This window comes from Benincasa hispida, chromosome 1, assembly GCF_027475165.1.
Source record: "Benincasa hispida cultivar pf3 chromosome 1, pf3_genome.v1.1, whole genome shotgun sequence".
Lineage (NCBI taxonomy): Eukaryota > Viridiplantae > Streptophyta > Magnoliopsida > Cucurbitales > Cucurbitaceae > Benincasa > Benincasa hispida.
This window is the reverse complement of record NC_143478.1, coordinates 52,097,633-52,169,721: the sequence shown is the minus strand read 5'-3', so window position 1 is coordinate 52,169,721 and position 72,089 is coordinate 52,097,633. Positions and strand designations below refer to the sequence as shown.

The 72,089-nt window shown below is 31.9% G+C and overlaps 5 protein-coding genes across 7 annotated transcripts; 3 read left to right on the top strand and 2 right to left on the bottom strand.

Moving 5' to 3' along the window:
• Window positions 1–11,599: 11,599 nt before the first annotated feature.
• Window positions 11,600–12,058, top strand: LOC150038531 (uncharacterized). Its single transcript, XM_090313507.1, has one exon. The coding sequence runs from the start codon at window positions 11,600–11,602 to the stop codon at window positions 12,056–12,058; it is 459 nt and encodes a 152-aa protein (XP_090169633.1).
• A 208-nt stretch (window positions 12,059–12,266) lies between these two features.
• On the top strand, window positions 12,267–13,258 carry LOC120069696 (uncharacterized). The gene is made up of 4 exons (XM_039021479.2): window positions 12,267–12,273; window positions 12,429–12,592; window positions 12,669–12,731; window positions 12,836–13,258. Exons 1-4 carry the CDS (start codon window positions 12,267–12,269, stop codon window positions 13,256–13,258), a joined length of 657 nt encoding a protein of 218 aa, XP_038877407.2.
• A 4,478-nt stretch (window positions 13,259–17,736) lies between these two features.
• LOC120069683 (putative pentatricopeptide repeat-containing protein At2g01510) lies at window positions 17,737–22,807 on the top strand. Of its 3 annotated transcripts, none has more exons than XM_090308403.1 (4): window positions 17,739–18,034; window positions 18,360–20,753; window positions 20,901–20,993; window positions 22,487–22,807. In XM_090308403.1, exon 2 carries the CDS (start codon window positions 18,417–18,419, stop codon window positions 20,661–20,663), a length of 2,247 nt encoding a protein of 748 aa, XP_090164529.1. In that variant the 5' UTR covers window positions 17,739–18,034; window positions 18,360–18,416; the 3' UTR covers window positions 20,664–20,753; window positions 20,901–20,993; window positions 22,487–22,807. The 3 variants fall into 3 exon arrangements, with proteins under 3 accessions (XP_038877391.2, XP_090164529.1, XP_090164528.1); XM_090308402.1 differs by having other exon boundaries at window positions 17,748–18,288; window positions 18,378–20,753; XM_039021463.2 differs by having other exon boundaries at window positions 17,737–20,753.
• Window positions 22,808–23,690: 883 nt separating this feature from the next.
• Window positions 23,691–25,128, bottom strand: NAC084 (NAC domain containing protein 84). The gene is given in 4 exon segments (XM_039021465.2): window positions 23,691–23,930; window positions 23,933–24,197; window positions 24,329–24,597; window positions 24,726–25,128. Coding segments are annotated over 4 exon segments (786 nt in total). The 5' UTR covers window positions 24,913–25,128; the 3' UTR covers window positions 23,691–23,865.
• Window positions 25,129–50,387: 25,259 nt separating this feature from the next.
• Window positions 50,388–52,965, bottom strand: SRG3 (senescence-related gene 3). The gene is made up of 7 exons (XM_039021480.2): window positions 52,665–52,965; window positions 52,402–52,583; window positions 51,908–51,967; window positions 51,516–51,797; window positions 51,308–51,403; window positions 50,933–51,129; window positions 50,388–50,838 (listed from the first exon to the last, which is right to left on the bottom strand). Exons 1-7 carry the CDS (start codon window positions 52,759–52,761, stop codon window positions 50,568–50,570), a joined length of 1,185 nt encoding a protein of 394 aa, XP_038877408.1. The 5' UTR covers window positions 52,762–52,965; the 3' UTR covers window positions 50,388–50,567.
• Window positions 52,966–72,089: the final 19,124 nt, after the last annotated feature.

Genomic DNA, 72,089 nt, shown 5'->3' with positions numbered 1-72,089 from the left:
CAAATCTTCATCATTTTTAAAGTTAATTTTCAAATTTTACTTAACATTTATTTTTAATTAATTAATTGAAAGTTAATGGAGAGACCAAAGTGAGCATTCACAAGTGTAAAATATTTAAACCTAAGGATCAAATGAATATAAATCTCAAAACTCACGGGTAAAAATATAACATTGAAACCTATGGGCTAAATGGAAATCGAGCTCAAATCATGGGGGTAAATGAAGGATCTCTTATCGAATAGTTCCATGAGCACGTTCGGATCGCTCCGATCTCACAGTGACTGAAATACAAAAATATAAATTCAACATATAGTTATGCAAACAAATCTTAATTAACGGCATGCTTTGAACAAGAAAATAACAAGGGAAAGAGTTCCATACTAGTTGAAGACGTTCTTCACACTTCGGAACTCCAACGTAGCGGAAACCTTTACGCGATGTACCAATGCCCAGCAGCAGCACGAACATGAACGTCGCGGGGACGACACCACCAATAAAGAGCCCCGGGTATTCTCGGAGTGAAAACCCAAAGGGTGGTCTTTGGTGAATTTGGTAGAGGAATGAGGAAAACCAAATCGTGTAGGTGATAAGCAAGTGAGAGGGAAAAAAAGGCGCTATTGCATAGCAAAATGTTTATCGTTTAGGAGAAGCTACACGATCATGTAGGTTTTACTGAACGATCGTTTAGGAAAAGGTATACAATCGTTTAGCAAAATCGACACACTATACGATCGTTTAGAGAAGCTATACGATCGTGTAGGTGACAGTGTGCGATCGTTTAGGTGCGAGGAAGACGATCGTTTAGGCGGAGAGGACTATCGTATAGGCTTTCGATTTTCTTTAAGCGATTGTTTTCTATTCTCAACAACGCGCTCTCTCGAATTCTTTAGGCGATTCGTCAAAATGAAAACTATTTTCATTTTAACTCATTAGTTACAATAACCGACGTTGCCCCACTAACCCATGTCCGAACGTGAATTTTGGAGTAATTATCATATAATTAACCAACTAATTAATTAATAAATATAATCATATTATATTTTTATCCTATAATTTGATATCACATATCTACTATAGTATTTTCTCCTTTACTTGATATAAATCATATTTATATCTAATTTCCTCCAGAACAATGTATCTCATACATTTAGCCAATTATATCATATATAATTAACCAATCCAATTATATCATATATAATCGAACTTTCTCTTGTCAATTTGAACATTTCAAATTAACCCAAATACAGTTCTCGACTTTATCCAAGCTACCCAGGGGACCTAATGGACCTGTGGCTCGAAGCTCCAACGGTTCGTGAATAGCTGACTAAACACTTTAGCCACGAGATCCACCATTCGTTAACTGTCAGGCATTCCACTAAAGACCAACAATTGAACTCTTCTTACCACAGATATATTTCTGTGTCCATCATATATAACCAATCATGAGTACATGACCATTCACAGATGCTCGTAAGTACAGCTGGGCCAAATTATCGTTTTGTCTCTATAGTTACATCTCACTTCTTAAGTACCACTGATTCCTCTAATCAACAATACATCATAGTCCAACTATGTGTGAACACCTCTTGGGCCAAGAGAAGGTGTGTGGCGCCACATCGTTCAAGCTCCGGAATCAACCTTTAAGAGATCTATCTATCTACTTACCCCTGCCTCGGGGAAGAAGTGAATTCTATCTTGTGTAGCTGAGTTCCCAACTCCCAAATCAGACAAATCCCCAAAATGGTAGGTTTGAATCAGCGACCTGGCCACTCGTAACCATACAAATCAAAGGACCGCCCTCAATGGCAGAAGTTCCCAACTCACTCAGGATTGAGGTCATGTTACCTATGGTCATCCTAGTGAAGTAAAGTCTTTATCATGAACGGTGTTATATAACAAGACGTTAACACTTCGTGGTCAGGTCTTATACAAACTTTTTGTATAGAACACCCCTGCTCGCATATCCCCAACACGAATTAGGATCAAACCATCTGTGATATGTCACAACACTTGTGACTATTCCACAAAGCGGGCCGAGTCTGTAACGTTACCAGGATAAGGTTTCCCTCCTATATCCATATACTACAGATCATTTTGGTTATCACTCAAGACATGATCCACTTGTATGTCACCACATACATGCTTGAGTCACATACGGATAACCAGGGATTTTATGTTTATTGGTTTGTGGTAAAGCAAATAAAACAAGCAACTAAGCAAAAATACAAGATGTGAAGTAAATATCATATATTAACAACACAAGCGTTCATACAAACTGTTTACAAACTACAGAACACAAGAATTTAGGGCATCAACCCCAACAATCTCCCACTTTATGTGTGGAAAGATAGAAATAAAATGACTACCATTTTAGGTATAAAAGCCCAGTACAAGAAAATCTCCCACTTGTCCTAGTCCAGCCGTGGGCGATCTTGTAGACCTATGCTTCGTAGGTGGCCCTCAAACACTGTAGCCGTGAGAGCCTTCGTAAACGGGTCAACAACATTGTGCTCCAAAGTGATCTTCGTGATGATCACGTCCCCTCGATGCACTATCTCGCGGATTAGATAATACTTCTGCTCTATGTGTTTATCGCGCTTGTGACTCCTCAGCTCCTTGGAGTTCGACACAGCCCCACTATTATCACAATAGAGAGTAATGGGCCTAGATATATATGGAACAACTTCCAAGTTTGTCAAGAACTTTCTGAGCCAGACGGCCTTCTTAGCAGCTTCGCAAGCTGCTACGTACTCCGCCTCCATAGTGGAGTCGGTGATGCACCTCTGCTTAGTGCTTCGCCACACTACAGCTCATCCATTAAGAGTAAAGATTGACCCTGATGTGGACTTGCGAGAGTCCTTATCAGTCTGAAAGTCAGAATCTGTGTATCCTATAAGAATCAAATCCCTAGAACCATACACGAGCATGTAGTCCCTTGTTCTCTGAAGATACTCGAGGATGTTCTTCTCTGTGGTCCAGTGACCCTGGCCTGGGTTAGACTGATACCTACTGACTATGCCCACAGCGTAGCAGATGTCTGGACGAGTATAGAGCATTGCGTACATCAAACTGCCAATGGCAGACGCATATGGGACTCATCTCATCTCCGCAACCTTTTGAGGCGTCTTAAGACATATATCTTTAGACAAAGTGACTCCATGCCTGAACAATAGTAGGCCTCTCTTGGAGTCCTGAATCGAGTATTAACATCTTGTCAATGTACGATGTTTGAGACAGTGTTAGCACTTTGTTCTTACGATCCCGAAAGATCTATATACCTAGAACAAATTAAGCCTCTCCCAAATCTTCCATTTGAAATTGGGTCGCTAACAAGTTCTTAACTACAGTCAGTAGACCTACATCATTCCCAATGAGTAGGATATCGTCTACATACAACACTAAGAAGACTACTGAAACGTTGATGATCTTCTTCTAGACACAAGGTTCATCAACGTTTTAGTCAAAGCCATACGACTTGATCACAGTATCAAATTGTATGTTCTAAGATCGAGACACCTATTTCAGTCCATAAATGGACCAATCCAGTTTGCAAACCTTTTGCTCTTGACCTTGGGTTATGAATCCCTCGGGCTGTACCATGTAAATGGTCTCCTCAAGATTGCCATTTAGAAAGGCCATCTTGACGTCCATTTGTCAGATCTTATAATTATAATAAGTTGCAATGGACAGGAGGATGCATATTGACTTTAACATGGCAACAGGCGAGAAAGTCTCCTCATAGTCGACTCCATCTACCTGGGTATAACCCTTTGCCACAAGTCGAGCCTTGAAGGTCTGTACCTTCCCATCAACACCCCGTTTGTGCTTGTAGATCCATTTACAACCTATAGGGCGAACCCCATCAGGTTGATTTACAAGATCCCATACTGAGTTAAAGTGCATCGACTCAATCTCGAGATCCATGGCTTTGACTCATTCATCCTGGTCAACATCCTCCATTGCCTTCTTATAAGACAACAGATCCTCAACATCGCCATCTGCTATTATAGCAAGGATTTTCGTGAAACACAGATAGCGAACGGGTGGGTTCGCAACCCTTCTTTCCTCAACTCTTGAGGTGGAACCGACCTACTGGATTAACTCCCATCAACAACTCTTGTTGATGTAGTAGACTCTTCAACAACTCTTGTTGAAGTTTCAGTAGTTTCATTGGAAAACTCACGCAACACGACTTTGCTTCGTGGACTGTGCTCTCTTATATGATCATTCTCTAGGAAATTAGCGTTTGTTGAAACAAACACCCTATTTTTCGTCGGATTATAAAAATAACCCCCTCGTGTACCTTTGGGGTAGCTTACAAAGAGGCATAACCTCGACCGTGGTTCCAACTTCTTGGGATTAGCCTCAAGTACACGTGCAGGACAACACCAAATGCGGAAGTGACGTAAACTAGCTTTATGCCCGTTCCACAACTCCAGAGGTGTCCTTGCAACACTCTTGGAAGGAACACAGTTGAGTATGTATACCGCAGTCTCCATTGCGAAACCCCAAAACGAGTTCGGTAAGGAAGCGTAACTCATCATCGAGCGAACCATATCACACCCCGCTTCAGATTACCCTCTTAACTTGGATGGAATGGTGACTGCAGCAGTTACCAACCCTTTTGCTGGCACTTATTGCCTATCTAACCTGTTAAATTTTGCTCAAACCCTGAATACGTACATATCATCAATATACGAACATATTAACTCAGAACTTAACATATTTACATTACAGGGTTTCGCAGCATTGTTCATACATGAATATTACAACTTAGTAGCCCCATTTAGAATACTAGTCACTAGACAGACACATGTGTACTAACTAATACAGGTCTTCAATTACGCTTCCTTCAACCTGTTTCTTTGAATGGCAGAGCAGCAGCAGAAAAATATTTTGGGAACTGACCGCTACCTGAAAGGAAAGCATTTGAAAACATGAGCTAGAAGCCCAATGAGTGACAATAAAAACATAAATCTCATGCTTAAACTGGAAGCTCGAAAACATAATACTGAAACTAAAATATGCCAAGCAAACGTGTACATAAAACCTTTAAAACCATTGTATAACCTGAATCTTAGTTGAGAATGACCATCCATCGCTCTAATTCCCAATGCCAAGCCATGGCCAGATGAGACCCCTACTTCGACCTCTTCATACTGAACTATGGCTTGGAGAGACCCTTACGTCGATCTCTTTAAATACCGATGGGCATCTCAAGCAACTTCCTCTAAACATAAACATTAATAACTACTCTTAAACACCATTAAACATCATTATTCCCTAATTGAGAACGAGCATACATCGCTTTAGGTCCCATATCTGTTATCGGCCAAGAGACCCATACTTCGACCTTCTTTTGCTGGTATATGGCCTAGGAGATCCATACTTCGGTCTCTCATTCAGAACTACCTACGTGCACGTGGAGTTTTCTATGTACCGTCAACACCTTAGGTACATTTATTCATATACCTTCCTTACCTTCAGCGGCTCACTTATGCTATCAAGTTCTCGAAGAGCATTAAAAGAATAGTTTTCAAATATAGCATAGAAAGCTTTTTAGGATACCTTCCCTACCTTCAGTATCCTTTTTCGTTATGTTTAGGAATACCAATGCATGTACTTTGACAATCTTAGGTATTTAAAACATAGTACATTAAGCTTCATTCAACTTTAGCTTTAACCCCAACACATGCTTCATACTTTGTAACATAAGTTAGCTTAAATCATGTTGAACTAGCTTGTAAAAACCATTAGCATGCGTTAGACATGGAAAACATACTTGGAAAGCTCATACATTAGTAAACATCATGTGTTGATCATGCTTTCAATCATAGAAATAAGTTGCTTGGAATCACATAAAAATTTAGCATGAGAATAACTTTGCAAAGTATAAACTTTATCATTTAGAAACATTAGTCACTCACGGGTCCTTCAAGTTTGCTTTCTTAAGTCTTGATAGGCTTTTCCAATGGGAGTTGAACCTACACATATAAGCATACTACTTAGTGTTTACATTAGCCTTCCTTTTATGCCTACTCAATAAATCAAGCTCACATGCCAAACCATCACATTGTGCCTCCTACCATTCACTTTGAGGGTCGAAAACTTAGCTAATTTGGAGGGATTGGGTGTCAAAAGAATGCACCATTTGATCGCCCACACTCCTCACACTTAGAAAAATTTTGGAGCATCAAACTGCAGATTCAATTCCAACAATTCATAGCTAAATTTCTAGAACTGATCTCAAAGAAATTCTTTCTACAAACTTGCTTAGAATCAAGTTATAAGCATTACTTAAAAATTTCAACTCAAAATTTTCCGTCTTTTGATCTGGAGATTCAAACTTTCATCATCGGCCCCAATTCAAGCAGCTGCCTGCTTGTTCAACAACTTCCAGTTCAAATTTAAAAAATATATAACTCGCATTCCAGACCTCATCTTTCATTCTACAAAGGCTTATAACTAAGTTAACAATATTACCTCAATTTTTTAGCTAAAAAATCTTTGTGATTCGTCATGGAGCTTCAATTCTTCACTGATGGCCTAGATTCACCTGAAAAACGAATCCTTCGTTTTTATTTTGCTCTTTCGGTCTTATTCTGGCAATTTTTCCTCCTGCAGCACAGCCACAGAAAATAGACACATAGAGCTTTCGAATGCCACTGAAATTACATGAATAGCTCAAGTAGTTTGTTCAAACCAATTAAATGAAATCAGCCTTCCTTCTTACCACTGCCCAAAATCCTGCATGAAATCTCCTTGGGCCACTTAGCCCACTAATGAAGATTAATGGTTGAGATTCAACAAATTTTTTCTTTAAATTTTATATCCTAATATAGTATTTAACAATTTACTTGATGGGTATAACATTTTTCTTTTGAAAGAAAAATTCTTAATTTCCCACTTTCTCTATTTTGGGAATTCCAACAAATTTAGTTCTACATTTTAATTAACCTCTCTCCTTAGTATAGTTAACCCACATTCAAAATTCTTCACCAACTCGTGTTTGATTCCTCATCTCCAAGCCCATTACATAAGCTCCATCCTTAGCCAACATTTAGTTAAATTCAGCCGATCAATTCACCCTTCATTCACTTTGCCACCTAGGTCATCTACCACATCATGGCTTTCTTCTTTCTTCCATAATTCCTAAGATATGATTTCATCATAGCTCATTAGAAGATACCACATTACCTACTCTTACTTAAAGTAATTACGGTTCGGGTTTTACAAACCATATCTAACAAGGTCCTATTTCTCCTCTTCGCTACACCATTCTACTGAGGTGTACCCGTCGCTGAGAGTTGGGAAACCATTTTGCTGAGCTACTTTTTTTAGTTTTCAAAATTTGACTTGGTTTTTAAATATTGGTAAAAAGTAGATAACAATAGAAGAAATTTGGAGGTGGAAGTGGTGTTTATAGGTTTAATTTTCAAAAATAAAAATAAAAAACCAAATGATTACTAAACAGGGCCTAAATTTTCATGCCTAAGTTTTCATGAATCTAACAATTTAGACCATTAAATACGATTACCTTTGAAAATTATCAGTGCATTACTCCTCAAACCTATGTATGTACATAGACTTCTTCAAATGTTGGTTTTAAAAAATGACGATTAGAGTAAATGCATGAACAATTCTAACTAAAAGTCTATGTTGATTAATTTATGGAAGTATACGGGTTTAGTGGATACAATCATAAGTTTTATACGATATTTATTTCAAACTAAACATAATGGGAGTGAAATAGATATACAAAGTTCAGGGTTTAAATTTGAAATAATTATTAATTTAGGGATTAATTTGATCAAACTCCTAAGATTTATATGTTTTCCCAAATTTTTATAACTTTTTGTTAGTTATTAGAAAAGTCACTTAAGGGGGTGTTTGATAAATGGGTATGAGTTGAGTTGAGTTGGGTGAGTATTTATTATCCATGTTTGTTAAGCCCATAAAGAAAACCTATGGGTTATTAAAATCCCCTTTTTTACCCCCTCAAAACTCTCCTTTTTTATCCCCTCAAAACTAGGACTTTTTATATTAAGATGGTTGTTTTCAAAACTTATTAGACCTTTTATATTAGAGAAATATTGTTTAAAAGTTGAGGGTTGAGGATTGGATTAATGTAGAGGTCGAACGTTGAGAACTCGACAAACAAAGAAAAACTTGGAAACAATATGTATATTAGGGTTGTCGTAGATTGAAGTTTCGACATACATAACTCGACAAACAAAGAAAAACTTGGAAACAATATGTATAAAGAGTTGTACATAAGTCGAAACTTCAACCCTGGACAAGTGAAATCTCACTAATTTTGTGATGAGAATCTCGCTCTAGAAGGAAATCTCGCTAATTTTATGATGAGGATCTCGTTCTAGAAGGAAATCTCGCTAGAAATGTGGGCTGAATCTCGCTAATTTTGTGATGAGGATCTCGCTCTGGAAGGAAATCCCGCTTGAAATATGGGCTGAATCTCGCTAATTTTGTGATGAAGATCTCGCTCTGGAAGGAAATCTCGCTAGAAATATGGGCTGAATCTCGCTAATTTTGTGATGAGGATCTCGCTTTGGAAGGAAATCTCGCTAGAAATGTGGGCTGAATCTCGCTAATTTGTGATGAGGATCTCGCTCTAGAAGTAAATCTCGCTAATTTTATGATGAGGATCTCGCTCTAGAAGTAAATCTCGCTAATTTTATGATGAGGATCTCGCTCTAGAATGAAATCTCGCTAGAAATGTGGGCTGAATCCCGCTAATTTTGTGATGAGGATCTCGCTCTAGAAAGAAATCTCGCAAGAAATGTGGGCTGAATCTCGCTAATTTTGTGATAAGGATCTTGCTCTGGAAGGAAATCTCGCTAGAAATATGGGCTGAATCTCGCTCTAGAAGGAAATCTCGCTAGAAATGTGGGCTGAATCTCGCTAATTTTGTGATGAGGATCTCGCTAGAAATGTGGGCCGAATCTCGCTAATTTTGTGATGAGGATCTCGCTCTAGAAGGAAATCTCGTAAGAAATGAGGATCTCGCTCATGAAGATCCTCATGAGCGAGATTCTCATTTTTTTTAATGAAAATATGTTATTTCTATTTACTTAACTTTACTATTTGTATTTACTACCAACGTGGCTGCTACTTACTTTCAACTAACACTCAAATTAATTTCACTCTTTAATTAATGAGGTTAAATTAATTTCACTCTTTAATAAATGCACCAAACTCTCTCCAAAAACCACTTCTTTCTCCCTCTTCTATTTATAGATGACTTCCCACTCATACGTTTTATATTTCCACTGTCTTTCTCCACTATATTTCCACTGTCTTTTTCCACGTTTCATATTTCCACTATCTTTCTCCACTAAAAAAGTATGCTTTTGTTGGTTACTCTTTAGTTCAATTTATTTTTTTTGTTGGTTACTTCTTAGTTCAATTTATTATATTTTATTTCTAATCTAACTATCATTATTTTATGTTTCTTGTGGGGTCCAATCTAATTGCACAAATCATTCCTAATTAGTTTGAGGAGGTTTGTTATTTTGAGGTTCAGAGTATCTCCCTTTAGGACTTTTTTTTTTTTTTTTTTTTTTTTTTTAATGGAAATATGTTATTTGTTAATTGTTGGTCACATTTTTTTTTAAATACTAGTTCACAAAATTTTTTATTAATGGTTGGCGACATTATATTTTTTAATCTGATACTTCTCAATTTTTCTATGAATTATGGGTGAAATAGTACTATTATGTAATTTTTTTTATCTAATAATAAGTTCATTTCAATGGGTAAAAAACAATGAGGATCTAGCGAGATCCTCATTGTTTTTCACCTCCTCTGATACTTCTCAAATTTTTTATGAATTATGGGTGAAATAGTACTGTTATGTAATTTTATTTATCTAATAATACGTTCATTTCAATGGGTGAAAAACAATTAAGAGCGAGATCCTCATTGTTTTTCACATCCTCTGATACTTCTCAAATTTTTGATGAATTATGGGTGAAATAGTACTGTTATGTAATTTTTTTTTAATCTAATAATACGTTCATTTCAATTCTTTCTTTATTTTTCAGCTTCAATTGAAATGAACGTATTATTGAATTTTGGTGTGTTATTATCAAGCTAGTTTCAGGATTAATTTTAGTATGTCTTACTATCGTTTCACAATCAAAATTGATTTTTTTTTAAAATTATGTAATTGTAATGAAATGATGGTATTAATATTATAACCAATGTTTAATTTCTGAAAAATATAGTTTCTAATCGATGACATAAGAATTAAAAAAAGATTGCACACCAATATTCATACAATCGGTTCACCAAGTTTTGAAAATATGGAAAAATGCATATTTTTTTCTATATACATCGTTTTAACACATCTTTCGGCGAAAATTTGTTGTACTAGGAACTAGGATTATGACAAGTTTAGATTATTATAGGTACATTGGGCCCTTAAAAAAAAGAATCCACTAGGCCCTTAAAAGGACTTAACTAAAATACCCCCAACCCTATCCTTAGGAAAAAAAAACCCACTAAGCCCTTGAAAATATGTATTTTTAGATTATTATAGGTACATTGGGAAATAACACCATAAATCTAAACTATAACCCAATATGCCCAATACCGATGCTTGACATCTTTTGTTATTCTTTCTTAATCATGAAACATAATCCGTCAAATACCTTACCCTTTCAGGAACAACTTGTGTATCCCTTTTCCTATAAAGATGGATATTGTTGAAGACCTCTTTTCGATCATGAGAATTATTTTGCACTCTCAAATACAGTTGTTCATAACACTAACCACGTTATTGAACAACTACCGAAGGATAGAGAGACAACCGACATATGCTAGGCACTGCATTAGGCAGTTGACCTTATTTCGCCTAATTTACGAGAGTGACTTGGCATGTCGTGAAAGCACCCGAATGGATAGACATACCTTTACGATTCTATGTAATATGCTGCGGTCGACTGGTTGTTTGGAACCAATAAGATGTTGGACATCGAAGAGATGGTTGTGATATTCCTACACATTCTTGCACACGATGTCAAGAATCGAGTGGTACGCAGAAACTTTTTGAGGTCTGGTGAGACAGTTTCGAGATATTTCAACGTAGTTCTTAGGGCAGTCTTACAACTTCACACTGTTTTGTTAAGAAAACTAGAACCGATCACAAATACATGCACCAATGGAAGATGAAGTGGTTTCAGGTACAAAAAGTACTCAATTTTTTATATGAATATGTCATAAATATGAATGCAACGATAATTTTTTTTTTTTAATTCATTTTGATCACTTGAGAGAAACAGAATTATCTAGGTGTGTTAGACGACACATACATTAAAGTGAATGTTAGTGTCGTCGATCGACCTCGATATAAAACGAGAAAGGGAGAGATTGCCACAAACGTTCTTGCGGTGTGTGATTAAAATGGGGAGTTTGTCTTCGTTTTGCCAGGGTGGGAAGGGTCTGCAGCCGATTCAAGGGTTCTTAGGGATACGGTTTCATGACTGTACGGATTGAGGGTTCCAAAGGGTATTATAATAACTGTATACGTTATTTAAACATGTGTACCTGCCACAACACATGTGCATGACATTTCGAAATGTGTACAGGATACTATTACCTATATGATGCTGGATACCCCAATGCTGAAGGATTCTTGGCGCCGTACAGATGGAAACGATACCATCTCTCCGATTGGCGTGGAGCAGGAAACGCACTGACAATTGCAAGAGAATTTTTCAACATAAAACATTCTTCAGCAAGGAATGTTATCAAGCGAGCATCTGGGTTGCTAAAGGGGCGGTGGGCTATTCTTAGGGGAAAATCATTCTACCCAATACAAGTCCAATGTCGAACAATAACTGCATGTTTCCTTATTCACAACTTGATCACAAGGGAGATGGGAATCGATGCAATGCTTGACGTGCCCGATGAGGAGAATTCTGCATCAGTTGGTCTTGATGAGGATCATATTGAATTTGTTGAATCATCAGAGGAATGGACCAAGTTCAGGGATGACTTAGCGGTCGAAATGTTTACTCAATGGAAAAGAGCCTGATTATTCAATGTTCATTGCTTACTTTTCTTTTACTACTAAATGGAATTTAATTATGGAACATTCTAAATATGTCGTGAAAATGTTTTGTGCTAAGACTCTGTGTGAACAAGTTAAATTGGAACATATAATTTCAGCAGTTTATCCTTTGTTTGTGCATGTGTTTAATTTATAGAATCTTTTCATTCAACAAACATATGCATGCAGTATAATGGCAGGTAATGGTAAGAGGTCTAAACACATATGGTCGAAGGTGGAGGAGCTAAGTTGATGGAAGATCTATTGTATTTGGTGAAGATCGGTTGGAGGTCCGATAATGGGACGTTTCGACCAGGATACCTATAACACTTGGAGCGAATTCTGCATGATAAAGTGCCCGGGTGCGCACTGAATCAGAACACCATTGAGTGCAAGGTGAGGAGTCTGAAGAAACAATACAATGCAATATCAGAGATGTTAAGTCAGTCGGGGTTCGACTGGAATGAGGAGTTCAAATGTGTCCAGGTCGAAAGGGAGATTTTCAATCTTTGGGTTCGGGTAAGATTCTAGAAAAAAAATGTACGGATACGTGTTATAATATAAATATTAATAATGTGTATGTGTATCAATGCAGAGCCATCCCAATGCGAAGGGGATGTGGAACAAGCCATTCCCACATTACGATGACCTCTCCACCGTATTTAGGAAAGACAGAGTAGTAGGGCAATCAAGTGAGGACCCATACGAGATGGCAACGAATGCATTCAGAGAGTTTGAAGATGAGATTCGACTTGATCACAGGACTGTCACACCCCTGAGGTTTGCCAAATAGAATCACTATTAAATCAAGATGAAATAGATGAAGAGCCAACAGAGCAATCTACAGGTAGAACGAGTATACCTGTCGAGTCATCTCGAGGCAGTAAGAGGAAGAGGTCATCATTCCAAGTTGAAATGATCGACATCATGAGATCAACTGTTGAAATGCATAGCACACACATGGGTAGACTTGCATCGTGGCAAAAGAAGAAGTATGAGCTGGAGTTCGGGCGTCAGAAGGAAGTAGTAAATGCTATATACAACATTGATGGCCTGGATGAGGATACTCAGGTCACCCTTATTGACCTCGTTGTCACAGACATTCAGAAGACAGATTGCTTTCTTGCAGTACCAGAACACGCATGGAAGAGGTACTGCCTCCGTTTACTAGGAAGAAACATGTAGACTGACCACACCCCTACATTTTGTTAATAATTCTTTTGGATAACAACAAATGGACAATGGACTGTCATGTCGAAAAGAATGATAACTTTTGCATACTCGAAAACATGTACTTTTTGTATTTGTAAATATAACTAATATTATAAGTATCGAAAAGAACATATATTTTGTGAATTTTTTTTTGGATATATATACATACAAACATTCAATATGAAATATATATACACACATTCAATATATATACATACAATATACAATATACCAATTAATTGAGCAGCAATATGAAATATATTTTGTTGGTATGTTTTACCGATCGAAGAGAATTAGAATTATTACAGTTTTTTAAAAGAATGTATGAAAAATAATCTATTATGTTCTACAAATTGAGAAAAAATTGAGATTGTCCAGTTTATGTCATAAATGATTTGAGAAAATACGTGTATATTTGAAAATTAATCAACAATAGCAAAATATAAAACAAAACAAATAAAAGAATGAAATAAAAAACAAACAGAAAAAAATAAAACTAATCTCATTCACAAAAAAAGTGCATAAGATCCTTCAACTCAACTCTGCACAACAAACACAAACAATAATTACCAACTCAACTCAACTCTGTACAACAAACACAGACAATAATTACCAACTCAACTCAACTCTACACAACAAACACAGACAATTTAACTCCCCAGATAATATAACTCTCCAGATAATAATTACCAACTCAACTCAACTCAACTCTCTACTTTTTATCATATATCAAACACCCCATACAAGAGAATAAAAAGGAGAAGTAATATGAGAAAAGATTTTTACGTCGAAAATCCTCTCTACACCTTACATTTTTTTCATAAAAATCCTAAAATTTGGATTATTTCATTCAAAGCTTTTACTTATAATTTTGGACAAAATTAACATTTTCCTTTTTTTACAATTTTATACTATTATTTTGTGTCCTTATTCACGTCAATCCAATTTTTTACTTTATAAATGACATTTATTAAATTCCGTTTATACTCGATTAATGCCAGATTTGTCATAATATCATCCAATTGATTTTACAAGTGTTTGTTTTTAAAGGATATTTTTCTTAATCAGTTATAAATTCGTCAAAAAAATTTTTTTGTCTAATTTTGATGGACTGCATTTAATAAAGAATTATGGTTAAAAATCCTCGTTTTCATCTCTATTTCATTTTTTCATATATCTATATCATTTAAAATAAGTATATATTTAAGGTTATTATATAATATATACACGTGTTTTAATTTTAGTCTTATTTCTATTGATATATATATTCAAAATACTTTGTCATCTATACACATCTATATCAATTATTTTGAAAATATATATTTTATATTATATAATAATAATGCTAACATGATAAATTAGAACATAAAGTAAGGTAGATGACATCATCAAATTATTTGAAATAAATCCATATAAATTTGATTTTTTTTTTTTTAAAAAAAAAAGTTGAAATAAACTCGATATATACTATGTATTATAGTCCATATGACTTTCATATGTGAGTTATTGATGATCGTCAAATTGAATCCATAAGTGAATAAAACCATTTGACTGGCAACTTTGGTAAGGATCAATGGTCGTCGTCCAATATGGTCGAGGACGAGGAGGTGATTTCGACGGAGGAGGAGGAGATGTATGGAGGCTTGGTAGTAAATATATCACAATTAGACCATTTTTGAAAATAAATAGGAATGTTAAGATATTTATGAAATTTGGGTTAATAAGAAAAATAACGTTTTAAAAAAATTCATTTTGAAAAATAGCACGATATTTTTAGGTTACGAAAAATAGTAAAACGAATTTGGATTTAATTAATTACAAATTCTTAGATTACAAAAATACCCAAAATAATATCTATAATTAATTTATTAAAAAAAATAACAACCTAGATTTAAAATAGATTTTATTATAAGAAAGTAAGATATTATCTAATCTCCTAACAAACTAAAATGTGATCTAAACATTTTAAGATAAATGATTGATTTAACAATACAAAAAACATCTAGCAATTGAGATCATAAAAAAGCTTATTACAATATAATTCTTCAAGTTCAAGCAAAAAACCCTATTTGAACTCCAAAACTGAAGAAGCTCTCAATTGCAAAGTAAGATTAGTTGGTAGGAAAAAAAATAATTACATTGTAATTCCTTCCCATAAGTTTTTGAATGTTATTACTATTATTATTAATTTTTCCATAAATCTAAAGCATTAAAATCATAAATAAACTTAAGGAGTTACAAATGTACAATACATGGATACGACATTGCAAATATTTTAAAAAAATCATGGGTTACTAGTATTTTGAAAGAAATTTCGAATCTAAGAGTGGTCCATGGCGGTATTAGCCTCGATGACGACATTTATAAAGTTAAGAAGAAATAACTCAAACCTGAAGTTAGGGTCCTCAATTAACCCTTATACCTCAATTCTCAAATTAAATTTTTCTTCAATCAAGATTCAATGTTCTTCAAGAAGTTGTTAAAGAGGAAATCAACTGTGATCAGTAGCAGAACGCAGCGGAAGACATCATGATCAATAAGCACTCTAATTCATTAATTTTGGCATAAACAGAAATATGCTTATACAGAATTTAGTGGGTTTCAAAACAAACCATTGAAATCTCTATTTTCAGCGGCAAAATCCTCCAAAATCTTTGTACAGACCACCACAAGATCTTTCCTACTATTCTCTCTAAGTTATGAGACTCAAAATAACTAGAATCTAAGGGAATTTGGAGAAAGCTCACTGCAATAACCCAAAATGAAAAACATCTTCATCCGAATTTTCCAAAAAAATTCATTCGGTTGCATCACCTTCACTTCACTCCAATCTCTTCAATATATTGCAGACTATCATGCAAAAAGATTGCATGGGATGCAACTCATGCTTGGAGTAAATGAAGGAGGAGGTGAGTTTCATTGTGAGCTACTCTTGAAGATGAACATGGAAAAACACATTTTTCTTTTCTTTTCTTTTCTTTTTTTTTTTTTGTAATTTTCTATTTCTAAAATCTAAAATTGATTTTAAAATCATATTTTATTTTTAAAATAAAAATTTATTAATTTTAGAAATTAATTTCACAAATTAATTTTTTAATAAAATTAATAAATAATTATTTAAACAATTTAAATAATCCTAATTTATTTAATATCCAATATTAAATTAATTTTACACAAATTCATCTTCATATATTTAAATATATATTCTCCAATTCCTTTTGATTTTAATTTGAACGTTTCAAATTAACTTATCACACTATTCTAGAGCTAATCCATTTTCGAGTTAGTAGGGGACCTCATGGACCTATAGATCACGGGCTCCAATGATTCGGCTAAACTCATTAGACCGATCTAACTTCCATTCGTTAACTAATGGGCCACTCCACTAAAGCCTATAGTTGAACTCTCTTCACTGTAGATATATTATGTACACTCGATATAACATGATTAGTAAGTCAACCCTTTACAGGTTGTTCGTAATAACGACTAGATCAAATATCTATTTTACCCCCGAAATTACCTTTTGTTCCTTAAGTCCCGCTCATCCCTAATGAACAATTGTTTTGTAATCCAATCAACAAAACCAAATCCCTCTCGGGGTAATGAGAGGATGAGGCCCCTTGTTCAAGACCTAGAATTAGCATTTAAGGACAACCTCTCTACTATCCTAAAGCGGGTAGGAGTGAATTCCCTCTTGCACCTTATATCCCCAGTTATCTATCCAATCTTACCCCTAAAATGGAAGTCTTATTGAGCCGGCGTTGTTGAGCCAACCTTCACCTATGCAAATCTAAATGTAATCCCGAATAAATAGGAATTCATAGTTAGTTCATGATTAAGGAAGTTACCTAGGTCATCGCTTTGAAATAGTCAGTGTTAAACAGTAAACAATGTTTTAAAGTAAGAGTGACTCATTTCCTGATTCGATCTTGTACAAAACCTTTTGTACAAGGACACCCCCACTCCTAATGTCCAATATGAACGAATTAGGATCACTTCGTAACACTTTACAACTCCTCGTAACAACTACATAGTGGGCTGCATTCAATAGTGTTACCAGAATAAGGTACCCAACAAGGGGCTACATCAAATCCATAATCAATCTAATATAATTACACTGTATTTACGGATTATAGAGACATTTTGGAATTTCAAAAAAGTTTATCATATGAAAAGAAGACAGTTTACTATAATTCAAAATAATTTTGTATTTTACTATTTTTCTAAATGAAAGTGTAATTGGTGTCATAGGACTGAATTTCTCATGTTAGCTTACTATTAAGATTCATATGAGAAGCTCAATGCGCTCCAATGGGAAGAAGCAGATGACATTAGCCCATCTAATATGGGCCAGATTCGAGGCCCATACTTTAACGAATACATCAATAACAAGCACAGCCCAGACAATCAAAGGAACCCCTACAAATATCTGGCAACTTTGCAAGTCGCGCCTCTCATTTTCATCCATCGAAGCAAAGTTTTCGCGCCTTCGTTTATTCTCTAACTTCAACGAAGCTCAATCTGATTCCCTTCACTTCCATTCTACTTTTGAATCAAGTTTTTTCACTTCGAAATGCTCTGAAGACGCCAATACTTCAGAAGAAGACGCCATCATTGATCATTCGATACACTTCTCCAAATGTAACGAATGGCTGTCTCAACATGTAAGACATCTTCAAGTTGAAAATCACTTTCCTTACCCCCTTGCAGTTTGCAATATTCTCTTCTGGGTTGTCATCTGAAGAGCAGGTAAGTCTGTTAATGATGGATTTAAGATTACCCATTAGTTTTCTTGTTGTATGTAACTTTTCTAAATTCGGGTTGATTGTATGAGGTACACTGTTCAATGCTAAGGAAAACTCGTTAGCTGGTGTTAGACATACATATGTGGTATTCAATTATGTGGCTAAATGGTGATTAAATTTCTATGAAGCCATATAGAGCGACTTTAGTTCAAAACCTTGTTCTAAGAAACTCTCCAGCTCTAAAGCCATCCTTGAATGGTAATCATTTTATTGATGCCCACATTGTTAAAACGGGTTTCAATGCAAATATTTGCCGCTCTAACTTCCAGGTCAATGATTTTCTCAAGAGAGGAGATCTTTTTCACGCACATCAGGTGTTTGATCAAATGCCTTGCAAGAATACGATCTCTGTCAACATGATGATTTCTGGTTACCTTAAGTTTGGGAAATTGTCTAAAGCTAGAGAGTTGTTTGATGGCACGGTGGAACGTACGGCAGTGTCATGGACAATTTTGATTGGTGGTTATTTGCAATCTAATCAATCTAAAGAAGCTTTAAGTCTTTATGCTGATATGAGAAGGGGAGAGACAAAACCAGATTATGTGACTCTAGTGACTTTGTTATCAGGCTGTGGTGAACTGGAAACTAAGAATGTGATTGTTCAAATTCATACCCATGTCATTAAACTTGGATATGAGTATAATCTCATGGTTTGCAACTCGTTGGTTGATGCTTATTGCAAAACCCATTGCTTATGTTTAGCTAGTCAGCTCTTCAAGCAGATGTTAATCAAAGACACAGTAACCTTCAATGCATTAATGACAGGTTACTCAAATGAGGGATTGAGTGAAGAAGCAATAAAGCTCTTTCTTGAACTGCATGGTAGTGGAATAAAGCCTTCAAATTTTACGTTTGTAGCCCTCCTTTGTGCTGCTGTTGGTCTAGATGACACAAAGTTTGGACAACAAGTTCACGGTCTTGTTCTCAAGACCAACTTCGTTTGGAACGTGTTTGTGGGAAATGCATTACTAGATTTTTACTCAAAGCAGGACCAAGTGGATGAGGCACGGAAGCTTTTTTATGAGATGCCAGAGTTGGATGGAATATCATATAATATAGTCATTACAAGCTATGCTTGGAATGGGCAATTCAAAGAATCGATTGATCTTTTCAGGAAATTACAGTTTACTAGATTTGACCGGAGGCAATTCCCTTTTGCAACACTATTGAGTGTAGCTACCAATAGTCTTAATTTGAGAATGGGTCGGCAAATACATTGTCAGGCAATTGCAGTTGGAGCCAATTTTGAACCTGTGGTAGAAAATGCTTTGGTTGATATGTATGCAAAATGTGATAGAGATGAGGAAGCTCAGAAGATATTTGATAATATTGCATCCAAAAGTACAGTGCCATGGACTGCCATGATCTCAGCCTACGTTCAGAAGGGAAAGCATGAAGAAGGAATAAAGGTATTCAATGACATGCGAAGAACTGGTGTGCCTGCTGATCAAGCAACCTTTGCTAGTATCCTAAGAGCCTGTGCAAATCTGGCTTCAATTTGTTTGGGCAGGCAACTGCATTCATTGCTAATTCGATCAGGGTTTATGTCCAATGTATATTCTGGAAGTGCGTTGCTAGATACATATGCAAAATGTGGTTGCATGACAGATGCGATACAATCTTTTGGAGAGATGCCTGAGAGGAATCCTGTCTCGTGGAATGCTTTAATCTCAGCTTATGCACAGAATGGGAATGTTGAAGGCACGCTCAATTCATTTGAGCAGATGATTCAGTCAGGCTATAAGCCAGATTCTGTTAGTTTTCTCAGCGTTCTGTCAGCTTGCAGTCACTGTGGTTTTGTTGAAGAAGCTCTTTGGCACTTCAACTTCATGACTCAAATTTATGAAGTCACTCCTAAGAGAGAACATTATACATCAATGGTTGATGTATTGTGTCGAAATGGAAGATTTGATGAAGCTGAAAATTTAATGACTCAAATGCCATTTGAGCCTGATGAGATTATGTGGTCTTCGGTATTAAACTCATGCAGAATTCATAAGAATCATGAATTGGCCAAGAAAGCAGCGAATCATCTTTTTAATATGGAAAATCTTCGAGATGCTGCTCCTTATATCAACATGTCTAATATTTATGCGGTAGCTGGTCAGTGGGACAATGTTGCAAAGGTCAAGAAGGCAATGAGGGACCGAGGGGTTAGAAAGGTCCCAGCCTATAGTTGGGTTGAAATCAAACATCAGACTCACGTATTCTCTGCAAACGATAAATCCCATCCCCAGATGAAGAAGATTTTGAGAAAGATTGATGCATTGGCGAAGGAAATGGAGAAGAAAGGATATAAGCCAGACTCAACTTGTGCCCTTCACGATGTGGATGAGGTTATTAAAATTGAGTCTCTTAAATACCACAGTGAACGCTTAGCGATTGCGTTTGCTCTACTCAACACACCCGATGGGTCGCCAATCATGGTAATGAAAAACTTGAGAGCTTGTACAGACTGTCATGCTGCAATCAAGGTGATCTCACAGATTGTTGAACGGAAAATTATTGTTAGAGATTCAAGTAGGTTTCATCATTTTAAAGACGGGGTTTGCTCCTGTGGAGATTATTGGTGACCATAAAATCTAATGAGCAGTCTAAACTATCATCACAACAAGCAATGCATAATCATTCTCCAGAGATGAACTTAGAGTTGCTTCTTTACAGTAAGTGTTGTTTTCATATGCTGTGTTATTGAAAAGTTCCGTTTAATTGGTTGATTTAAAGCAATAAATTTGTAAGATAGTATTCTAAATCATTTATCTATCAACTGGTTCTTCATACAATTTTAAGGGTTTGTTTCATTTTGCTAGCAATTTTACAAGGCAGAGCAAAATAGGCCGTGTCATGACTCCTTCCTCAAAAGCTTGTTCCGCTGTATATTGTCCAAATAAAAAATCAGCAAGGTACTCAAGGCATTGTGCATGATATAATTTCCAATCTTTTTCTTCTTTGTTACCTATATGATTATTCATGGTTGTCACGAACCTGGAAATATATTATAAAAGCTATAGTGGCCTTGGTGCAAAGTTGGTTGCATAGACAGGCCGAATATAATATTATACGCATGTGAAATGAAAAGATATTACAAACCTGATTCTTGTGTCACAATGAATGGTCGATTTCCTTTCTCCATCCATGTGTTCTCTTTTAAGGTGGCCGTGGTTCACTATTAAGTATAACCTATCTGTTTACAATTTGAGTATTTCTATTCTTCATAAAAAAAAAATTAGAAACGGGAATGTATTTCTATTCTTCATAGAATACCGAGTGCTCGACTGAATCAAGTCAATGTGTTTGCAATTTGAGGTAGCCTCTTCATTTTTTCCTCCACATTTGTGTGGTAGTTGATAATTGTGTTCACAATTCAACATGGTATGGTTGCGTGATGGTGCTGCATTTGATTATAGTATCAACCATTTCCTTTTCCCTACTTTGCTGTTCCTTTTTTCTATTACTTCTACGTCATGGCTCCAGAAGTACTTGGTTTTCTACTGTGATAGCCCAATATGTTTACTGTTTTAAGAGCCTATGGTGAAAAGAGTGCCGAATGAATTATAACAGTGGAAGAAAGTTTGAATCCCCAAGGGGGACACTTACCCTTTCTCATTCTATCTTTCCACTTACTATATTTTAGCCTTTAAAGCCCTGATGAAGTGACTAAGCTTATTGAGAAGATCGTGAGGGAATTTCTTTTGTGAAGGTTCTTCAAACGAAGTGACTAAGCTTATGATCTACCGTGATTTGCATTCACCTGCAATTCTGTAGATGAGCCAAAACGGCTGTTACATGCTCCCTTGTGCACATATTAATTCGGTCTCAGATTAACCAAATAAGAAAATTAGGCATGGCGTTACAAGATGTGGTATATTGTATATGTTTTTCTGAAGTTCTCTTATCTGCTTTTAGTTTTTCCTTCGTTTGCTTCGGGGTCTCTTTATTAATGCTTCAAACTAGAATAAAGTTATGCTGAAGACGTGCGGATTTGCCATATTTCTTGTCCTGCTGGTGCTTCGGCATGCGATTAAAGACACTCTTTATGAAAAATAAATAAATAAAGAAAAACAACTAGAAATTCGAAACGAAAACCCTCTATTTGAGATGAGACCGGGAGATTTCTTGTCGATCACTTCCAAGGATTGCGTAATATCAGCTGCTGCTACTTTGACAAACCACTTATTAATTGAATATTGATGTGGTGGCTGACTTATCCATAGATTGGTGCAATGGAGTTAAAAATTTTTGCTATTTTAAATTCTTTTTTTCAATTGTTGAAGATTATTGCCTTAAAAGTTGTGGCAAATGTCATTACTAGCTGCTTTAAATAGACAGACATACACATGGCAAAATACCAGTACCTCTCGTACTTGCTAATGAATTTCTGAAATTGACATGACAGGTCCACTCCAGGAGCTTACACACCAGAACTTACAGGTTAAATTTCTTAACATATTCATCTGTCTTCTTTAATATCGTGGCGTGCAGAATTTTACCATGTTTTAATAAGATCATCTTCTCTTCAAAGATTCTAAAACCTCTGCTGCAAGAAACCAACTTTTGCTTCCCCATTCAACCATATTTCTTTAGACCTCCACTTTACTGTTCTGCTGCATAGGGAATCTGACGTCGTTTTTGCTTGTTTATAGCGACAAAAAACATTGAATTCTTGAAATGTTGAAGCAGAACAAAAATTGTAAGAGCAGGAAAATTTTTAACTGTAGAAGGATTCTTTTGTTTTTTTTTTTTGGTAATATCTTTTCCTGGGGAAGAAAGCTTCTGGATGGAGCCATAGACTGCATTAAATCCATATTCCCTCATCAAATATACAAAAAAGTAATTTTGTAAGACAATTTTTCATTGGGTGCAAGAAGACTGCACGATGCAGCTCGGCTGCACCCAGTTTTTTCTTCGAGATATTTGTATTTCTTAGGTCTTCTACCAGTAGACAAAAAGAATCTTATACCGTAGGCGTTGTGTTGCCCTAAGCTTGGAATTTTATTTTTTCCCTCTACAATTAAAAAAAAAAAAACACAATACTTGTATTTTTAAATCTTGCTCAGCCATCCCATCACGACAAAAAGCCATTCTTTACGAGAAAACATATCCAACCCAAATCTAATAATTTAAACCTCTACGGCTATTGAAGAAGACGAGGGAATCTCTCTTTAAAAAAAAAACAACAAAAATATAAAATCAAGAAAGTCGTGGAGATTCGAGGATTTGGGAAGATATTAAAAAACTACTGATGGGGTATCGAATTCATATGCTAAAGATGCCATTACGAATAGCCTCACATGAAGGTTCCTCTCTCTCCACTAATTGCCTATTGAATTGGATACCAAAATAACCACTTTGTCCGCTTTAATGGATGCCTAAGTTTATCATTATCTTTCATAATTATATACAAGCTGTACATTGTCTCATTTGCCTCATAGTTTTGGCCATTCTGGCTTTTGATATAGTCACAGCTAAAATACCAAAAAGAAAAAAAAAAAAAAAAAAAAGAAAAAAAAAGTGCCACTTTTTTCTCTTCTCCCCGAGCCTCATGATTATCTCGAAACTCGAGTTTTGGTAGAATTATAGAAGCAGGGCACACAAAAAGGTGAAAAACTCAAATTGCATTGAAAAGGTGGAAATGTAAAAAGACATCTATCTTTCTGTCTCTCTTTTTCTCTAAGGAAGAGTAGTAGCAGTAGTTAAATTTGCCTTTTCTTTTCTTGTCTTTTTGACTCATTCTTGTTGCTTAATCAGAGCCAAAGCAACCCAAACAAAACAAATTCAACTTTGAGCCACTGAAGAAGGGTGTCTCATAAGGCACACCCCTCTCACGTGAGCTTGAGAAAATATGAAGAAAAGCCTAAGCCTAAGCCTAAGCCTAAACCACTGCTGCACTCTTCCTGATCTGTACCATTTGAAGAGACTTCTTCAGTAACTCCACTTGAACATGAAGAAGAACAAGGCTGAGGAAATTCCCAACGATCCTCCACCGTTAAATCCAATACGCTTGCCTCCTCTGCTACTGCCAATCTCTGATTCTCTCCCACCCCTTGCCTTTTAAGCCTTCTTCTCTTTTGAAACAAGCAGTACACAGCCCAATCCCCCGCTTCAACCTGCTTTTTTTTTATTGGTCCAGAGCCAAAACAAAATGAAACCCACAGTACAAAAGAAATGAGTTGTTTGGAGAAAAGGGTAGTTGTGGTAATTTAGTATAAATCCAGTCCATGGTCAATTTTGTCTTTACCTGTGTTGTTGAGTTGGGAGTTGTTACAGATGCAGAGCGAGCCAATCGATATTCATGCATGACCCACCGAGTTGCTCTACTTTTCTCAGAGAAGTTTGACTCAGAAAAAACGAAAGATTTCCTCAGCCCAACCACCACCTGGTTCATCATCATCCCCTGGCTCAAAATGAACTTCTCTTTGCCAATGGACTTCCATATCCCACACCCAACGCTCCTCCTCAAGAAACTCTTCTGTTTGCTGAAAAAGAACCTCTTTTCTTTCAAATCCCCTAGAAAAGAAACAACAACACAGAATCGGATCCCATCAATTTCACATAATAAGAACTGTATGATAAATGAGAAAAGTGTGTTTGTGTGGTCTCCCTGAAAAAGAAACTATGGGATGAATTGAAATTACCTGGTAGAGCCCATGGATCTGTAATGAAGACATCGAACTCAGGAATGACAGAAGCAGGAAGTGGTAAATCAAAGACCTTCCTCTTCAAGTAGTGGGCGACCAACTCCTCATCTGTAGGGCAAAATCGATATCCAACAGGCAATCTGATGCCTCCTCCATTGATGACAAAGCTTGGGGTCTTCTCCATTGGAAAAATTGTGTAGAGATCTGTGGGAAGAACTCAAAGAATGGAGAAGAAAGAAGCCATATGGTAATGGTTTTATTATAAGAACACGAAGGAGAAGAGAGAAGAGAGAAGAGGGAAGTGGAGGTGTGTATGAGAAAGACAAGGATCTTTCTTTACGTTTTATGGAATGTGAGAAATTGGAAATCCTAGTCCGACTAGAATTCGGAATCCCAAACGGATTTTTTTAATAAATAATATTATATAATTTATATATATATTTTTTGACTTTTTCGAAACGGAATTCCTTTGTTGTTTTTTTTTGACGGCGTTGTTGCTTTCACAACCGCGTGCCCGTAACAAACCCCAAAAAAGACTTCCTTTGTTATTATTATCAACACGCTAACCTAAGTAACCCCCTCTTTTTTTTCCCTTTTTTCTGTTTTTTTTTTAACATTTACTTTAAAAAATTTCAAAAAATTCAAAAAAGTTCATCTGCATTTTACTCCTTTTATTTATCATTTGTTTTTAATTAAAAAAATTCAAGCATTATTTTGATTCTGGAACTGTCATTGCTTGTCAAGTACATACACTTCTAAGCTTTTCCAATACATTTATTAATTTTAAATCTTTGAATTCTTTAGTAGATAATCTACATTCTGGCTATGTCGATTAAACTATATCGAAAATTAGGCCACGTTTATATCCATTCTAGTGTAAATGTAATGGATTTTCATTGATAAATCAATTCTAATTGACCTTAATCGTAAATATAATTTGATTGTTTTTTAATACGCATATTTTACTATTTTGTAAATGTAATTTAATTACTATTGTTGCTGTTTACTTAATTGTTACTACTGGTGTAAAGTAATGATTTTTTTAAATTTTTTTTATCAATATTGTTATTGAACAAACAACCTTCCATATTATGGATTTTTAATTTCTTTTTAAGATATCAAATAAAATCCTGGATTTAAAATTTTTTTTTATCAAGCTAATAATATCCTAAAATTTTGGACCTTTTTTTCGGATTTTTTTAACGATATGTTATGGAGCAAATAACATCCCAAAATTTTGATTTTTTTTTTAGAATTTTTTATCGATTTGTTATCAGCAATAACATCCTAAAATTCAAGATTTTGTTTTTTTAGATACGGCGAACAAATAACATCCTAAAATTTTAGATTTATTTTTTTTATTGATGTTATTGGGCAAATAACCTTGAGGGTAGGGTATCTATTCTCTGCTCAACAAATTTTTTTCCTCCAATTCGGTTCATAATTTTTTAAAAGAAAATCATCAATTTATTTTGTTTTAATTTTCTTTACCCAGAAAGAAGGAAAAAATAAAAACCGATTCCAAAATTAATCGGCCATATTCCAAAATTTTGGATTTGTTTTGTATTTTTTATAGATACTATTATCGACCAAATACATTAATAACATGGTCTTACCGATAAAATTAAGCGATAAACCAAAACAACGGTGGGTCCCATGTAATTTTCAAAGGTAATTTGATTGATCACTTTTTAGTCCTCAATCAGATTACAATATTTGATTACAAATTTCTTGATAGGGCCCACATTTTATTACGGTTACAAAATACCGGTAAACATCAACAAATGTAATCAATTGGATCCACTTTTTAAGTTATATTGATGAATTACATTACCAATGTCATAAACATGACTTTAGTGTAATTGGAATGAGATTTTATTGATAAATGAATCGTAATAGATCTAAATCACAAACATAATTAGATTGCTTTTAATCATGTTTATGTAGAATTATGAATCCTTAACGTTGTTGTTATCGTCATTGTTTGATCCTAACGATAACGGCGAAGGTAAGGTAAAGATAATAACAAATGTAGCAAATTATAATTTTTATATTGTTATAGTAATAATATTTGTGACGGTGACGATAATGATATCATTAACGATAAAGGTAGTAGGTCTCACATAATTTTCAACCACAATCAAATTGAGCAACATTCATTCTCGTTTATTAACCTCAACTGACATAGTCCTTGTACTATCAACCTCAAGGTATGAGATTCGATTCTCTCACCTCACACTTTGATTACAATACCTTTGAAATATATATATATATATTAATATTACGAAAATAAGTAAACAACAAAAAGAATTGACTGGGCCCACCTTTTATATTATCTTTGGTGAATTATATTTCAATTGGCGTAATTGTGGCCTCTGTTTTGTATTCTAAAGCAATAATGTGTTTGAATTTTAAAATGTAGAATTATTTTCTTTAAAGAAAAATAAGAAACCTTAATAAATATTGTGTTTGATATTATAAACTCAATTTATTTTTATGAAAATAAAAGATATAAAAGATATTATATGATGGACAACTTATTTTTTTCCCCAGTTTCTGATTTTATGAAGAAAATTACTTGATAACAATAGTTTCTATATTTATCTTTTAAAGTAATTTGAAAATATTGGTCAAGTTTTAAAATGTATTTTGAAATTGAAAATGGTTTTCGTAGTGGCAACCCTTTTTTAATTTTTTCTATTTTGAAAACTTTACATTGCCCTTAAGCTTCAACTTGAAACCAAAATATTTATTTGAAATTATGAAAGTAACACAATGAATTAAGGACCATTTGTTTTTTGGAAGGTAGATAATCGAAATCTTTGATGTCCGAAATTATATATATTAAGAATTATAGATGTTCGACATCTTTAGATTACCGTGTTTGTTTCGTAGGAATATTTTGTAGATATCTTGGAATGTCTTAAATTTACATAAAGTTCTAAGAATGTCCTTACGACTATTTATTACCTTATAATTAATTTGATATAATTTGAACTTATATAATATATTTGTTTTTATCAATTTGAATTTCTTTTAAAATTAATATAGTTTGTATTATTTTTATATGTTATTTTCCAACAAAAAGTATATCATAATTTAAGATTTTATATAAAATAAATATATTTAAATTTAAATTTTAAAATATTGTTAAAAAAATAAGAATTGTGATATAATTAAAAATATATGGTATACATAGATGACAATATTTATTTTAATTATATAATGCAAATGAAGATTTATATATATATATAATAAAATAAAAATGAAGGACAAAAAAGTAAAATAGGGATACCCTCTGTAAAACCCATGTTTCAAGAGGGTATCAGAAACTCTCCAAATGTCCTTCGTCTGGACATCCTAGGATGCTTAGGAATCTTCATATATGTCTATGTTTGGGTGTGTAGAGTTATTACTGAGTTCATATGTCTGTGTTTGGGTGTACAGAGTTATTACTTCATTAAAATACTTTTTTAATTGTTAATTTAAACAAATATATCTAACAATAATATAGATTTATTACATAAAATTCACAATTTCAATACAAATACTAATTTTAGTTAATTTTAAATAATAAAATAAGAAGTATGGATTTTTTCCTATGGGGGACACGAATCCCCGACCTCGACCCCCAAAACGGGGAATGGGACAAGGACGGGGATGGGTAATGCATTCCCGCTTGGCCCCGACCCCATTGCCATCCCTATTTGGGTGTGCAGAGTTGTTATGTCTGAGTTCATATGTCTGTATTTGGGTGTGCAGAGTTCATATGTTAGTCCTATATGATTCAGTTTTTGTACTCTATAATAATTTGTCTATATGAAAACTATATATATATATATATATATATATATATTTTAAATCTTATAATCCCATTATTGTATCCATCCTATTTGGAATAAAATATTGATTGCATTCTTTTTTATTCTTTTCAATCTCAAGATATGGTATACAGTTCAATTTTATATTATTCATTCCAAACTTCAAGAAGACCAAATGGTTTTACAAAATAGTGTTAATTTAGACCAGATATGAAATTCATTAAATTCATTCTACTGATAAAAAAAATTAAACCGGATATAAAATTCATTAAATTCATTCCCCTCAAAAGATTTTACCTAATTTGATAGCAACATGACCATTTTGCAACTTGCTTAGAAAAATTTGCATCCATCATTGGTAAATGAACTTAAATCCAATTAATAAATTCGTTGAGTCATTAATGAAGTGGTTGAATGGATAGTGGAAGTACGCAAGTGAAATAAAATTAATAAACAATCAGAACAATCATTAATAAAATCAACAAACAATCAGAATAGTCATTACAAAGTTGATGGACAGTTTAATAAATAAAGTAACTAATAATGCATAATATTGGAAACGTGCAAAAAATTAATAAATAGGACTAACACAATTCAAGATTCATCGAGACATTAGGATTAGAACAACACATAGCAATATTAAAAACGAAATAATAGGTTGCATGTTTAGAAAAATTTGAAAATAAACATGGCTGGAAAATCAAAAAAAGGCATGAAATTGAAAATGAAAGTTTGAAATTAAATATGGCTGGAAAATCAAAACATGACAAGATAAAAAATGAAATTGAAATTTTGAAAAGAAAGACACAGAACAAACACAATATTAAAAGTGAAACAAGAAACAGAACAATCTCATCAATAGGTTGCATGTTTAGAAAAATTAAACATGGCTGGTATTAGATATAAAACTTATTAGTTAGATATTAGTTATACCATTCTGTTATTAAAGTTTCTGTTAAGGCTTTTATGGTCTTTTTACATTATTATATGATGTATCTTCATTGAAGAATAAAAAGCATCGAGTTCAATTCTGCTATGATCGAGTATGAACAAATATGATCGAGTATGATCAAGTATAAATGATCGAGTATGATCAAGTATGCATGATCAAGTATGAACGATCGAGTATGTTCAAGCATGATCGAGTATGAACAAATATGATCGAGTATGATCGAGTATGAACGATCGAGTATGATCAAACATGATCGAGTATTGTCGAGTATGTTCAAGCATGATCGAGTATGACCGAAACACGGAGGAAAATGAAACGATGAGATACAAAACACGAAACAAAAATGGACCCACAAATAATTAAAATGGTGAGATAGGATAATGGGCCCTAAACACTAAGATGATATACCAACCCATATTATACCATCTCATGTTGGGCCACAAACAACTCCATAGGGTTTTTTTTAATAAAAAAATACATAAACTATAATTTATTGACGTTTGTTGCTAAAGAAGCTTTGTCATCATCAAGTCACAAGAAGAACAAACATTGAAAATATTTGTGGGCTTTGAGCAATATTGATGCCAATCCTTTGTGCCACTAGGTCTTGAATCTAGTGTTCATGCTTTATGGTACAAGAAGTAAACATGTTTGGTCACAATGAGCCTCCTAGTGTGACTCTTTGATATATTATATTCGGACGGATGTTGGTTCTATCTTTTGCAAGGCTTGTGAGATTTTACGATCTTTGGACATCAAGATGTTCTCTTTTATTGCATCAACAATATCTGACATAAATGTAAGTTCTCTAATATTTGACGACACTGTACCCTTCATGATCTTTGGATACCATCAAGTGGGAGTTGAACCTAATGTGATTTTGGATCATGAATCGATTGTTGAACATCCTTTGGTCATTTTCTAATAGGTTTCCTAGAATGAACATTATTGTTGGTTGTCCTAAATGATGAAGTGGGTTTGAGTCTATCATTTGTGATTCCAACGGTGCGACTATGATGCCAATAGAGAGTTTTCAATCTTTGATTTGATTTGTAGAGTGAGTTGAAGCAATTACTCTTTATGAAGGCATATTCAAAGCTGTTGAAGCTGGCATCTACCCACTTTAAACTGAAACAAATTTCCTTATTATTTGAAATCTTGTATCAGGTTATGCAAGATTTGCCAATGAATTTCAATCTTTTATTTTAATTTGTGACCATATGAGTAGTTGTAATTCCCCAAGCCCAGGATTCGAAATTCGAGTTCGGCACCTGATGGCCCCAATATTCCCCTATGTCCTCTGCAACCTGGCTACATTGTCCTTACGTGTCTTGAATGCTTCTAGAAGTGAAAGTTGTCTCCAAAAACCAACACGGGTCATTTCAGCATGCTTTATCCTCACTCACGTGCATTCTAAGAAAATTCTCAGGAGGTCACCCAACATAGGTTTGCTCCAAGCTAAGCATGCTTAGCTTTGGAGTTCCTATAATTGAGCCACCGAAAAAGAAGGTGCACCTTGTTGTATAACTTTTAATTCTTTCAAGTCTTTCTTAATTATACTTCCATGTCCTCAGGATCCCTCATATTCAAATGTGATATCAATTCAATCATGTACCCATCTTGAACTCGGGTCATTACAGTAATGGTGTAATCCAAGGATTGTTCCTTGTCAGTCAATCACATATGTAACACAATTGCTCATAGTTTAGCTTTCCATATTTAGATACAATTTTTCGATGATCTAGGTCGAAAACTATCATTCATAGGTTGATGATGCTCTTGTTTCTAATTTTCAATCTTTGTTTCTATTAGTTTTTGGGTTGCTAAAAAAGGTAAAAATAAATAATTCAACGACTAAAATGAGATTTGAATCAATTTTCTTATAATGAACGTTTCTGAATTATGTAGATCTTAAACGTAACTATTTAACTTTATTACTAATCCCATCTATAAAATTACGTATTCGAATATAGTTAAGTGAATAATGATCCCAATTACAATTCAAAAAGATGGATATGGTAAGATCTTGGGCGAGAACTAAACAAAAATTCAACTAATAAAGTTAAGTCGGTTTAAAAGTATTGAGTATGAATTTAAATATATTATTTTATATTGGATAATATAAATAACTCTGATTTCTAATTTATTTAACCTTGAATGAGAATCATTTTCCTTTGCAATTTTTTTTTCCAATTAAGATTCTAAATTTGAACAAAATATTTGAGAACATTTATTCTCATCCCACCGTTTCCCCCCTTGGAATAAATTTGGTTCTAATTCCTTTTTTTTTTTAATATTTTTTTATTATTATTTTTAAAGATTACAAATAACAAAGCATTTAAGCTAAGCCAAAAGAGGAATCACCTAAATCCACCGTTCATTCAAGTCCAATCTAGCATCACGATGAGAACTTATCCATACTTTCGAGTAAGTGTGTTCGTGGGTTAGGTTGGGTTGAATGACATTTCAGACCTAACTCAATTGTTCGGATTATAAATTTTTTCAAGTTAAATGATCCTTATTAAAAAAATGAATTCAACCCAATCTAGTTATGAAATATTTGGGTTTGATTGGCTCGGGTTCCTGAGATCATTTATTTAAAATTTTGTTCTAAAAAGAAGTAAAATGTAAAACGTAAAAATCTGATTTAAGTATTTTCATATACTATACTAAGGTTAATAATTCAATTTCAATTTATATGATGAAAAATTTCTTTTCAAAGGATTAATAAACTATTTTCAATTTAAAATTAAATAAAACTAAAATCAACATATGTATAAATAATTGTATTATAAGTAATAAATAAATATATATTTCAAAATTAATAATAAGTTCGAGTTGGTTCGGGTTATATTAGGTGAACTCATGAACTAATCCAACCCAACCCAATCCAACTCAAATGAGTTGATAACCCAACCAAAACCTAGGATGATCGATTTTTTCGGGTCATGGATTTTTTTAGCATCTTTGGTTTGACGTTGATTAGTATGACATATTGAGATATATCGAGTCGATTAATAAAATTAGCGTTTGTTTGGTTTAACTTTTCAAATGTTTATTTTTAAAAATAAATCATTTTGGAAAAAAAGTTAAAATATTTAACAACCGCTCAAAATAACTTTCTAAATACTTTTAAAATGTATTTTAGATCGTATATACAAAAGAGTATAGATCAAAATCATTTTTTTGAAAAATATCTTTTTCTCGTGTTATTTCAAACAGACGCATAACATATATCAATGAGGCTGGATTCAACTAAGAAGGGGTGAAAATGGTGATCATCCTATTAAGTATGACCTTGAGTTTCGGTAAATATGGTTCTAATTCACTTTTAATCAAGAGATGTATCGTATGATACAAGAATTAAGGCATTAGATTGAACCAATTTCACACTATTTAATTGATTCTCATCCTCTCTCTATATATATATTGTTGGAGACAAAAATTTATTCTTATTCATATTCTTATCAAATAGTTTGTATGAATAAATGATGAGACACCAAAGTCGAATAGATTTCATATATATCGCAGGCTGACTATCAAGATATAGTTACCATTTAATTGTTCTTAAAAGAAAAAAACAACCATTAAATTTAATACATTTTTTAAAAAAGAAAGATGTAATTATCATTTATTGGTTTATAATCAAGGTTTAAAATATTGACGTCGTTGGTGTCTCAATTTTACGAAAATATCAATGAGAATGTCGATAAAAATTATAAAAGTAAATTATTTAAATTAATAAATAAACACCTTATGCTTTTAAACACGTTAAAATGATTATTATTTATATTATATTCATATTAGTGACGTTTTATTGCTATTTTTTTTTTATTTTTTTCGTGATTTTTTTTATATAGTGGAAATGTCGATTCACCTTTTATGTCGATGTTGAACTCATGAAAATGTGAAAATATCAATAGAAGTATAGAGATGTTGATGAAACTTTAATAACACGATCTAACAAAATTGTGAATGCCCCTGTCAAATCAGACATCTACTCAATGTTTGTTTTCTAACGAAAGTTGGTTCAAACTAAAATGAACATAATTCAACTAGCATTAAGCATGTACTATCAACCTCAAGATTAGAGGCTCGGTCTCCCACCTCACACTTGGTTTAAAAAAAAAACAAAAACAAAGCAAAAGTAGGGTTTTTTCCCTTACACATTTAATACTTTAAATATTTTAAGTTCAATAACGTGTGAAAGTGGGAGATTTGAATTTTGGTATCTTAGTTGAGAAGAATATCATAATGATTTAGGCCCCGTTTGGTACCTATTTTGTTTTTGAAAATTAAGTCTATATCATCTACATTTCTTACCATGATTTGCATATTTCTTAAGTATAATGGTTGAATTCTTAGTCAAATTCCAAAAACAAAAACAACTTTTTGAAAGATACATTTTTTAGTTCTCAAAATTTGGCTTGGTTTTTTAAATTATGAGTGAAAAGAAATTTGGAGGTAGAAATGGTGTTTAAAACTTAATTTTAAAAAACAAAAACAAAAAACAACTTGATTACCAAACCAAGCATTACTTAAACTACATTCAAGTTGGTTTTTAATATTGTTCATAAAATTTCAAAATAGTGCTCGTTTTGGTCCTTAAACTCAATTCTGTTCTATTTTAATTCTTAAACTTTTAAAATGTAAAATTTAAATTTAAACTTTTTTAAAATCAATCATTTTGGTCTTTGATTTGTCATCCAATCAATCTTAATTTTCACTTTGTTTAACATTCGTCTCTAAGATTAGGAGCAGATTTATGAAGGGGCCAGGGGCATGCTTCCCTCAACCGGTGACGTTATACACTTATATATTAAAAAATGTTATTTTTCATAAAATATAAAAGAATTTGCAACTTTAGTTAAATAAATACTGTACATACCTTACTGTAGCATTTCATCCTTTATGTCTCAGCCAGCCCCAAGTTCCAACCTTGACTTAGAAACTTTTTTTTTTTCTTAATAAATCTTTAAATACATTATTTTAATTTTTAATTTTCAACGTTCAAATTCAACTTCCTAACAAATATTTCATATTTCTACTCATATTTTAATAATTATTATTTTTTATTTATAAGTTTGTTAGTTTTGCAAGATATTTGTATTGATTTTTAGCCCACTTAAAACATGCTAAGAAAACTTAATTTCATTATATATATGTATACACAAATATTTTTGGATCTTTATAAAAGTATTTCAATAAGATGAATCAGAACCAACATTTTGATGCATATTTATATGAACCGTCTTATCTCGATTATCTGATTTTGACATTTTGAGTTGGTAGAAATTGAATAGGGTCAAGTATCCCATTTTATAAGAAATTGCTGGAGACATATTATCTAGTGTTGTAAAAAAGTTTGCTTTCAATATCTATGGTAGGATTGTAAGCCCACATCATAATAAATTTCATCCAAAGACAATAGAAACTTTGATGTGTGATCAAAATTGGATTGCGGCTGAAGTATTGACGAGTATGTTAGGTTGTTTATGTTGTTAACCTATCTTTCTTATTTAATATATTAACAAATATTCTTTTATATTATAAATATGTGACAAAATAAGGTACTAGAATGAGAAAATAAATGGTTAAACATTTAACAAGTGTTTTAAAAGATGCAGATGGAGTGGTGATTGAGGTATGCACAATGATCAACATTATTTTTTATGAAACTTTGTTAAGTGTTTTTGTTGTCTACTTTTTTTTTATGACATTATTTGTTAATTATATTTTAAATATAAGAATAATAGTCACAACTACGTACAAGATGATATCGAAAAAAGAGAAAAAGTTAAACATAAAGTAATCGGTGAAGAGCGAAGGACGAAGATGTTTATGATTATGTTGTATAAGACATTTGAATTTATTTTACTTCAAACTCTTATTCAAACTTTATTTAATATGTGAAAACTTTATTTAATATGTGAACTTGTAGAACTTGACTTGTTGATTTATGAATTTATAGAATTTGACTTATGGATTTGTGAGCTTATGAATTTGTAGAATTTGTAGAATTTGACTCATGGATTCGTGAGCTTAAGAATTTGTAGAATTTGTTTATTTTATTTCATGGATTTGTATCTATTAAATTTTGTTTATTTTTTATGACTCAAATTTTAATAAATAAAATATATGATATTTAAAAGAAAAAGATATAATAATTTAAACGAGAAATTCCCACGGGGAATTAAACGGGAATCCCCGAAGAGATTAATAGGAAAAATGGGAAATGAATTCCCACGGGGCTCGTTTCCCAACAGGGTTGGGGGTAAATTCCCCCGCGGGGGATGGGGATAGGGAACCCTCCCTCGCTCTACCCTAATCTTATTGCCAATCCTATAATGAATGAAGGGGCACAATCCTTTTTGTCTCAGACAACTCCAAATTCGAACCTTGACTTAGTCACTTTTTCCCCTTTTATTTTTCTTATTAAATCTTTAAATACATTCTTTTAATTTTCAATTTTCAAATTGCAATGAACATTCTAACAAATATTTCATATTTCTACTTTTCACACTAACAGATATTTCATATTTTAATAATTAATTTAAAAAATATTGTGCGAATTATTTACCGCGTAGTATTTATAATTTTATTATGTTTTATTTTGAAAAAAATATTTATAATATTTTATTTCTAGCACACTTCAACATGCTATGAAAACTTAATTCCATTATATATATAATACACACACAAATATTTTTGGATATTAATTAAAATATTTTACAGATATTGATCGAATGATTTTTTGCTTATGTAACTAGGTGAATATACTGTAATGGTTTATAATAATTTTGTAATTAGTATTACTTAATATAGATATTATATATCAGTGCATTAATAATTACATTTATATGAATGTTAAATTACAAGTTCGATCTTTAATGAACATTTTAACTAATAAATTCTTAAAATTTCAATTTTGACTATAGTTCCTTAAAAATGTCTAATAAATTCATATAAATTATATGGATTAATAATTACATTTATATGAATGCTAAATTACAAGTTTTGTCTTTAAATTTTGAACATTTTAACTAATAAATCCCTAAAATTTCAATTTTGACTATAGTTCCTTAAAAATGTCTAATAAATCCATGTAAATTATATACTTCATTGTTATATCTAATAGATCTTATAAATATTAAAAATATTTTAAGAGTATTCGTTTTATAAAATAAAAAATAATAATTTTGTGCCTATTTAAACCTTAATTTTTAAATTTTGTAGCTCATCGAAACATTAATTTTAAAAAGATCTAATTGTATATATTAACACAAAGTTAAATTTAATATCCAATATAACATTAACTTCAAAAGTTTAGAAATTATATATTAACACAAATTTAAAAGTTCATGAACTAATGTTCTAACTATATATACATTTGTACTCCCTCACATAAGGTTTTAGATCCGCATTGTCTCTAACTTAGTTAGCTTGAAATCATGTTTGTATTATAATGCACTAACACATAAGCGAAACTATGTTATTAATTTATCAGAAAAAAATAGTTATTTTTTGAAACTTTATACGAACTAAGGTAGATATTTTGAAATTTTAGAAACTAAAAATAAAAATAAACTTTAAAATTAGATACTAAAATAACATTTACATATATTTCAAATTAAGATTAAAATGTCATATTAGTCTTGTACATGTTTCTATTCTATTTCGATTACATTCAAATTTTCAATCCTCTCTTAAAATTAATCACTCGGGTTAATTTATTATTGATTTCCTAAACGTTAATCTCAAGATTCTTATAGTCCCACTAGATCAAAGGATTAATATTTGCCCAACTAGCACATTTTTAAGGTTGTTTATGACTCGGGCTCATAGTGTTACATCATTTAATGAAAAAAAAAATTGGGTAGAGTCTCGACTGCAACCATTTTTTGTGCAATCCAAACAACATCCAATAAAGAGTTCTCGTATGGTAAAAAATTTAAAAATTGAATTATTTATTTACTTATTTTACTAAGGAATAGATATGGATGTATAGAATATAGCCTTAGGTTGCACTTAATCATTTCCTTAATTTAATATCTTACAAACCGTTTTAGTATTATTATCTTTTACATTGTTACCCTCGTAAGAATGAATTAATCGTTAAACTAATCATGGCAAAAGATAGCTAGAAAGAGAGGAGACAATTCTCCATTTGTCTCAAATTCAAAACATGTGTATAAAAAAAATTAAAATGTTAAGTTAATTGTAAATAGAGATGTTCACGGGGCAAGAAGGGGTCGGAGATGCCATTCCCCATCCTTGTCCCTGCTCCCCATTTCATTCCACATCCCCTTGAAATTTCCCACGAGGATCGGGGGCGAAGATTCCCTACGGGAAATTCGTGACGATCAGAATTTTTGTGGGAAATTTTTACTCGTTACTTTTTTTGTTTGTAAAAAACCAATTAATTTAAATCACTAATGTGAGCAAATTTTAATTAAATAATTAAATTTATTATTGAATTATTTATTATCATGATAATTTGAATTTAAAAATAAATTAATCAAATTTTGGCCTAAAAAACTAATTAATTTTTTAGTAAAAAAAATAAATATAAATCAAATTATTCACATATATAATCTAAATTTAAATATTCAATTTAAACATATTCATTATCTTTCACAATAAATAATCAAATTTGAAATTTAAATGTAATATTTATATAATAATAATAATAACATAACATTTTTCATTCCCTCCTCCATTTTCCGCCTAATCGAGGAATCCTCGTCCCGTCCTCGTGGAGAAATTGGACATCTCTAACTATAAATCACCTCCTAACATTTTAATATCTATTTTCTTAAATATTACCATTCAAATAAGGAGGAATAAAACATATGTTAATAGAGTTTTTGTTAGTTGATAAATTTTGAATGTGAATATGAAACCCATCGTTATATGTAAAATATATATTTAGGAATTATGGGAAAGGTAAGTTAGCCTAAATATATGGCAATTAAGTCTCCAAAATAAAAAAAATTCAAACTTTGGAAAAATCTTAATGCAATCCTTTCTTTGGTTATAATGATAAGTAAAATCCTATTTGTAATAATAATCTTAAATGGTTTAGGACTACAAGTCACTTACTCAACACTCAACATTGAAGAATCAAAATGTTGATTTGTTCATATGATTCACAAACCCCTTTTAATGCAACAAAGTAGAATTTGCCATAATTGCTAATATTAGATTACTATGTTAGAGATTTCTTAATCTTAAAGTTCTTTCACTTTGTCTTGTCTAAAAAAATAGTTAACAAGTTTATTGATTTTGAAGAATAGTTATGCCTTTAATAACACTAATAGAAATTTATGATGGAGAGGATAATTCAATAATATAATTACAAAAATATTCCATTAATTCAATTTTGCTATCAATACTATACTTTATAATTTTTTAGCCCTATTATCCCATGAAACATTGAAGTATGAAAATTGAAATATAACAGTGTTGGATCTCTTATTTTATTTGAGGAACATACAAATTACTACTTTTGTTGTACAACTTTAATTGAAATCTAGGGTTTGAAAGTAGACTACTGAGGGATGAGAGGATACACTATTGATTAAGGCTTTATTTGAATTTACTAAAAAAAAATATTTTCTTAAAAAAAAATAAAATCATTTTCATTCATGTACTTTCAATGAAAACTGATTAAAATAAAAAAACTCACGTGTACGATTACACTTTCTAAAAAATATTTTGATATATAAATTTGTTTAGGTTTGTTATATATTAAGGGGTCGTCTGATCAGAAAGTTTTCTAGATGAGAATAGACACAAACATCTTAAGGGGGAATTGTGAAAGATAGCACCTTTAAGTTTTCATCTTCCAAAACTAGTACGGTTTTTTTAAAACTCATAAAAATAGTTTTTCTCGGTCCATCTCGGACAAGATCAACCATCAAGAATTAGTTAACAAATTAACTTTGTTCAACTTATCGATTATTTTGGACTTGTCGGTACATCTCGCCAGATTACATATCGAGATTTGCTAATTTTTTTTTGTAATCTTCCCAAATCTTATACTATTTTCAAATTTTCTCCAGATTCGGTTAGGTTTGCTAAATATTATATCAAATTATTACGTAATTTTTAAAATATTTAAAATAATTTATGTTTTCACAATTTTATGAATTTCCAAAATTCCAAATGCATTTTTCAATTACCAAATTAGATTTTCCAAATTGATTCAACATTTTTCAACTATCAAATTAGATTTTTCAAATTAGATATGGATCATCCCAATTTCCCAAAATTTGTACAGAACCGAAAATTTACATAGAACAGAACAAAAATTATGCATTCAAAAAAATTAATACATCATGCTTTTAATAAAAAAAAAAAAAATCAGGAATTAAAATAGGGTTTAGAACCCATACCTTTGAAGAACGGTCTTCAATGGATTCCCTCGAATTGAAGAATACCATCACGAAGAAAACTTTATATTCTCTGGGTGAAAATCCCGGAGTTTGTGCGTGCTTTGGCTATTTTGGAAGAAGGAGATTGAGAGAGTAGAGAGGAGGAGATTGGAAAAATAACACAAATCGTTTATGTATCCTTTTTTTCTGTAAAGGTCTATGTGACAAACAGAGGAAAATGATGAAGATGACCAACCACCTATATCACGTTCTTTGAGAGAAAGAAGGGGAGGGAGTTACAATTCTCTCCTAAAAAATGTTTTCTTTTAAAAAATAAAATTGATAAAATAAATTAATTTTAACAAGAACTTTAATATATATTTATATGATAAAAATTTTATCATATAATATATATTAAACTATATGTTATATCAAATATAACAAATAACTATAGTTTAATATTGTATCCAATACAATATAACCTATAGTTTAATTCTCTCAACAACGATATTTAATATAAATCTCATTTATATTAAATTTAATTATATGAATCCAATTCACATAATTAATATTTGAATCATATTTAAATATTTAATTTCTCCCAAATAAAATGTATCAAATACATTATAGTAATTATATCATATATAATTAAATTAAAATAATTATATCACATACAATTAATTTTCTCAATGAATTTGAACAATTCAAATTAATCCAAAAATTGATTCTCATTAATTCCCGTTGAGCTACAAAGGAGACCTCATAGACCTATAGCTTGAAGCTCCAATGGTATGCGTGAATAATTAATTAAACTATTTAATTAAAATATTTACCATCCGTTAACTGTCGTGTAAACTCTGAGCCTTAATTTCTCTTCTTGTATATGTTCTTTACAGAGATCAGTATGGTGAGTAGGTTAATGTGAGAATTTATGTTAAAATATAGGGAAAATGGTAAAGAGTTAGAAGAAATGTTTAAGTTTGGAAGCTTGACTCTTAGGTGAAGCTAGAAAAAAATTGGCTAATTGTTTGCTCATGTGTTGGCCTTGTGCTAGGCATTGGAGTTGAGTCAAGGGCGTTGGCCTTACTCTTTTGAGAGGTTAGTTGGGCATTTAATTAAGCCAAAGTGTGGCCGAGTGAAGAAAAGATATGCGTGGACAAGGCATGCGGCTGCCAAGCCTTGAAAGGTTAGCATGCATGCAACAGCATCAGATGTGCGCGAGCGTGGGTGCTGGGCGTTGAAGTTGCGTACGCGGACGATCGTGTAGCTACGGGTGACGCTAAGTGATGCGTTAGACAATTGTGTAGCTATGTGCGGCGCTAAGTGATGCGCTAGACGATATCGCTAGACGATGAGGCGATGGCGCTACACAATCAGCATCAGCGCTAGACGATGACGTTAAACGATGGGCGTGAGCGCTAGACGATGGGTGTGATGCGTTAGACGATAGGCGTCAGCACTACACGATGAGCGAGAGCTGTGCGATAGGTTGTGTGCTACACGATGAGCGAGAGAGAGTTCGTTGGGTGATAAGCATCAGCGAGAGATCACTGAACGATGAGCTAAACAATTGAGGCTTGCGTGCGAGCGGACCAGTCTGGGCGTTGAGCGCTGGCTACTCAGTGTGCGTTAGAGTTGTGCGCTGGAGTAAGGTTGACTGTGCGTTGGTCAAGCTTGGCATGAGATGAGTAGAGCTTGCGTGGGTCAGGCTTTGCAAAGTTGAAAAGGCTAAAGTTGTGTTGAGGCTTGAGGCCGAGAGGAGGCCAAGGCACACAACACATGCATTGGAATAGGCTTGCGTGAGAACTAAGGTGTGCGTTGAACCTAGTTGAAGCATGCATTGATAGTAGATGAAGTAATCAGTCTTAAGCACCGATTAAAGGACAACAACTATCCTAAGCACCGAATGTAGCTCCATCTAAGCTGGATGTTTCATCCTAGGCTATAATGGTAAATGGTGGGAAGTAGTATAAAAGGGAGGCTGAATTTCAAAAGCTCAGTTTGATCAATTCCTCCATGAAAATTGAGAGATCTTGGTGTTGTTGGAAAGCTCTGAGAGTCTAGTTTTAGAAGTGACACTGCCAGAAGAAGTTCTCACCGGATTAAGGCCGGAGAAGGGAAAAAGTGACCAGAGGTTCTGTTCACGGGTGAATTTGGTCCATCGATAAATAATTGAGTCTCCAGGACGAACCACAAGAAGTTTGAAGCTGAAATTTTAAGAAAAACTTCTTGAGACAATTTGAAACAAATTTGTAGAAGCAAATTTCTTGAGATGAGCTCTAAAATTCGAGTTATTAATTTAGTAAGAAGAATCTGGAATTTCATGAACAAGCAAGCAGCTGCTTAGGTTGAGTAAGCTGGCAGCTCGAAGTAAACACTCGGACAGACTAAGGGCTGAGCATTTCTATGCGTTGGACCTGCTGTATGGGCTGGGGAAGGCTTGCATTGGAGGCTTGGATGCATAGCTGCCTTTGTAGATGACTATGTACGGCTGAAGGAACACTTAGAGCAAGTGCTGGTTGCACAAATGGGGATGCGTTTGTGTTGAGTGTTGGACGCATAGCAAGAGTCAAAGTCTCAAGGAAATTTCTAAGTACTAGACCTACAGCAAGGTATGCATTAGAGTGAGGGTCTTCTAGGTGAAGGCTAAATGCAAGGCTTATTTCAAAGTTAGTCACAAAAGGGAGACCAATGCTAGTAGCTAAAATATATGCTTTTGTGTCCATAGGATTGGCACCAATGTTAGAAGCATATCAACCTTTGAGGAGTAGTCCTAAAAGTTGTGAGTGAATAAATATTTACAATGTTTTAAAGAAACCATATTTTAAGAAAGATTATTCTCATGCTAGCTAGTTTTACAAAGTAGCTTTCCAAACAAACTATGAGTTATGTTTTAAAACGCATGCCATGTATGAAAGTTTATTGAAAAAACTATTTATGTGTGTTTAAATATACAAAGCATGCGTTAGTACCTTTAAAGACATGTTTTCTATGTGTTTTGCTTAACATGCTTTAAAGAGAAAGTCATAGTATGACTAGTATTACTTGAAGCTCGATACTGAGGGACATTTGAGAAGGTATCCGAACAGCTCGATACTGAGGGACATTGAGAAGGTATCTGAGCAGAAATACCTAAGGTATGACAGTACTTAGTTATAACCACGTGCACGTAGGTAGTTAAAGTCAGAGATTGAGCAAAAGAGCTCTCTCTTGACTAAGTCAGAGATTGAGCAAAGGAGTTATCTTTTGACTAAATAGTTGACGTTGGGATTTAACCACAACAGGGTTATTCTCAACTAAGAAACAGTTTAATGTTTTATGATGAAAACAACTTTACATGTTTTATGCTTGGAAAATGTTTATATTTTAGTACAAGGTTACTGTAAAGATTTATATTTTAGTATGATCTTTTTATTGAGAACTTATGCATGAGAATCGATTTTCTTTCTTAAGTCACTCACTGGGCTAGCAAGCTCACCTCGTTTTCAAATGTTTTTCTTTACCCCAGGTAGCGGTCAAATCCTCAGGAGGTAACTCTGCATCTACTCTGCTACTAAAAGACAAAAGTTGTAACTCGTCAGTTAGTTGGTTACTATAAATAGTTGTACACATGTTATAGTGGTTCATGTAGGGACTGAGTTTGGGTATTGGGACTTATACAACTTGTAATGTAATCTTTGTAAATGTCTTGTGTTTATTACTTAATGTTGTTTGGCCATAAAGGCAGCTGCTGTGTTTGATATTGCATTTGGTATCAAATTACTTCCACTAGAGTTATTAGGCAGTAAGTGTCAGCAGAAGGGTTGATAACTGTTGTAGTCATGTCCTTTACTAGGCTAAGAGAGTAGTATGGGAGGGGGTATGACATGTCGGGCACTCCACTAAAGATCGACAGTTGCACTCTTTGCACTACAGATATATTTCTGTATTCATTGGATATAACCAATCAACAATACGATGACCCTTCATATATTGCTCGTAAGTACAGTTGGGTCAAAATTATCGTTTTGCCCCTGTAGTTACATCTAACTCCTTAAGTACCACTGATCTCTCTAATGAACAATAAATGTTAGTCTAACTTTTACCAAATCCCTTTTGAGCTAGGAAAGGGTATGACGCCACATTGTTCAAGCTCCAGAATCAGCTCTTAAGGAAGAAATTTATCTACTTAACCCAGCCTCGGGGTTGTGTAGCTGGGTTTCCAGCTCCCCAATCAGACGAATCCCCAAAATGGTAGGCTTGTTGAGTCAGCGATCTAATCACTCTTACTCATACAAATCAAAGGCCCACCTTCATAGGCAAGAATTCAGAACTTACATAGGATTCAAGTCATGTTACCTGTGGTCATCTTGGTGAAATGTAAGTCTCTATTATGAATGGCGTTATATATAAGACTAAACATTTCGTGGTCCGGTCTTTGTATGAATATCTCCGCTCCATGTCTCCACATGAATGATCAAGATCATATTATTTGTAGCACTTTACAACAATTGTAATATCTACAAAGCGGGTCATACTCGTATTGTCACCAGGATAAGGTTTCTAGCCTTATCCATCTACTATAGACCATTTAGGTTATCACTTGAACATAATCCACTCGTATGTCTCTACATACATGTTTAAGCTACAAGATAACCTTGGATGTTAGTTTATTGGTTTAGGGTTAATGTAACTAATTTTAAAATAAAACATAACATATTTTATTACATAAACAAATAAAATGTTTATACAATACAATTACAAACTATAGGACCCTACGAGATTTAGGGCATCAACTCCAACAGGAAAAAGTTGACTTTTTAAAACTGAAATCTCGTGGTCGATTTCGCCCGAGACAGACTGAGAAAAAATATTTTTACGAGTTTTAAAAAAAGATGTTAATTTTGTAAGGTAAAAACTTAAACGTGTTATTTCTGACAATCTTCCCATCTTAAACCTACCTATGCTTATTATACAATTTTCAACATTTTGCCGCATCTCCTTTCCCATATACAAGGGTTTCGGTTTCTCTCTTTTCCCTCTCGTCTTTTATGTTTTATTTTATATATAATTTTATTTCAAATGTAGCTAATTAATTAATTAATTGATATTAAGTTAACAAATTTTATATAATTATTATTTTTTAATAAATCAATAATAATTTATTAAATTTATTTTTACAAATAAAAATTTATTGAATGGTGCAATTACTTATTTACATTAATTATTAATTAAATAGCTAACAATATTTTAAATAGACTTAATTAATAAACTAGGATTAGTTAAATTTAGTATGAAAATTTATTTTTCAATAATTATAATTTTGGTTTATAATAAAATAATTATTCATCCGAACTAATTTTAATAACAGCATTCATTATTAAGATTTTCAAACAATTTCTCTAATATTTGTTATTAATTTTCCTTTTAGCATATCATATTTTGTTCTATTTTTCTTACATTACATTGTTTTACTTATATTTCTTTATGTTAATTAAAATTAATTGATTTAAATAAAAATTGTAATTAATAATATTGAACTCTACCTAACTAAAATTAAATAATTTATTGCAATAAATGAGTAACTATATACTAATTTAATTTACTTTTCATGATAAAATATACAAAATTACAGTAATTGAATACACTTAATAAAAATAATAATTAGCTAAATTTTAGTATTAGTTTTAATTTTTTTTTTTAAAAAAAAAATTAATTTTAGTATTAAGTGTTTTAACTTAGTCCATATATGATTTTTTTTAATAATGTTATTTTAATATATATTAACAAAGATAGGATAGGGTTGAAAAGATTGACAAAAATAGGTTTTTTAATTGTGTACCCGGTACACGATTAAGCCTGAATCGTGTATCCGGTACACGAGTGCTTGTTAATCTGCACGTGCAGACTGCTAATGTGGCAGTCATGCAGCGTTGATATATGATTACTTTAAGTCGTGTACCGAGTACACGACTTCCTTCTCCATTAAACCGCTGCGGCCCTTCTTCTTCTTCCATCCAAAACCTTTTTCCTCCGAAAACTTCCATCTTCCTCCGTCCAAACATCGTCCAAAAACCTCCGCTTTGCCTTATTTTCTCTTGTTGTTGCCACCGTGAGTCGATCTCCCGAAGATTTTCTTCATTCGAAGCATTTTCTTTGACTGAGGTAAAGTTTTTTCTTTAATTTTTCCCAATATATGTATTTGTTTATAAAAATGAGGATCAAGTTCGAAAATATATAGTTTATGGATCCATGATTTAAATGTATAACTTCATATATATATCATTTTGTTTGCATTTTGCTGAACTTAATGTGTAGTTTATGGATCAATGATTTATTTTTGAATATATGTTAAACTTAGAAATTAGATTTTGTTAGGCTGATTTCGTTAGACTATTTTTCTGGATGATTATATTGGCCTATTTGTTGGGCTATTTTTTTTATGATTAATTTGTTGGATGATTATGTATTCGTTGGGTTGAACCCAGAAAGATATGTATATATTTATAAAAATGAATATTGCTTCATATATATATTATTTTATTTGAATTTGGGCGGAATTAAAATGTATGATTCATGGATATATTATTTTGTTTTTATTTGGGTTGATTTAAATGTATAGTTTATGGATCTTAAATTTGGGTTGATTTAAATGTATAATATTTAGCTTATATGTTGAACTTAGAAATTTGATTTTGTTGGGTTGGCATATTAACATATTTTTTTTTGTCAACTATAACAGTTGAAAAAATCTTAAAATGATGGAGATAGTGATATTAATATTGAAATTGATGAATTATTTGGAAACGATAGTAGTGGGGAACATGATCTTGAGTTGGTACTGTCGTATATGTTCACCAAATAGATTGAGAAATTACAAATTCATGTAAACTAGGGTCTACTTGGGAGAAAATGAGTATAGGTGTAGATAATTGTAGTTTAAAAGGAATGTTGTTTAATACTAAAGAAGATTTACAGCAAATATTGTGTAACAGAACACTACAAGATTATTGTAGTGGAATCAAATCAAGATCTTTGTAAGAATATAAATTAATTGTATTTTTTTATAATTTTAGATGGAGTGGTGTATTAGCTGCCTCTGACCAGTCAACAAATATATGGCTCGTGTACCAAAAGATATTTGACAGACTGATGCACAATCAGGTAACAAATGTATATATAAATAAATATTTAAAACATTTTAGATGTATACTTATCTTCTTTTTTTTATCAGATTAATTGGACGCCATACACACAACAGATTTGGTCATCACTACCTGATTACTGTCATGATCGTGAAGACATCTGGTTGACCGTTAGCTCTCTTATATGCTTCCATATAGTAGAGTGGCATCATCCAGATTGTGTGTTAAGACAGTTCGGTCTGCAACAAATTATACCTTCGTTGTCCTATACCCTCCCAGCACTACACCAGATTGATTTGAGAGATAAGCACGACCAAGACTGGCATCGAATTCACGTGACATATATATCTTACTGTCTGGACGACATGATTGTGGGAGAATTAGCAAATGGGTCAGTTGTATCAGATGACTACTTTTCACGGCACTTATTATTATTGCATGGTAAGAGATTTAAAATCAGATATTTTCCATATACATGATATGAATATGGTTTAATATTTATTTTTTTCATTGTACAGAATAATTTTATCGGAGATGTAGTGCAACACAACTTACCAAAGTTGGGTTCAATGTGTTAGCAAACATTGGTCAACATAGAAGGTATTATTCAACAAACAAGATGATTCAATGTTGCTGACACCGATCAAAGACGTATTCGTCGTTGACGACAACGACAGCAGGGTAAACCTAATTTAGAGGGACACGAAGACAACCGCATGAGTGGTAAGGGCTAGGGGTCGTCTTTAAATTTCATGTAAACTTTTTTTTTCAAATTAAAGAATTAATTGTAAATCTTCTTTATTATCATGATATCTTTTTTTTTTTTTTAAATATGAGTGCAGAATAATTATGTTTTCATTGTAGATTAAATATATAATTAAGTTTAATAATGAAGAAATTTGTGGACCCAGTCCTAAAGTCTTAATATTGTTGTACATCTCCAATTTTAAAAAAATAATTAGTCAATCTATTTTTTTTAAAAAAAAATAAATAAATTGTGGATCGGGTCCATGATTATGGCAATCGTGGACCTGATCCACGAGTCTCCATGTGACCGGTCAACCAAATCAATCGATGTGGTGCGATTAAACGTTAATCGTGTACCCCATACACTATTTCCCTATCCTACTTTTGTCAATACTTTCCACTCCTACCTATTTTTAAAAGTACTTTCCCATATACCCCATTTTTGTCAATAGTTTGAAACAATAATATATTTTTTAACTTGATCCGGATATTCATTGTTTTAATAGTATTTGTAGTTAATTATCCAATTAAAATGATTCTTTTATTATTAATAAATTGATATTTTTATTAATTGATGTATTAAAATTATAATAATAATTATTTATATTTTTATTATTAATTTGATATATTATTAAATCTAAGCTTTTAGGATTTAATTTTATCGTTACGATTTGAATTACCTAGCAATTAGAATTTGACAGGGGTTATTGTGTTCATGAAGCCTTCGATTTTCCTATTCCTCCCATCAGTATTTAAAATATAAAAAATATCGAAAAAAAAAAAAAATAAAAGCCCTCTTAGGCATCGAAAAATAGGCTATTTGAAAAATATGGGCCAACTAAAAGTAAGTAATGGGCTTTCCTAGGTTTACAATTACAGGAAACAATAATTTATAACTTAAAGAAATTCCATAAAGATAACAAGAATTAGCAAACCAAAAGATAATGAAAAAGAAGAAACTAAATACAAGATATATATATCCTCTAATTTTCCATTCTGGAAATATCTTTATTTAGAGGATGTAACATATTTTTTGAATGAAGACAATTGAGAATGAGAAGAGAGATTCAAATATTTGATATGTTTTTTTTTACTTTTTTATACTAACAAATCTATGTCAGTTGTCAGTTGAGTTGTTGCTGATGAAATAAAACGTCAACGTTCTTTGAGAATTATTGCAAACATCCCTAGCATAATACTCTTGCATTGCTTCTTGTGCAATGTATGATGAAAGAGAATAGCTTCAACATTATTTAATGGGTCAAATTAACACATGGGTGGCTTAAACTTTCATTGATCTAGTTCATAATTGGTGAATTGTTCATTGACCTACTTCTTAAAAAGGTTATATAAAAACTAAGATCCTTAAAATATAGGGTAATTATTTTAAATGGTATAACTCTTAAGAATATTTTTAAGCATAGCAAAATGTTACTGTCTATCCGTCACTGATAAATAGTGACATTTTGTTGTATTTGTAAATAAGTTGATTTATTTTTTTTATTTAAAAACAACCTTAACATATGAATGTGTTTTTTTTAAATTTGTTTGTGATCCAAATATAGCAAATTTTGAAATAACAGTTTTATGTTTGTAGTATGTTTAGATTCTGAACTTTTATAATAAAAAAAAATGGAAAAAAAAAACTTTAATAAAATAGTATTTCATGGTAGAAATTCATACTCAAATTATAAATATATGATTTTTGAATCACATTTTTAAACCATGATTTAAATTGGGCTTCAATTTTTGAATTTGCAGCAAAAATACATTTTTTAAAACATTGAAATACAATTACGTTTGAATTCATTGTTTTCAAATTTCCATTTTTTACATATATTACCTATCAAACAAGTCCCAAGTTACTAAACTTTTCCTTTTAAAGAAAAAAAGAAAAAACAAATCATTGTAGTAACATAAAAATTAACATTTATCATGTTTTAGGAAGGTAGTTATTTTAGTTTAATCCAAGCGGAGGTGTAAAATAAATCTTACACCATTAATGAAATTAACTTAATATATGTTTACTTCATAGTAAAAGTTAAGAGAAATTCTTATAAATAGAAAAATCACAAGAATATTTATACTTTATAACAAAAAAATTTCGATTTTTTTTAATATAAAGTATAAATATTTTTAAATATATTTTTTATATCTAAAAAGACCTTGAGAAACAATCATCACAAAACGTTAAACCCTTCAATTTTCTTATCTTCACCGAATTATAATTTTTTTTCTAGGGAATCATAATTCATACAAATTTCCTTAAAATTATAATTAAATAACTAAACTTTCTTAATTATTGTTTTAATAATAAAAATATTTAAAATATTTTCAAATATAGTAAAATGTGCATCTATCTATGGGTAAATCACAATAGACATCTATAAAAGACTAATAAACATTTAATATAGTATATCATGGATAGATAATAACATTTTACAATAATTATACATAATCTAGCTCATTTTCAAATATTAGAAAATAGCCTTTTTCAAATAAGTCTACAATATTTTATAAAAATATCTTTATACGTGGTCTATTAAAATTGAGAAGGAAAGGATCAACAACTTGTCAAATATTTTCTGAGAGAGTCAAAGATTTCTGAGTTGTTTGTCAGAATATTTCTGGCCTGAGCATCTTTTGAATGGGCAGAGTAGAGACTTTGATTTTTATATACAACAGTAATAAAGCCTGAACATGAACAATTTACCTAAAAAAAAAAAGAACAAAATTTGAAAATCCCACCCAAATAGAAGGAAAAAAAAGAAAAAAAAAAAAGAAATTAGAAAAGGCTAAGTATTGTTGTTAATGTTATGTTAGAGCTCTATTAGTTCAGGAATGAGCTTCAAAAGAAATGAAAGCTCCCTCTCCGAAAACTGCGGTTTCTTATCCATTTGAACTTGAACCTTCCCTTCTCCCTCAATTCCTTCTTCCTCCTTCTTCCCTTCTTCTCCGGTCTCGATCGCCTTTGCCGTCGTCGGCTTATTAATCATTTCCGCCATTGCCTCTGTGATTTCTTCAACAAGATCAACTACAACTCCCTCTACTCCCATCAAATGCTGCATGTAAACCGCTTCTGCCACATTGCTGCATTTTTTAAAACCAACCAACCAATGTGAATGAATGGAAATGGCTATATATTGATTCAAATCAAACATCAAACACAGTTCATAATACTTACTTTAATTTTCCATAGGTTAGGAGGCATAGTTCTGACTCTCTGATCTTCTTAACAGTCCCTGGATTTCTAAATATTCCTCTCACTTCTGACACTATTCCTTGTAATCCACCTTCCAAGCAAACTTTCAAAGCTTCCTCTAAAGAATTTCTCCTCACATCATGATACAATTCGGTTCCCCCATTTGTCAAGAAGAATACCTTCATCAAATACCACCACCACCCCCATTTGTGTTAGCAACCTAAATTTAGCCTAAGATTATATCATATAACATGTGGTTGATTAGAATTAATGTCCCTATATTTCTATCTTTATCATAAATTGGTAAAATGGAAACCACAGAATTCAGCCTCTCAACAGAAAATCAAGGGCACTCACCGGATACGTCGCCTGTAACTTTCGGACCAACAATGCGGCATCTGGTTGGAAAGTGGAGAAGATGATGGGTCTCTCTTTAGCGTTCTCAAAGACCACCTGTTATGGATTCATCAAAAGAAATTAACCAAAGCCCCTAAGTTTTAATGAGAAATGAAAACAATTTGTCTGAAGCAATAACAGAGACATAGTGAAAAGAGAGATCTCCCACCTGTAATATAGTTTGAAGAACACAAGTAAGATAACCATGATCATAGACTATGTGGTCATCAAACTTTAACTCAATATTGAACCCTAAAGAAGATTCCACCTTCTGAAAAGCTTCTTCTAAAGTGCAAAGTCTATCATCTGTTTCAACATTCCAATTCACAATTTTCCCATCTTTGGTTTTTCTAAGCAAGCAATTTCCTTCCTTCTGAGGATCTTGTTGGGGACCGTAATAAAGGAATTCTGAAAGGCTTAACTCTGTGATTCTTTTCTCAAAAATAGTGCCCTGAAATTCAAGATCAGGATCAAATATACAAGTTTTAGCAAATATAGAACATCTAATGGTGTAAACAAGATACACAAATATGGAAGAAAATGGATAAAAGATGAGCTTACTTTGTTAACAGAAAGAATAACGTCGTCGTGAAATATAACAGGGCAATTGTCCTTTGTCACCTATAAAAATCACGACAAATTCTTTAAGCTCAATCAACTATTCCTTACTTCTAAATCAAAGAGAAACAAAAGCAAGCATAAAATCAGAATCCCTTCGTAATTTGCAATATGGAAAGATCACAGAACTAAGAGAAATCCAATAGCATAGAGTTGGTGTTTCAACGGAAGAACAAGGATGAGAAAATCAAGGGAAAAAAAAAGAAGAAGAAAAGAAAGAGAAGATCGGTTTATTATGTCCGAATAAGGCAATTGCAAGTCCAACCCGGCGGAATCGCGCCGCATAATGACAAAATCAGAAAACTAGCGGCAAACACGTAGCGCACAGATTGATGATAGCAAGTAACGAAAATTTCTCACAGGAAAGAAACTGGGCGGTCAAATCAGGAGGACGTAAGAGAATGAACACAACAAAGAAAGGAGGATCAAAACCCAACCTGAACGTCGAATTCAACAAAATCAATAGGGAATTTTGCGGCGGCATTAAACGACAAGATGGAATTCTCTTTAATGGCTCTCATTCTCCTATCTGAAGATTGCAACGCATTCATCCCGCTCCCTCTATGCCCAATGACCAAGAATTTCGAGGCTCTAAAAACTTTCCGTCCCAATTCCACACCTACCAAAATCAAAATCTCAAAAAGATGAACAACAAAAACACAAAAGAAGCAAGAAAGAAAGAAAGAAGAAGATAAATTACCTTTGGAGAATCGATTTGAGTACAAGGCCAGAGAGGCATTGTCCGGCACCTGATCAAGGTGAGGAACGTCGGAGACATGGACGGCCTTAAGAGCCATTATTCAAAAGAAGAAAGAGAGAGGACGGGCGCGGCGGCGGAAGAGGAGAAAATGAGTGGACGGTATAGGCACAAGGCCCTTTGCAAAGAGCTTCAACAGTTTTCGGCTATGGCGGATGGATATGGAGAAACGAGGTATTTATGGAGAGAAGAATGAGCAAAATTGCAACGTTCCAAGGAAGCTTCAATTAAACGAATCTTCTTCACGAATATTCCTTCTTCCCTTTTTTATTCTTTATTATTATTATTATTATATGCTCTTTGGATATTCCACCTCCTCCATCCTGCTTTCTTTCCAAATTAATTCTATTATGTTCCCATTTCTTTTTAATGTTCGTAAATGTTCTACTCAACTTTTGCATCACCTGATACTAAAACAATTTGAAACAAATATTAATTGTTGGTTTGGTAATCATTTAATTTTTAATAATTAAGTCTATATTCTCCAAATTTATTCATTTGTTATGTACTTTTTACCAATGTTTAAAATACTAAGTCAAGTTTAAAAAACTAAAAAAACCAGCTTTTAAATATTTATTTTTATTTTTAGAATTTTACTAGAAATTAAATAATTGTCTTTCAGAAGAAAATGCAAATCATTCTTGAAGAGGAAATAGATTTAATTTTCAGAAACAAAAAATAAAAAACGTGGTTATCAAGAATTTGATTTTTTTTTTTTTTTTTATTGTAATCTTGTAATATGTAAGATAGATGGCTCTTTTTTAGATTCAAGTATAATTCAAATGATGGCAAAATTTTATTTGACTTCAATGTTTTCATTTGATTTTGTTTTTTGTATTGTTATTATGTTGTAAATGAATAAGTTGAATTAGCCTACAATGGAAAGGTAGTTTATGGTATTTTTTAACTATCTAAACTATTTTTCTTTCCCCCCAATAGAACTGTCTAAACTGTCTTTATTTTAGTTTATTTATTGTTAACAATATTATCGAAAACATAAATCTACTAGATTAACTAATATTTTATTGTTTTCCTCAAAAAGAAAAAAAAAAACTAATGTCTAATTCTTAAAGCTAAATTCACATCTATAGATGGTCCTATTTTAATACTATTTTGATCCTTGTAATTTTAATATTTATTTATTTTGGTCTATTTATTATCAAATGTTTATTTTAATCTTTATACTTTCAACTTTCGATCATTTTTGTTTCTTTACTTTCAAAATGTTCATTTTGATAATTGTATTTTTAAAAAATAACTATTTTGGTCCATTTGTTTCCATTTTTACTTCATTTTTAAGGGACCAAAATGATTATTATTTTTTAAAGCTCAATACCAAAATGAATCAAAGTTGAAAGTATAAGAACCAAAGTAAATATTCTGAAAGTATAAAAACCAAAATAAGCCAAGATTAAAGGTATAGAGACCAAGATCAAAATGGAATTTATATATATATATATATATATATATAAAAGGACCAAAATAGTATTTAAAAAATTTGAAAATTAACTTTACCATACTATTTTAACTTTTTATGTAAATGCATATTATCATATTATAAAATTATGTGTCCACTAATTTTTGGTAGATGTCGTATATGTTAAATTTATGTGTCCACTAAAATTAATAATTAAAGTTGGTATTAAAATATTATATTTATACTCATTTAGAAAAGTAAAACTTAGAAATAAAGGTGGTAAGTAGAGATGTCCAATTTTTCCACGAGGACGGGGATTTTTCGATTAGGCGGGGAATGGAGGAGGGTGTGGGGGAAAAAATTCCCGTCAGCTAAATGGGGACAGGGACAGGGAATGACATCCCGACCCCATCCCGCCTCGTGGACATCTCATGCAATTGAGTTTTGTTTAAGGATAGACAAATTGATAATTTGACTTTAATTATTTGTGCTAAAATTAAGAGCATTTTACCACCATTCCTCTCATTTGTCAAGGATTGTTTAAACTAATTTGATATGTTACGTGTTATGTAAAGTTTAAAAAAGAATTTAATTATAAAAATTTAATAATACACTTTTAATTTATGATAAGGGAGTTTTAAAAAATATTTAAGAGCTGCACGTGATAATTAAAAAAAATCATGACAATCATTCTTAAATTTATTGGATGATTTGATTACACTCTTAATTTTAAACTTCAAATTAAATCAGGATATTTTTCTATATTTTATTTATTTTGAATTTGATGATTTGATTATTCTCCTAGTTTTAAATTTTAATTTAAGTGAAAATATTATATTTTTTCTATTTTTATTTAAAATGATTTCATTCAAACAAGATGATTTGATTATGCTCTTAATTTTCTTTTTTTAATTTTAATTTAAACCAAAATATTATTATTATTATTTTTTATGTATACATAAAAATTTATTCTTTTTTAAAGATTTACAATGATATTTCTCTTTGTTTTAAACTTTATATTTTGATTTTACTAATATTTAAAAATTATACAAAAATGAAGTGGTGTGAAAAAAAAAATACAAAATCTTATAAAAATAGTAAAAAATATTATAAACACCTAAACTCATTGTTGTGAGTCTACAAATTATAATAAACCCTTAAAATCGTTCAAAAAGGGGAAAAACTACAAAAACTTATAAAAAATAGTAAAAATTATTACAAACCTTTAAATTCATAGTTATGTATTTACAAAAATTAAAATATGAAAAACAAAACTACAAAAGCATAAAAACAGTCACTTTCTTCCTTGTCACTTTGACAACCTTTAAATTGCTTAAATTTTGAGAAATTTTTTTAACCTCAAAAGCTAGGTATTTTCTCTATTTTCTTCAATATGTGAGAATCTACGTGTATAGAAAAAGCCTAAAAGAGGATATAAAAAAACTACATTAAATAACTCTATATGTTTTTTACAAAATTAAAAAGTGAAAAAAAATTAAAAAAAAATGACATATGTTAAACAAAAAAATAAATAGAGATAGAGAAGGGTAATATCCTTTTATAGAAGATAAAAGAGATACCCGAAACATGAAAACTAAATTTCTTAAAGAAGAAGAAAAGAAACATTATAAAAGAGGTTGCTATTAACAAAATAAGAAAATACCTAAAATAAAATTTGTATATATAAAAAAAAAAGAAATAACTAATGGAAAATAAGATGTTGATATTAACTATTTATAGAGAAAATTTAGATCTCAAATTATAATTTGATTTTGATTTTTTTTAAAAAAAATCTTTATTTGATGTGAAGTAGAGATTATTATAGATAATATATGATTATTTAAAAAAAAACAATTGTGAATAAGAGATTAAGGGATAAAATATGATTGTTTTAAAAAAAAAAAATCTGTAGAGATTATTAGGGATAAAATTATGTGATTTTTTTAATGATTTAAATGTGAAATTACATAAGATATCTATATGCTCATCAATTAAAAGGGGCATAAGGAGAAATCAATGTTCCTCTCCTATAATCCCATGTAGATAGTTTTTTTTTTAAAAAAAAAAAAATTAAAAAAATCTTTTATTTAATGTGAAGTAGAGATTATTAGAGATAATATGTGATTTTAAAAAAATCATGAATAAGAGATTAGGAGATAAAATATGATTGTTTAAAAGAATCCATAGAGATTATTAGGGATAAAATTATGTGATTTTTTTTAATGATTTAACCGTGAAATTACATAAGATATCCATATGATCACATTACAAAAAATCACACATTTCTCGATGCTTAAAATCGTCGAAAAATGGTGGAAAAGGCGTTGGGAGATCCTCTCCCGACAACGTAATGATCGTCAGGAGATTGGTCGGGAGAAGTCTGTCAAGAATAGAACTCCCAACGCCTAATATATGACATCGAGAGTTTGAACAAACTCCCGACGCGTAACCTATAATTTGTAATTTTTAAAAGTAAATTAATGTTGTTGGATAACTCCCAACGCGTGTTGTCTTGCCGTCGGGAGTTTGCTTCTTTTACGTAGTCGAACGAGACCCTCTCTCCTGACGACGGATCTCCCGACGATGGTTTTAGGTGTCAGAAGAGCTTTTTTTTTTTTTTTTTTAGTGTCATCAATTAAAAGGGTAAAAGGAGAAATTAAATGTTTCTCCCGTAACTCCTTTTAGATAGTATAAATTAAATTTCAGAGTAATTTTTTCTAGTTCCTAAATTTTAAGGTTGTATTTATATGGTCCATACACTTAAGAATACCAAATACGTTCTTAAAGTTTTAGAAACATTTAATAGATCTCTAAACTTTAAAAAGAATTCAATAGGTCATAAAAGATTATGGATTTAATATACATAAAATTGAAAGATCAAGAACCTATGATATATTTTTACCGTTCAAAGATGTATAAATACAATAAATACTTTTTGAAAATTTAAGAATCAAACAAACACAAACATATTTCAAGAATTAAAATTGTGATTTGGCCTAGAAATTAAGAATTGAACATTTTTTTTAAGGAAAAAAAACTATAAAACTTAAAAATATCTAAGATATATTTCTATGAAATATAAGTTGAGTGTAAAAGTTTTACAATGTCAAAGGGTAACATTTCTATCTTTTTTTTCAACTATTTAAAGTGAGCACAATTTAATGGTAATTGGTCATCGTAAAAGTGAAAGGTTCTATCCCTATACCTATAATTGTTATACTTAGAAAAACATTCAAGAAATTGGTATAATGCAATTAAAATTTTGTAGCTTCATTAATTTTTTTAACAATGTTTTTTAGCAGGTATTAAATAAGTAATATACAGTTTTATTTTAGTTACCACAAACTTTGAAAAGTTAAAAATCCTCTATATGGTACAATTAAATTGTCAAATAAATATTTTAGTATTGTAATATAGATAACGCACCAAAATTTTATTTTTATATTTTCATATATCTATCACCGGCACTTTGATACACAAAAGTATGCATTGTTTCACAGTATAACCACTTTCATTGGATTAAATTCTTTAAATTCTTAATTTTTTTCCTAACTTGGATCACATGAAATTATTTTATTAAGAATGTAAACATAGAGTATTATATTGATTTTCATTTACTTATGCATCTCACATATGTAATAGAAGAGCCAATGCATTTCTTTGCTATCTAACCACCTTCACCAGAATAAATATATCCAATTGACATCAATTGCATCTAACTGGTTCAATAGAAAAATAATATGGAAGAGTTGTTTTCATCTCAATAATTCATATATCGTCATCATCAATTATATCTAATCGACCAAAAAAATTTAATTTCAAAATGTATAAATTTATTTTGTAAACTAAAAATTAGAAATGTAACCTTCATTGCATTTCAAACCAATACCTACACTCAAAAGGTTATATGCACTCAACAAAAGGCAACATAGAAATTTATTAAAAATTAAGAATAAAAAGAATATGTAAAAATTCTCTTCTCATTTATATATATTGTATAGATATAGAATAATGTAGGTAAGAATTTAATCCATAAATGTTATTTGTTATAATTTAGTCAACGTACTTCAATTTGTGACTATTTTGAATTTTAGTATCAACTAGTCCTTGTACATCACAATTTATAACGTTTTAGTTCTTATCGTGAAAATATTATTAAGATTTAATAAAATTTCTTACACATATAGACTAATAAACTGATAAATGGTAAATTTTGTGCATAAATTATAAAGACTAAGTCATAATTTAATAAAAAATTAACAAATAAGTTTGATGAGATTTTTCATGGTAAGATTAAATTGTTACAGGCATACATAATTCAATGACTAAATTGTTACAAATTTACAAATACAAAGACTAAGTCGTTATTTCTATAAAACTCAGGGACCAAAAGCGATTTTAGTCCATCTTCAATTTGGTTAATTCTAACCAACATTTTAAATAATTGAGAGAATCAATATGTTTGATAAGTCGGATACTAATTGATAAATAATACTTGAGTGCAGTCCGTCTCTATGTAGGGGTGTTTATGGGTGAGGTTAAAAGACTTTTTATACCCAACCCAATTGTTCAGATTGTAAATTTTTTCAACTCAAATAACCCTTATTAAAAAATGAACCCAACCCAATCTAACCATGAAATATTTGAGTTGGGTTGGTTCGGGTTAATCGGGTCATGTATTTAAAATTTTGTTTTAAAAAAAGCAAAACGTAAATATATAAAAATCTAATTTAATTATTTTTATATATTGGATTAAGATTAACAACTTAATTTCAATTTATATAGTGAGATTTTTCTTTCTATAGCGCAAAGAAATATCTTTTAAGATTTGTTGAAGAATAAATTATTAAAAAAAAAATATAATTGTTATGAGTAATAAAAAAACTATAATTTAACGTTAATAATAAATTCGGGTTGGTTTGGGTTATATTAGGTGAACCCATGAACTAACCCAACTCATAAAATTTTCATTTATTTGAACCAATCCAACCCAAATGAGTTTATAACACAATTCAAATCGTACGGGTTGGGTTGATCGGTATTTTCGCGTCATCGGATTTTTTGAACACCTCTATCTCTATGCATCCTTTCAATCACAAGAAAAAAGAAAAAAAAAATTAAAAAATATATTAATTTTTTTAAAATGAACAAATTTGTTAGGTGAGAATTTGTGATCACGTATTCGAGTGGGTTGCACAAATATAAAGCATTTGGGTGAGTTGTACAAAAATGATAGAATCGGATGTATTTAGCCATTTTGTTTCTTTAAATATATATATACATATATAGTGGGATGGAAGGATTAGATTGCATCTATTCATTGCCAATTTTGATAATTGATTGGAGTAGGTAGTACGTAAAGAGGAGTGGATGAGGGGTGAGGCGTTGCCACGTAGGACACGATTCCCATATCCTAACGAAACAGCAACTTTTATTGAACGAGAAAATAAATAAATAAACGTGTTTTCCCCAAAAATAAAATAAAATAAAACAAATGAACGTGTACAGCAAGGATCCAGCGCCAATTATTCTCTTTCTTACAATATATTATCTTTCCACGTCATTATTAACGAAAGCCAATGTGGCCTCACCTCAATCATTCTTCCCATCCATTTCTTATATTCCAAGATTTCAATTGGATTCCATTTTTTATTTTTTTTAAGGGAACAATTTAAAAATAAATGGTTTTTGTATTGTTTGCTAAATGATTTGGGAATATCTCTACAAAAATTGATATTTTTTGTTCTCATTTTTAAGAATATGTGGGGGATAACCCAATCTTGACCTCGAGGATTGAACTTCGACCTTGAGATCAGTAGTATAAGTTTTATATTAGTTTAACGAGATTCATTTTGATCATTTTTCTCTTTATAATATAATTTTTTGTGTGTGACTTTTAATTAGGTGTTGTCTAGAGAGGATTTTCAATTGAAGGCACCAAGGTCAAGTTCTTAGGAGTTGGCTATTCTGTTTATGTTTTGGCAAGGCAGTTGTGGACTACCAACTTTTTGTTTTTACCTCGAGTTTGGGATAAGGTTGCTCATTGTGTAGTTCGTTATGTGGCTGGTTTCACATTTTTTTTTGTTTATTTGTATCTTCCAATTTGAAAAATATTCGGAGAAGTTGAGTTGTTGACTTCCCGAATTGGGTTGTTGATGTTATTACCGCTGACTTGTTGTTCCCTTAATCCCCTTCATTTGGACCTTATTCAATATCTTTTCAATAAAAAAAAAGAAAAGAGAAGAGAAAGTTCTTAATCACATGTTGATATGTCAAGTATCTTTTTTTTATCTCATTTATAAATTACTGGTGTTTTTCCACGTGTAATGAACGCGTGTATTTAAATTTTTTAATTTTTAATATTGTGTTGAAATTTTATTCAATATAATTATTTTTACAAATTACTTAAGATTAATTTTATATATTCTTAAAATATAATATTCTCTAGTTTGTTAATATTTTAGACTAATATATATGTTTTAGTCTCTAATATTTCAATGTTTTTTTTCCTTTCAAATTTACTCTATATGATTTCAACCTTTGAATTTAGTCCTTCATGTTTGAACAAATTTTCTATTCGCACTAATTTATTTGGATTATCAATCTTTCGATTTTTTGTTTATCAAAGAATTTGTGGAATTTTAATATCATAGAGATTTGACTCTCACGAACATTAAATATTTAATATAGTTCTAAAAAAATTATACCATTAATATATAGAATCACCATTAAACAACACTTACGAAAGGAAAAGTTGGGATGAAATTAAACTACTAAGTGAGAGCATGAAAATTCATAAAAATATTAAGAGTGAAGGCAAAAAGAATGTATAAACTATTACTAATATTAAGAAGAGACCATAATAAAGAATAAAAGAAAAATTGATATGTAATCATTCATATCCTCACTTGTTATACTAAAAAAAGATAAAAAGAAAAATTATACCTGTGTTTTTTTTGGTGTTATTTATTTTTATTTCTAGAGTCTATTGTTTTACTTTTTAGTTTTAATAGTCTATTGTACTCCTAGATAGAAAATGTTTACAAAATGAACATAAATATTATGCTAAATTATAATAAATATCTTTGAATTTTCCTTTTTATTTTTATAAATATCTCTATATTTTCAAAAGTTGCAATATTATCCCTCAACTTTTATAAATATTTTAATACTACCCTTGGAGTATAAATTCTTTAGAATTTCGAATAGAAATTGAAACTTAGAAATGTGTGAGGATGACCTAACACGATGTGGTGATTCGAATTTTTGTTCTATGTCACCTACCATTTCACATCTCAATTTCCTTCCAAATTCTAATGAATTTCTACTCCAAAAGTATTTTTGAAACGTCTATGAAAGTTTAAGGGTAATATTGTAACTTTTGAAAAGTATAAAGATATTTTTGAAACATATGGCAAAATTCAAGAGTATTTTTTTTTTTTTTTTTTTTTTTTATAATTTAACCTAATATTATTAGATAACATAAATTTAACGGAAAATTTGGAGTGCAACTTTCTCTCCTTTCTTACAAATAAAGCATACTTCAACTTTTAATAATGCATTCTATATTATAGTTAAATTTATGTTTTTTTTTTCTTATTCTTCTTCTTTTTAGAAAGGGAAATTCTGGTTAAATTTGATACTAGTTATTTATTTCTTAAATTCTGTTTGTTATTTTTGATTTCTTAACACATTAGTTTACATTATTGAGTGTGGGATTTTTTTTAAAAGGAAAATTAATTATTAACAATTTTAATTTAGAGAGAGTGCATACAAAAGGTTAAGTTTGCTTATCTACTTTATTTTATTATAAGTACTTATAGTTGTAGAATTATAATCTAATTATTGAGAGTAGATTTAAAGATTTTTTTTTTTCCTTTTCTAAAAATATTAAAATTGTTGTGAATTTGAGGAGTACAACGGGAACAAGGATATAGAGAAAATATAATATAATAATATTAAATACATATAATATAATATAATATAAAATAATTAAAAACATAAATAACTAAAACTATAAAATTGGATAATATGTAAATTGGAGTGGAATTCTCACTAATGTATTTATGATTTTAAGATCCACCAAATGCCACTATTTATAGGCAAAGTGACAAGTAGGATGTGGACTTACATGGACACCAAACATAAATAATTACAAGACATGAACAACATGAAGGGTGACACATGGCTTTGGGATACTAAGCAATGAACATATATTTATTATTATAATATTCATAATACTCTCCCTTAGATGGCCATATTATATGAAATATGCCTCGTTAAAACCTTACTAGGAAAAACCCAATCGAAAAAAATCCTAGTGAAGGAAAAAGATTACATATTTCATATAATACATACTCTTAAAGGAATACAATATATTTACTCCCCCTCAATAAAACATCACTTAAGATCTCTGAGTCACCGCATTCCAATATTGTGCACCAATTCTTCAAAAATTGCGGTTGGTAATACTTTTGTAAATAAGCCTGTCAGCTTATTTTTCGAACAAATTTGTTGTACAGTGATGTCGCCATTTTCTTCAAGATCATGAGTGTAGAAAAGCTTCGGTGAAATATGCTTTGTTCTATCTCCTTTAATATATCATCTTTTGATGTGGGCTATACAAGCTGTGTTGTCTTCGTATAATATTGTTGGAAGCTTTTTATTAGAAGACAAGCCATACGTTTTCACGAATGTGCTGAGTCATTGACCTTAGCCATACACATTCTCGATTAGCCTCGTGAATTGCAAGAATTTGAGGAAGTGGCTGTTATAGTCTGTTTCACCGATCGCCATGATATAACAGTTCCTCCATATGTGAACAGATAACCTGTTTGAGATCTAGCTTTGTGTGGATCAGATAAATATCTAGAATCTGCATAACCAACTAGATCAAAATTTGATTTATTTGAATAAAACAAACCCATATCGATTGTTCATCGAAGATAATAGAGTATATGCTTAATTTCGTTCCAATATATTTTTGTAGGACTGAAGGAACTCTAATGAGGAGAACCTTGAGCGGAAGAGGATCGACCAAATTTCATAATTTATTGATATAAAGTTTACAGTAAACAAACAACAAGATATGCATTTACAACTAAATTACAACATGCTTTATAAGAAAAAGGTTTCAACAAAACTTCACCCTTGAAGACCTTTTCTTCACGATTTCCCTCGAACAGATCACGGACTTCTTGAAGACCTTTTTCAAGATAAACCTCGAACCAAAATCGGACAATACCATAATGGATACCTTGGTATTCTCAGGATGAGAACCCAGGAGTAGTGAGCTCTGACTATTTTGGTTAAGAGGGAAAAACTTAAGGTGAAGGAAGAAAATTGAGAATTCTAAAACTCAAGACAAACTCACAGAACACTTTTGTATTTTCTTTCTCTTAATCGTTCAATAACCTTCAACGTAGAAGAATAAGACTTTTTTTTTTCTTTTTATTCTCTTTGCCATAATAATAATATAAATATAAATATGATAACTAACTTATCATATATATATATATATATATATATATATATATATTATATTATATGTTATATCAAATATAACATATAACCTATAGTTTTAATACTGTATCACATACAATATAAACTATAGTTTCTTTTCTCTATTATATGGAAATTAATATAAATCATATTTATATTAAATTTAACAACTATGAATCCAATTCATAGAAAATATATTTGAATCTCATTCAAATATTTATTTCCTCCCATTAAGCTATAATGTATCAAATACATTATGACAATTATATCACATATAATTGAAACAACTTAATTATATCATATATAATTAAATCCCTCTATTAATTTGAACAAATCAAATTAATCAAAAAACTGATTCTCAACTAAATCATATTGAGCTACCAAGGGGACCTGATGAACCTGTAGTTTGAAGCTTTAACGGTACATGAATAATTAATTAAACTCTTTAATTACATTATTCACCATTCGTTAACTGTTAGGCACTCCTCAAAAGACTGACAGCTGCACTCTTCGCACTATAGATATATTTTTGTATCCATTGGATATAACCAATCAATAATATGATGACCCTTCACAAATTGCTCATAAGTACAGCTGGACCAAATTACCGTTTTGCCCTTGTACAAATCAACAGTCGGCGGTCTGATTGTTCTTGCCTATACAAATCAAAGGACCACCCTCATAGGCAGGAGTTCACAACTCACTTAGGATTCAGGTCATGTTACCTATGGTTATCCTGCTGAAAAGTAAGTCTCTATTATGAATGGCGTTATATAATGAGACTAAACATTTTGTGGTCCGGTCTTATACAAACTCCTTTGTATAGAATATTTCCGCTTACATATCTAATACATGAATGATCAGGATCAGATCATTTCTAGCACTTTACAACAATTGTAACACCTACAAAGCGGACCATACTCATAGTGTCACCAGGATAAGGTACCCAGCCTTATCCGTCTATTACAGACCATTTAGGTTATCACTTAAACATGATCCACCCATATGTCTCCACATACATGTTTAAGTTACAAAGATAACCTTGGATGTTAGTTCATTGGTTTGTAGTTAATGCAACTAAAATATCAAATATTTTATAGACAATGAATAAAATATCATATATTTTATTAAATACATAACGAGTTTGTTCAACAATGTTTATAAACTATAGGATCCTACGAGATTTAGGGCATTAACCCCAACAAGGAGAAGAACTATATCTAGCTAATAAATTTACTGAAAATGCAATATCTGGTGTTGTATTATTAGCAAGATACATAAGTACACCAATTGCATTAAGATATGGTACTTCGTGACCAAGAAGTTCTTCATTATCTTCTCGAGGTTGAAATATATCTTTCTTTATATCCAATGAGCGGACTTCCATTGAAATATTTAATGGATATGCTTTGTCGATATAAAATAATTTCGAAATTTTTCCTATATAGGTTGACTGATGAATAAATATTCCATCTGCTAAATGCTCAATTTGCAAACCAAGGTAAAATTTTATTTTTTCGAGACCTTTCATCTCAAATTCTTTCTTAAGATATTCTATTGCCTTTGAAAGCTCTCCAGGAGTTCCAATTATATTCATGACATATACAGTTATAAAAAATTGTGATTTCTTTATAAAAACATACAAACATATTGGATTATTTTGATATCCTTCTTTCAATAAATACCCATTCAGGTGATTGTACCACATCAATCTTGATTGTTTCAATCCATATAGTGATCTTTGTAACTTTATTGAATACTATTCCTAGGAATTTGATGTATATGTTTCAGGTACTTTAAATCCTTTAGGATTCTCATATAAATATCATTATCAAGAGATCCATATAAATATGTTGTGACTACATCCATAAGATGCATATCCAGACTTCTATACACAGTCAAGGTAATAAAATATCTTAATGTAATTGCATCCACCACTGGAGAATATGTCTCCTCATAATTAATACCAGGTCTTTGTAAAAAACCTTGTGCAACTAGTCTTGCTTTATATCTTGTGACCTCATTATTTTCATTTCTTTTCCTCACAAATACCCATTCGTATTCCACAGGTTTAACACCTTTTGGTATTCAGACTACTGGTCCAAACATCTGACGTTTTGACAGTAAGTTTAATTCTGTCTCGATTGCTTCTTTCCACTGAAGCCAATCTTTTCTATATCGACATTCGTCAACAGATTTTAGTTTAGGATCCTTATTTTTAGATATAATATCAAGAGCAACATTATACACAAAAATATTGTCAATAATTACATTAGTTCAATTATATCTTTTTCCTGTCATGATACAGTTGATTGAAATCTCATTATTATCTTTAGGTATTTCACCTTCTTCACTAGTCATGTCGAGGATTTCTTTATAATTACATCCTCAACCAAGTCTTTTTCACTATTAATTATTTTTCGTTTTCGAGGATTTTTATCTTTGGGACCCACTGGTCTACCATGCTTCTAGCATGTTCCAGACTCATTAATGACAACTTGTTGTGTTGAGATATCAATTTATAATGGAACATTTACAGCTGATATATGTGACTTAGTTACTTTCTTTGCATTTATAAATGCATCTGGTAATTGATTTGCTATATTTTGCAAATGAATTATTTTATGAACTTCAAGTTCACATTAATCTATACAGGGATCTAAATGAGACAATAACAATGCATTCCATGTAATTTCTTTTTCCAACTTCTTAATTCCACCTTCTAATGTTGGAAAATTTGTCTCATTAAAATGACAATCAGCAAATCGTGCAGTAAATACATCACCCGTCAAAGTTTCAAGATATTTAATAATTGATGGGGAATTATATCCAACATATATTCCTAACCTCCTTTGAGGACCCATCTTAGTGTGTTGTGGTGGAGCAATTGGGAACATATACTACACATCCAAAAATTCTTAGATGGGAAATACTTGGCTCATGACCATAAGCTAATTATAATGGTGAATACTTATGATAAGCTACTGGCTTAATGCGTACAAGTGATGCTGAATGCAAAATAATATGTCCCCATATAGATGAAGGAAACTTAGCTCTCATAAGTAATGACATTTCAATTAATTGCAAACGTTTTATAAATGATTCTGCTAAACCATTTTGTGTATGAACATGAGCTACAGGATGTTCAACACTTATCCCAATTAACATAGAATAATTATCAAAAGCTTGGGATGTAAATTCATCAGCATTATCAAGACGAATGGTCTTAATTGTATAATCAGGAAATTGTGCTCTTAGCTTAATTATTTGAGCAAGTAATCTTGCAAATGCAAGATTTCAACTTGATAATAAGCACACGTGTGACTAGTTGGATGCATCTATTAATACCATAAAATATCTAAATGGTCCACTTGGTGGGTTAATGGGTCCACTGTTGGCATTGGTGTCCTAATTCTCTGAGAGTCTCGTAGTTTGTAAAACTTTACACGTTGTTATGAATAAAATAACAGTTATTTTATTTGGAATTTACTCATATCCAATAACCAAAGCTCCATGGTTATTGTATATAAACTTAAGCATGTATATGAGATATACAAGAGGATCATGCCTTAAGTGATAACCTAAAAAGGTCTATAGTATAAGGATTAAGGAGAGATACCTGATCTTGGTGACACTACGGATATAATCCACTTTCTAGAGGTTTACAAGTGTTATGAACTACTATAGTGTTGGGATTGATGTCCTAATTCTCCCGGAGTCTCGTTGTTTGTAATGATACACATTTTTTGATGAATAAAATAATTGTTATTTCATTCTGGAATTTACTCATATCCAATAAATAAAGCTCCATGGTTATCTTATGTGAACTTAAGCATGTATATGTGGTATACAAGTGGATCATGACTTAAGTGATAACCTAAATAGGTCTGTAGTATAAGGATTAAGGTGGGATACCTGATCCTGGTGACACTACGGATACGACTTGCTTTGTAGAGGTTTGCAAGTGTTGTAAACTACTACATATGGTAGATCCTGACCATTCACGTGGAGATGTGCGAGCGGGGGTGTCCTATACAAAGAGTTTGTATAAGATCGGTCCACGAGATGACTAGACTTTGTATATAATACCGTTGATACTAGGACTTACATCTCACCTAAACGACCATAGGTGACACGACCTCAATCCTGAGTGTTTTGGGAACTCCTGCCTTTGAGGGTGGTCCTTTGATTAGTATGGGTGAGAGTTGCTAAATTACCAACTCAACATGCCTACCTTTTTGGGGACTTGTTTGATTTGGGAACTGGGAACTCAATCCATAAGATGGAATTCACTTATTTCCCTATGTAGGGATAAGTAGAGAGATTGCTCCCTTAATAGCTGATTCTAGGGCTTGAACATAGTGGCCACAACTTCTCTTTGGAAGAGAGGACTCCGTCATAGTAGGACTATGACTTATTTTATTAGAGGAATCAGCGGTACTTAAGGAGGTAGATGTAACTACAAGGGCATAACAGTTATTGGCTGAGTTGTACTTACGAGCGATCTGTGAAGGGTTGTCGTACTACCGATTGGTTAAGATCGGCACATAATATATCTGTGGTAAGAAGAGTTCAACTATCTGTCTTTAGTGGAGTGCCTGGCAGTTAACGGATAGTGGATCCCGTGACTAAAGAGTTTAGTCAGTTATTCACGTGCCGTTGGAGCTTCGAGCTACAGGTCCATAAGGTCCCCTTGGTAGCTCAATGGATTCAGTTGAGGATCAGTTCTTGATGTTGATTTGAAATGTTCAAATTGACAAGAGGTAATTCGATTATATATGATATGATTGGTATGATGTATGAGATACATCTAGTGGAGGATTAATGTAAATGAGATTTACATTAAGTACCATGGAATAGAAAAAGAGCTATGGTTTATATGTTTCATGAGATGAAATATTAAAACTATAGGTTATAAATATAGCATGATAAGTTGGTTATCATTTATATTTATAATAATATTAATTATTGGATAATTAACTCTTTTTCTCTAATAACCAATTGAATGGGAGGTTATTGGTGGTTTCATGGTAATCGTGAGATAAAAGGAAAATTGTTTTCCTAATTTTAGTAAGTTTTGTAAGTTTGAGTTTTTCTCTCTCGAAAAATAATCTCACGGAAGTTTTCAAGTAAATAGGATTAACTAAGTGAAAACTTGGAGCGAGCTAAACGATCGTGTAGTGTTTGTAGGTGACAGACACACAGCTAAGCGATGAGCTAAACGATTGCTTAGCTTTTGTTAGACAATCGCTTAGCTTTTGCTTAAAGATTGGGCCTCGACCTATACGATAGGTTCAACCTTCTCCCATTTGCTCAATCGTTTACACGATTGTTGATTCTTCCATCTTTTGCCTCAAATCAAGTCCACATAGAGCCCACCCTCTGGATTCTCACACCGAGAATACCAAGGTAGCCGTCTTGGTGGTGTCATACTCAACTCGACGTCGTCGAGGTTTTGTAGAGGCCGTTTGTACTTTTGGGGTGTTCATGACCGAGGTGATCGCTGAGTTTGAGTGCGTGGGGTTTGTGCAGTGTAGCGATCGTGTTGGATAAGCGTTCGAGGTTGTTGTGTTCGAGCGTTCGTGATCAAGGAGCTTGACGATGAGTCTACAAATGTGTGTAGAATTTCTCCTTGATTATTTGTATTATCATGCTGTTTTTGTAATGAATGCATAATCATATGTTTCTGTTTATGACTGTAATTTGTAAAGTTCATATATGATTGTAATTTGGAATGATCTTTCCGCTACTCATGGAAATCACCGTGATCGATGTCCTTTAATTGGTATTAGAGCTAGGTTGTTCTGATATTCCAAGTTACAAGTCTGTTTTGAAGTTCATTTTACAGTCTTGGTGGGTTTTCTGCATTTGTATTTAATTGTTAAGTGCATTTGTGGATGGAGTTGATGAATGTTTCAGGTTTAATTGCCTTTAGTTAAAGCTTTCTTCAATTACAAAGTGTTAACTTGTAAGGGCCTCTGTGTTTTTGGGCATAATTAACTTGCAATCGAGTCTGTAATTCAAAGAGTTTGAGTGAGTCAAGTTGTTCGTGATGAAGTTTTGAAGCATGGAGATGCGGTTCTCAACGAAGAAAAAGACCAAGCGTTGGTCATATCGTGTAGCGTAAGGTAAATGATCGTTGGGATTTATCTAAGTGATCGTGTAGATTTTTCTATACGATCGTGTAGTATTTACTAAACGATTGTATAACTAATGCTAAGCGATAGGGTAAATCGTTTACTCTATCGCATAGTGTTAGTTGCCCGATCGTGTAGGCGCTAGAGGTAGACGATCGTAGTAGGAGCATGTGATGCCCATCGTTTAGTAAAAGGCGCGTGCTAGACGATCGTGTAGTTAGCAAGCCTCATCGCTTAGTTACTACACGATCGCGCATATACGATACAGAGGCGCTAGCTAAGCGATCGTTTAGGCGATGTTGCTTTGCCGCATTGTAGTCATTTAGACGATCGCGGAAGGCGGGCGTTGTGTGGATCGCGCTACATAATCGCGTACTTTAGGCTTCATCGCTTAGTAAAAGGTACACAATTGTGTAGTATTTGCTAAATGATCGTTTAGCTCTGGGAGCATTGGTAAACGATAGAACGAAGCATTTGTTTTATCGTGTAGAATATCGTAAGGAGTTTAGTACACGATGGTTGGAGATGTGTTGCTTCGCTCAGACAGTTCAAGACCCGATTCGCCTGTTTGAACTGGAGACTCCTTGTCTTTGTAATAGTTAGCTTTAATTTAGTGTTTTTAAGGCAATTTTACCCGGTTCATCAATATTTATTTCTTATACATGTGAAGTATGATGCTTATATGCCAAAGTGTTTGACATATAGTTGAAAACCCATCTTAGGTTGTGCAATTATTCATGCATCATGTATTATAAATGTTATAATCGAGCATGAAGAAATTACTTGAAAGCATGCACATGCATCATAAAATATAAGAGTTATATTTTGCATGCACTGAGCATTATCATGTATCATCCTTTTATTATAAGTGTTATAGTCTAAGGGTGAATGGCATGTTTTGCTTGTTTCATTGCTTTTTTGTATAAGTGTTATATAAAAGAAGTAGCAATGAGTGAACAATGCATTGAGCACGACACTTAGGCTGTTTATAATCGTTATGAATGCCTTGCATGTGTTAGCTTGGCATTGTGGTTACGGTTTCCGTTTATAAGTGTTATAAAGGAAATTAGACCTAAAATCAATAAGAAAGAGTTACATGCGGACTTAGGGTGAACTCAAGTTTTTTAATAGGGTTTTAAAATTGGATTGAGATAGACCTAAGTTCAAATGGTTCTAAAGAGTTTAGTAACCTAGATTAATCTTTTAAAATCGGTTTAATAGGATTAAATATTGTTGGCATAAAAGATTAAATTTATTTTAAATCTATCTATAAGGGATCTGTTTTCTAAGACGGGTTCTGACTAGGTTGGGGTTCTTAAGTTGACGGAAACGTAACATCCCTATCTGGGAATCTACCTGGAAAGGTGAATTAGATAGATTTTCAACAAGCATGCGACAATTTGGTCAAAGACTCAGTTAAAGAGTTTAATAGATGATGATCAAAAAGTTGTTTAACTATCCAAGGTAAAAGTTACTCTTGGGAAAACCTAAAAGTCACTTAGTTAAAATCCTTGGCCACACTTTTTCTAAGTAAGCTAAACCCTAGGTTATAAAATACTTAGTGGGAGGAAGAGATGTATCTAATATGTCTATGATTCCACTCACGTTTCTCCCTAAATGTTCACACCATGAGATTCAGCTTGGCCTCGTGGTGCCCTGGGAGCATCCCCCTTCGGATGGTATTTGCATGAGTCAATATCAAGGTGTATGGAGAGAATGTTTATAGTAAGTGGGTGAAGGGTGTGTGTCAACACGTCCTATGGTCTCTGTCGTTGGTTCACACCATGAGATTATTTTATACTCCCTCGTCGCGCCCTGGGAGTGTCCCTCTTCAGATGAGTTTTGTGCAGTTGGTCAATATCAAAATGAACTCCAGAAATGGATAGGGTCGCTTTAGGTTTTGCCCCAATCGGATTTTTTCCATTTGGATTGGTTTTTTGGGGTGGATCTCTAGGGCCTAAAATGGCGGGTCACACTTACGGGAGATTGTTAAGTAAGTTAATGATCTCTTGGCCAAATCAATGATGGCTAGTCGTTATAGAAGCAAGAGTTGTTCTGGTATTAATGATTGGTTGAGAACTGCTCAATTTAGAGGAGGGATAATTGACCTCCCTTCAGCGGCTTTTGTCCTAAACCTTTGAAGCGTCATTGCGAAACTAGATGTCACACGAGGTTCATATTAGTTTTGCTAAAACCTTATGGATATTGTTTTGTTTTACAAAGGGTATTTGCTTAAAACCTAACGTAGGTCAATGTGTTTTTTCTTTTTAGCAACTCGTCAGTATTTCCGTTTAGTGCTTTTAATATGACCGA

Excerpts from the sequence above, each read along its gene's own strand:
- LOC150038531 (XM_090313507.1), top strand. The coding sequence starts at position 11,600 with ATGTGTACAGGATACTATTACCTATATGATGCTGGATACCCCAATGCT.
- LOC120069696 (XM_039021479.2), top strand. Across the intron at positions 12,593-12,668 it reads TTTTCAATCTTTGGGTTCGG|AGCCATCCCAATGCGAAGGG; the intron begins GTAAGATTCTAG and ends GTATCAATGCAG. Across the intron at positions 12,732-12,835 it reads ATTACGATGACCTCTCCACC|GACTGTCACACCCCTGAGGT; the intron begins GTATTTAGGAAA and ends ACTTGATCACAG.
- LOC120069683 (XM_039021463.2), top strand. The coding sequence starts at position 18,213 with ATGAAGCCATATAGAGCGACTTTAGTTCAAAACCTTGTTCTAAGAAAC.
- SRG3 (XM_039021480.2), bottom strand. The coding sequence starts at position 52,761 with ATGGCTCTTAAGGCCGTCCATGTCTCCGACGTTCCTCACCTTGATCAG. Across the intron at positions 51,798-51,907 it reads TTATTCTTTCTGTTAACAAA|GGCACTATTTTTGAGAAAAG; the intron begins GTAAGCTCATCT and ends CTTGAATTTCAG. Across the intron at positions 51,130-51,307 it reads AGTTACAGGCGACGTATCCG|GTATTCTTCTTGACAAATGG; the intron begins GTGAGTGCCCTT and ends TATTTGATGAAG.